At 47.1% G+C, this 72,089-nt stretch overlaps 3 protein-coding genes across 10 annotated transcripts; 2 read left to right on the forward strand and 1 right to left on the reverse strand.

Moving 5' to 3' along the window:
* Positions 1-6,055: 6,055 nt before the first annotated feature.
* On the reverse strand, positions 6,056-47,712 carry UBAP2L (ubiquitin associated protein 2 like). Of its 8 annotated transcripts, XM_075262019.1 has the most exons (30): positions 47,670-47,712; positions 40,807-40,936; positions 40,645-40,722; positions 40,251-40,361; positions 39,826-39,994; positions 39,648-39,743; positions 39,526-39,571; positions 39,326-39,432; positions 39,086-39,145; positions 36,081-36,133; positions 35,776-35,861; positions 35,528-35,699; positions 28,382-28,571; positions 28,037-28,299; positions 21,064-21,236; positions 20,630-20,831; positions 20,353-20,407; positions 19,865-20,039; positions 19,722-19,788; positions 19,323-19,503; positions 19,149-19,237; positions 18,584-18,637; positions 18,419-18,500; positions 18,118-18,335; positions 17,267-17,308; positions 16,692-16,797; positions 16,214-16,330; positions 15,302-15,369; positions 15,022-15,219; positions 6,056-6,577 (listed from the first exon to the last, which is right to left on the reverse strand). In XM_075262019.1, the coding sequence occupies exons 2-30, from the start codon at positions 40,894-40,896 to the stop codon at positions 6,482-6,484; spliced, it is 3,444 nt and encodes a 1,147-aa protein (XP_075118120.1). In that variant the 5' UTR covers positions 40,897-40,936; positions 47,670-47,712; the 3' UTR covers positions 6,056-6,481. The 8 variants fall into 8 exon arrangements, with proteins under 8 accessions (XP_075118120.1, XP_075118122.1, XP_075118121.1 ...); XM_075262021.1 differs by lacking the exon at positions 17,267-17,308; XM_075262020.1 differs by lacking the exon at positions 17,267-17,308 and having other exon boundaries at positions 39,071-39,145.
* A 134-nt stretch (positions 47,713-47,846) lies between these two features.
* On the forward strand, positions 47,847-52,479 carry LTAP1 (lipid transport auxiliary protein 1). The gene is made up of 7 exons (XM_075262033.1): positions 47,847-47,966; positions 49,094-49,195; positions 49,277-49,385; positions 49,476-49,529; positions 51,577-51,743; positions 51,832-51,890; positions 51,973-52,479. The coding sequence occupies exons 1-7, from the start codon at positions 47,889-47,891 to the stop codon at positions 52,169-52,171; spliced, it is 768 nt and encodes a 255-aa protein (XP_075118134.1). The 5' UTR covers positions 47,847-47,888; the 3' UTR covers positions 52,172-52,479.
* Positions 52,480-58,352: 5,873 nt separating this feature from the next.
* Positions 58,353-62,170, forward strand: CFAP141 (cilia and flagella associated protein 141). Its single transcript, XM_075262018.1, has 4 exons — positions 58,353-58,591; positions 58,678-58,718; positions 59,968-60,097; positions 62,026-62,170. The coding sequence occupies exons 1-4, from the start codon at positions 58,547-58,549 to the stop codon at positions 62,125-62,127; spliced, it is 318 nt and encodes a 105-aa protein (XP_075118119.1). The 5' UTR covers positions 58,353-58,546; the 3' UTR covers positions 62,128-62,170.
* Positions 62,171-72,089: the final 9,919 nt, after the last annotated feature.

Here is a 72,089-nt window from a genome sequence, read left to right on the forward strand (position 1 = left end):
CTAAGCACCAACTTCTGATAAAACAAAACCGGTTGCTGAAGTCCTCCCTGCAGGGTTGGGGTAGTGTGTTGAAATGTTGATATTGGGGAGTGGGTAAGTTAAATAGTAAACTGTGATATTGTTAACCCCAGTGTGACACCGCAGGTGATCTTCCTCTGCACACTTACATTGTTTTGTTAGCTTGGTATTAACAGGTAAATTGCAGCTGCTTTATATAGGTAGCCGCTAGTTAAAGGCATAGTTCTCTAGTTCTGACATATTACGTCACGGTGCAGTGTCACTCAGGGGTCTCAGCCCTCGGCTGAGTGTCTTGTAATTATTGATTTCATCAGGCCTGTTAGCCTGGAGTTCACCCCAAAAGGGTATAGAGTAAAATTTATATTTCTTACTTCGTGTCTGGTGTGTTTGTGCCTGTCCGTGGAACCGCTGTATCCTAAAAGTTCCTGCAAGAGCCCCGGTAGCCAGTCGGCTACCGTGTCTTTCCCTTCCTCCTCTCCCCTTACACAGACACCACTAGCAGCTACCTGAATAATGGATCAGACCAGTACTGAGCCTCAGACATCACTAGTGGCTGCCTGAATGATAAAGCAGATCTTTACTGAGAGGCAGACATCACTAGCAGCTGCCTGAATGATGGAGCAACCTTGTACTGAGCCTCAGACACCACTAGCAGCTGCCTGAATAATGGATCAGACCAGTACTGAGCCTCAGACATCACTAGCAGCAGCCAGAATGATGGAGCCTCAGACATCACTAGTGGCTGCCTGAATGATAAAGCAGACCTTTACTGAGAGGCAGACATCACTAGCGGCTGCCTGAATGATGAAGCAGATCTGTATTGAAAGGCAGACATCACTAGCGGCTGCCGGAATGATTGAGCAGATCTGTATTGAGCGCAGACACCACTAGCAGCTACCTGAATAATGGATCAGACCAGTACTGAGCCTCAGACATCACTAGTGGCTGCCTGAATGATGGATCAGACCTGTACTGAGCCTCAGACATCACTAGTAGCTGCCTGAATGATGGAGCGGACCTGTACTGAGCCTCAGACATCACTAGCGGCTGCCTGAATGATGAAGCAGATCTGTATTGAAAGGCAGACATCACTAGCGGCTGCCGGAATGATGGATCAGACCAGTACTGAGCCTCAGACATCACTAGTGGCTGCCTGAATGATAAAGCAGACCTTTACTGAGAGGCAGACATCACTAGCGGCTGCATGAAAGAGTGGATCTGTACTTGGCGCAGACATCACTAGCAGCTGCCTGAATTATGGAGCAGATCTGTATTGAGCGCAGACACCACTAGCAGCTGCCTGAATAATGGACCAGACCAGTACTGAGCCTCAGACATCACTAGGGGCTGCCTAAATGATGGATCAGACCAGTACTGAGCCTCAGACATCACTAGTGGCTGCCTGAATGATGGATCAGACCAGTACTGAGCCTCAGACATCACTAGTGGCTGCCTGAATAATGGATCAGACCAGTACTGAGCCTCAGACATCACTAGCAGCAGCCAGAATGATGGAGCCTCAGACATCACTAGTGGCTGCCTGAATGATAAAGCAGACCTTTACTGAGAGGCAGACATCACTAGCGGCTGCCGGAATGATGGAGCGGACCTGTACTGAGCCTCAGAAATCACTAGCGGCTGCCTGAAAGCGTAGATCTGTACGTAGCACAGACATCACTAGCGGCTGCTGGAATGATGGATCAGACCAGTACTGAGCCTCAGACATCACTATCGGCTGCATGAAAGAGTGGATCTGTACTTGGCGCAGACATCACTAGCAGCTGCCTGAATTATGGAGAAGATCTGTATTGAGCGCAGACACCACTAGCAGCTGCCTGAATAATGGATCAGACCAGTACTGAGCCTCAGACATCACTAGTGGCTGCCTGAATGATGGATCAGACCAGTACTGAGCCTCAGACATCACTAGCGGCTGCCTGAATAATAGCGTATATCTGTACTTAGCGCAGACATCACTAGCGGCTGCCGGAATGACGGAGCAGACCTGTACTGAGCCTCAGACATCACTAGCGGCTGCCTGAATAATAGCGTAGATCTGTACTTAGCGCAGACATCACTAGCGGCCGCTGGAATGATGGATCAGACCAGTACTGAGCCTCAGACATCACTAGCAGCAGCAAGAATGATGGATCAGACCTGTACTGAGCCTCAGACATCACTAGTAGCTGCCTGAATGATAGCGTATATCTGTACTTAGCGCAGACATCACTAGCAGCTGCCTGAATGATGGATCAGACCAGTACTGAGCCTCAGACATCACTAGTGGCTGCCTAAATGATGGATCAGACCAGTACTGAGCCTCAGACATCACTAGCAGCTGCCTGAATTATGGAGCAGATCTGTATTGAGCGCAGACACCACTAGCAGCTGCCTGAATAATGGACCAGACCAGTACTGAGCCTCAGACATCACTAGGGGCTGCCTGAATGATGGATCAGACCAGTACTGAGCCTCAGACATCACTAGCGGCTGCCTGAATGATGAAGCAGATCTGTATTGAAAGGCAGACATCACTAGTGGCTGCCGGAATGATGGAGCGGACCTGTACTGAGCCTCAGAAATCACTAGCGGCTGCCTGAAAGCGTAGATCTGTACTTAGCGCAGACATCACTAGCGGCTGCTGGAATGATGGATCAGACCAGTACTGAGCCTCAGACATCACTAGCAGCTGCCTGAATGATGGATCAGACCAGTACTGAGCCTCAGACATCACTAGTGGCTGCCTAAATGATGGATCAGACCAGTACTGAGCCTCAGACATCACTAGCAGCTGCCTGAATTATGGAGCAGATCTGTATTGAGCGCAGACACCACTAGCGGCTGCTGGAATGATGGATCAGACCAGTACTGAGCCTCAGACATCACTAGTGGCTGCCTGAATGATAAAGCAGACCTTTACTGAGAGGCAGACATCACTAGCGGCTGCATGAAAGAGTGGATCTGTACTTGGCGCAGACATCACTAGCAGCTGCCTGAATTATGGAGCAGATCTGTATTGAGCGCAGACACCACTAGCAGCTGCCTGAATAATGGACCAGACCAGTACTGAGCCTCAGACATCACTAGGGGCTGCCTAAATGATGGATCAGACCAGTACTGAGCCTCAGACATCACTAGTGGCTGCCTGAATGATAAAGCAGATCTTTACTGAGAGGCAGACATCACTAGCAGCTGCCTGAATGATGGAGCAACCTTGTACTGAACCTCAGAAATCACTAGCGGCTGCCTGAAAGCGTAGATCTGTACTTAGCGCAGACATCACTAGCGGCTGCTGGAATGATGGATCAGACCAGTACTGAGCCTCAGACATCACTAGCAGCTGCCTGAATGATGGATCAGACCAGTACTGAGCCTCAGACATCACTAGTGGCTGCCTAACTGATGGATCAGACCAGTACTGAGCCTCAGACATCACTAGCAGCTGCCTGAATTATGGAGCAGATCTGTATTGAGCGCAGACACCACTAGCAGCTGCCTGAATAATGGACCAGACCAGTACTGAGCCTCAGACATCACTAGGGGCTGCCTGAATGATGGATCAGACCAGTACTGAGCCTCAGACATCACTAGCGGCTGCCTGAATGATGAAGCAGATCTGTATTGAAAGGCAGACATCACTAGTGGCTGCCGGAATGATGGAGCGGACCTGTACTGAGCCTCAGAAATCACTAGCGGCTGCCTGAAAGCGTAGATCTGTACTTAGCGCAGACATCACTAGCGGCTGCTGGAATGATGGATCAGACCAGTACTGAGCCTCAGACATCACTAGCAGCAGCAAGAATGATGGATCAGACCTGTACTGAGCCTCAGAAATCACTAGCGGCTGCCTGAATAATAGCGTATATCTGTACTTAGCGCAGACATCACTAGCGGCTGCTGGAATGATGGATCAGACCAGTACTGAGCCTCAGACATCACTAGTGGCTGCCTGAATGATAAAGCAGACCTTTACTGAGAGGCAGACATCACTAGCGGCTGCATGAAAGAGTGGATCTGTACTTAGCGCAGACATCACTAGCGGCTGCCTGAATGATGAAGCAGATCTCTATTGAAAGGCAGACATCACTAGCGGCTGCCGGAATGACGGATCAGACCACTACTGAGCCTCAGACATCACTAGCGGCTGCCTGAATAATAGCGTATATCTGTACTTAGCGCAGACATCACTAGCGGCTGCCTGAATGATGAAGCAGATCTGTATTGAAAGGCAGACATCACTAGTGGCTGCCGGAATGATGGAGCGGACCTGTACTGAGCCTCAGACATCACTAGCAGCAGCAAGAATGATGGATCAGACCTGTACTGAGCCTCAGACATCACTAGTAGCTGCCTGAATGATAGCGTATATCTGTACTTAGCGCAGACATCACTAGCAGCTGCCTAAATGATGGAGCAGATCTGTATTGAGCGCAGACACCACTAGCAGCTACCTGAATAATGGATCAGACCAGTACTGAGCCTCAGACATCACTAGTGGCTGCCTGATTGATAAAGCAGACCTTTACTGAGAGGCAGACATCACTAGCGGCTGCATGAAAGAGTGGATCTGTACTTAGCGCAAACATCACTAGCAGCTGCCTGAATGATGGAGCAACCTTGTACTGAGCCTCAGAAGTCACTAGCAGCAGCCAGAATGATGGATCAGACCTATACTGAGCCTCAGACATCACTAGTGGCTGCCTGAATGATGGATCAGATCAGTACTGAAAGGAAGACATCACTAGCGGCTGCCTGAATGATGGAGCAGATCTGTATTGAGCGCAGACACCACTAGCAGCTACCTGAATAATGGATCAGACCAGTACTGAGCCTCAGACATCACTAGGGGCTGCCTGAATGATGGAGCAACCTTGTACTGAGCCTCAGAAATCACTATCGGCTGCATGAAAGAGTGGATCTGTACTTGGCGCAGAGATCACTAGCAGCTGCCTGAATTATGGAGCAGATCTGTATTGAGCGCAGACACCACTAGCAGCTACCTGAATGATAAAGCAGACCTTTACTGAGAGGCAGACATCACTAGCGGCTGCCTGAATGATAGAGCAGGCCTTTACTGAGAGGCAGACATCAATAGCAACTGCCTGAATAATGGAGCAAATCTATACTGAGTGCAGACATCGCTAGCAGCTGTCTGAATGATGGAACAGACCTGTACTGAGCCTCAGACATCACTAGTGGCTCCCTGAATCCTCCACCACACTACTCGCTGCCGCCTCTGCCGGATTTCTTTATTTGTGTGTTTAACAGGGTTATTGGTCATGTTCAGACACGGCCTCACTTCTGCTCCAGCGTCATGGTCTCCAGTCACATCTAGAGCCGCCATTATAGCCCGGCCAACCCTTTGCTGGCGTTCTCACCTCAGAGCCTGGTCGCCGCCCTGGCCCTCACACGGACAGACCCCGCTTTGCTTCTATAGCGCGCCCTACAACAAATTCAAAATAATCGCCGCCAGGGTAAGGTCACTTCCGGTAAACCCTCACCTCTTCCATAGCGCGTCACTTCCGCCAACTATACGCTCATAGACTGCCAATCAACAAGAGCCGGCAAAGGCCACACTTCTACCATTATCGCACTCACTGTCAGACGCTTTTATTGTGTGATCTGTTGTCTCCGCATCTTGGGGATAAAGCGCACAGTGTGTATTCATTACAATATGGAACCTGTAGCCCCAGGTAACTGTAGAACTACAACTCCCAGCAGGCCCTGCTGCTTTACTGCCCTACAGTCGGAGTGAAGCTTTATTATTTATTTTCTATGATCCTGTGATTTTGGCTGCTGTATCGGAGGATGATCATGTGACGGTTCAGACACCCGCAGACCACATTCAGCTGTGCAGCAGCTTCCTGACATTGAGGATTCCAAGAAAACCAAATCCATGAACAGGACAAAGATGGCGGGTCAGGGTCCAGGTGTAACATCCACTGTCACCTGGGGGCAGCGCTGAGTTATGGCGGTCACGGCAGTAGCCTTCACGTATAATAAAGGAGCGGAGGCGCGCACGTGCAGCTGTGTTTTCCTTTTATATATACAAGACACATTTATCCATTAAATTTAGAACACAGTACAAAAAAAACACATCAACTAATGATTCATACGATGCAGAATTCATAGCGATCCTTCCTAGGGCACACAGAGGCGGCGGCGCGCTGCTTCCCCTCACTCACCTCTGCATGAAGAGGTTAAAAAAAAAACAGGAAGGGGAGGAGAAACAAGAAAAATAATAAGACCGACCCCTCCCCGTAAAATAGCAAACGTTTTATAATCCGACTGCAGAAAATTGGAAGGAAAATACAAATTCTATGTTACATACAAGGAGGGGCGGGGAGGGGAGAGGCCGGGCGGAGGCTCAGCGTGGAGGGGCCGCTGAGGACACGGAGATGGTTCATGTGCTCATCCTGTGGTTCGGATGTGGGAGGAGAATGGGGATTATAATCTCTGCCACTCAGTTCGACCCCCAACTGTAACTGCTGTAAGCAGACTTGCTGGCCTGAGACTTCTGCGGCATGGAGGCGCCCTGATTTCTCTGTCCGGAGCCAGTCTGTGGAGAGAAGAGAAAAAAAGCTTAGTGTCCTCAACGTGATGGACTGTATACAGGAGCACCGAGGGGGCAAGAATCAGAAACATACTGTATTATACCACAGAGCTGCGCTCACTATTCTGCTGGTGCAGTCACTGTGTACATACATTACATTACTTATCCTGTATTATACCCCAGAGCTGCGCTCACTATTCTGCTGATGCAGTCACTGTGTACATACATTACTTATCCTGTATTATACTCCAGAGCTGCGCTCACTATTCTGCTGGTGCAGTCACTGTGTACATACATTACATTACTTATCCTGTATTATACTCCAGAGCTGCGCTCACTATTCTGCTGGTCACTGTGTACATACATTACATTACTTATCCTGTATTATACTCCAGAGCTGCGCTCACTATTCTGCTGGTCACTGTGTACATACATTACATTACTTATCCTGTATTATACTCCAGAGCTGCGCTCACTATTCTGCTGGTACAGTCACTGTGTACATACATTACATTACTTATCCTGTATTATACTCCAGAGCTGTGCTCACTATTCTGCTGGTGCAGTCACTGTGTACATACATTACATTACTTATCCTGTATTATACTCCAGAGCTGCGCTCACTATTCTGCTGGTACAGTCACTGTGTACATACATTACATTACTTATCCTGTATTATACTCCAGAGCTGCGCTCACTATTCTGCTGGTACAGTCACTGTGTACATACATTACATTACTTATCCTGTATTATACCCCAGAGCTGCGCTCACTATTCTGCTGGTGCAGTCACTGTGTACATACATTACATTACTTATCCTGTATTATACTCCAGAGCTGCGCTCACTATTCTGCTGGTACAGTCACTGTGTACATACATTATATTACTTATCCTGTATTATACTCCAGAGCTGCACTCACTATTCTGCTGGTGCAGTCACTGTGTACATACATTACATTACATTACTTATCCTGTATTATACTCCAGAGCTGCGCTCACTATTCTGCTGGTGCAGTCACTGTGTACATACATTACATTACTTATCCTGTATTATACTCCAGAGCTGCGCTCACTATTCTGCTGGTCACTGTGTACATACATTACATTACTTATCCTGTATTATACTCCAGAGCTGCGCTCACTATTCTGCTGGTACAGTCACTGTGTACATACATTACATTACTTATCCTGTATTATACTCCAGAGCTGCGCTCACTATTCTGCTGGTCACTGTGTACATACATTACATTACTTATCCTGTATTATACTCCAGAGCTGCGCTCACTATTCTGCTGGTACAGTCACTGTGTACATACATTACATTACTTATCCTGTATTATACTCCAGAGCTGCACTCACTATTCTGCTGGTGCAGTCACTGTGTACATACATTACTTATCCTGTATTATACTCCAGAGCTGCGCTCACTATTCTGCTGGTCACTGTGTACATACATTACATTACTTATCCTGTATTATACTCCAGAGCTGCGCTCACTATTCTGCTGGTACAGTCACTGTGTACATACATTACATTACTTATCCTGTATTATACTCCAGAGCTGCGCTCACTATTCTGCTGGTACAGTCACTGTGTACATACATTACATTACTTATCCTGTATTATACTCCAGAGCTGCGCTCACTATTCTGCTGGTGCAGTCACTGTGTACATACATTACATTACTTATCCTGTATTATACTCCAGAGCTGCGCTCACTATTCTGCTGGTCACTGTGTACATACATTGCATTACTTATCCTGTATTACACTCCAGAGCTGCGCTCACTATTCTGCTGGTAGAGTCACTGTGCACATACATTACATTACTTATCCTGTATTATACTGCAGAGCTGCGCTCACTATTCTGCTGGTACAGTCACTGTGTACATACATTACATTACTTATCCTGTATTATACTCCAGAGCTGCGCTCACTATTCTTCTGGTGCAGTCACTGTGTACATACATTACATTACTTATCCTGTATTATACTCCAGAGCTGCGCTCACTATTCTGCTGGTACAGTCACTGTGCACATACATTACATTACTTATCCTGTATTATACTCCAGAGCTGCGCTCACTATTCTGCTGGTACAGTCACTGTGTACATACATTACATTACTTATCCTGTATTATACTCCAGAGCTGCGCTCACTATTCTGCTGGTCACTGTGTACATACATTACATTACTTATCCTGTATTATACTCCAGAGCTGCGCTCACTATTCTGCTGGTCACTGTGTACATACATTACATTACTTATCCTGTATTATACTCCAGAGCTGCGCTCACTATTCTGCTGGTACAGTCACCGTGTACATACATTACATTACTTATCCTGTATTATACTCCAGAGCTGCGCTCACTATTCTGCTGGTACAGTCACCGTGTACATACATTACATTACTTATCCTGTATTATACTCCAGAGCTGCGCTCACTATTCTGCTGGTACAGTCACCGTGTACATACATTACATTACTTATCCTGTATTATACTCCAGAGCTGCGCTCACTATTCTGCTGGTACAGTCACTGTGTACATACATTACATTACTTATCCTGTATTATACTCTAGAGCTGCGCTCACTATTCTGCTGGTGCAGTCACTGTGTACATACATTACATTACTTATCCTGTATTATACTCCAGAGCTGCGCTCACTATTCTGCTGGTACAGTCACTGTGTACATACATTACATTACTTATCCTGTATTATACTCTAGAGCTGCGCTCACTATTCTGCTGGTGCAGTCACTGTGTACATACATTACATTACTTATCCTGTATTATACTCTAGAGCTGCGCTCACTATTCTGCTGGTGCAGTCACTGTGTACATACATTACATTACTTATCCTGTATTATACTCCAGAGCTGCGCTCACTATTCTGCTGGTCACTGTGTACATACATTACATTACTTATCCTGTATTATACTCCAGAGCTGCGCTCACTATTCTGCTGGTACAGTCACTGTGTACATACATTACATTACTTATCCTGTATTATACTCCAGAGCTGCGCTCACTATTCTGCTGGTACAGTCACTGTGTACGTACATTACATTACTTATCCTGTATTATACTCCAGAGCTGCGCTCACTATTCTGCTGGTCACTGTGTACATACATTACATTACTTATCCTGTATTATACTCCAGAGCTGCGCTCACTATTCTGCTGGTACAGTCACTGTGTACATACATTACATTACTTATCCTGTATTATACTCCAGAGCTGCGCTCACTATTCTGCTGGTGCAGTCACTGTGTACATACATTACATTACTTATCCTGTATTATACTCCAGAGCTGCGCTCACTATTCTGTTGGTACAGTCACTGTGTACATACATTACATTACTTATCCTGTATTATACTCCAGAGCTGCGCTCACTATTCTGCTGGTGCAGTCACTGTGTACATACATTACTTATCCTGTATTATACTCCAGAGCTGCGCTCACTATTCTGCTGGTCACTGTGTACATACATTACATTATTTATCCTGTATTATACTCCAGAGCTGCGCTCAGTATTCTGCTGGTACAGTCACTGTGTACATACATTACATTACTTATCCTGTATTATACTCCAGAGCTGCGCTCACTATTCTGCTGGTCACTATGTACATACATTACATTACTTATCCTGTATTATACTCCAGAGCTGCGCTCACTATTCTGCTGGTGCAGTCACTGTGTACATACATTACATTACTTATCCTGTATTATACTCCAGAGCTGCGCTCACTATTCTGCTGGTCACTGTGTACATACATTACATTATTTATCCTGTATTATACTCCAGAGCTGCGCTCACTATTCTGCTGGTACAGTCACTGTGTACATACATTACATTACTTATCCTGTATTATACTCCAGAGCTGCGCTCACTATTCTGCTGGTCACTATGTACATACATTACATTACTTATCCTGTATTATACTCCAGAGCTGCGCTCACTATTCTGCTGGTACAGTCACTGTGTACATACATTACATTACTTATCCTGTATTATACTCCAGAGCTGCACTCACTATTCTGCTGGTCACTATGTACATACATTACATTACTTATCCTGTATTATACTCCAGAGCTGCGCTCACTATTCTGCTGGTGCAGTCACTATGTACATACATTACATTACTTATCCTGTATTATACTCCAGAGCTGCGCTCACTATTCTGCTGGTGCAGTCACTGTGTACATACATAAGGTCACTGTTTCTTGCCCCCTCAGCACACAATGAGCAGGTATTACAGGATGACACTTAGTACACAGGTGAGGTCTATGGACAGAGATATCTGGAGTCCTCCTACACCTGATCGTCTTCACCAGCCTGTGGCTCACTAGAGGTGATGGAAGGTGCACAGTGGGGGGTGGGGTTTTCAGCTGTGCTCACTACATCCCCCATCCCCCATGTGCAGACACAGATCCGGGTTCCATCTCATTTACCTGATCACTGTGCAGTAGCTGGTAACACAGGACAGCGGGCGCAGCATGGCCGGATATACAAAATAATGGGACAGATGGGTTAGATGGAAACAACCCCAAGATGATGGAGGGGACCGTGCGACAAGCGTCCTGCTGACGGCATATACGAAATATATGTGTAAGATCACCCCTCACTAGTCATCTCACTGATCCCAGTGTGTAGTACTGATATATATTTATATACATATACACAGTATATACAGTGATATCACTGCTCTATAGCCTGGTGATCTGTGCGTAGTACTGATCACTATACTCTATGTGACCTCTCAACAGTAATACATGTACAGTGTTGACCAAAAGTATCGCCCCCCTGCAGTCCTGTCAGATAATCCTCGGTGTCCCCCAGATAATGATTACACAGCACAGACTCTTATATAGTATATAAGTGACACAGGGTATATACAGTATAAGTATCGCCCCCTGCAGTCCTGTCAGATAATCCTCGGTGTCCCCCAGATAATGATTACACAGCACAGACTCTTATATAGTATATAAGTGACACAGGGTATATACAGTATAAGTATCGCCCCCTGCAGTCCTGTCAGATAATTCTCGGTGTCCCCCAGATAATGATTACACAGCACAGACTCTTATATAGTATATAAGTGACACAGGGTATATACAGTATAAGTATCGCCCCCTGCAGTCCTGTCAGATAATCCTCGGTGTCCCCCAGATAATGATTACACAGCACAGACTCTTATATAGTATATAAGTGACACAGGGTATATACAGTATAAGTATCGCCCCCCCCTGCAGTCCTGTCAGATAATCCTCGGTGTCCCCCAGATAATGATTACACAGCACAGACTCTTATATAGTATATAAGTGACACAGGGTATATACAGTATAAGTATCGCCCCCTGCAGTCCTGTCAGATAATCCTCGGTGTCCCCCAGATAATGATTACACAGCACAGACTCTTATATAGTATATAAGTGACACAGGGTATATACAGTATAAGTATCGCCCCCTGCAGTCCTGTCAGATAATCCTCGCTGTCCCCAGATAATGATTACACAGCACAGACTCTTATATAGTATATAAGTGACACAGGGTATATACAGTATAAGTATCACCCCCTGCAGTCCTGTCAGATAATCCTCGCTGTCCCCCAGATAATGATTACACAGCACAGACTCTTATATAGTATATAAGTGACACAGGGTATATACAGTATAAGTATCGCCCCCTGCAGTCCTGTCAGATAATCCTCGCTGTCCCCAGATAATGATTACACAGCACAGACTCTTATATAGTATATAAGTGACACAGGGTATATACAGTATAAGTATCACCCCCTGCAGTCCTGTCAGATAATCCTCGCTGTCCCCCAGATAATGATTACACAGCACAGACTCTTATATAGTATATAAGTGACACAGGGTATATACAGTATAAGTATCACCCCCTGCAGTCCTGTCAGATAATCCTCGCTGTCCCCCAGATAATGATTACACAGCACAGACTCTTATATAGTATATAAGTGACACAGGGTATATACAGTATAAGTATCGCCCCCTGCAGTCCTGTCAGATAATCCTCGGTGTCCCCAGATAATGATTACACAGCACAGACTCTTATATAGTATATAAGTGACACAGGGTATATACAGTATAAGTATCGCCCCCTGCAGTCCTGTCAGATAATCCTCGGTGTCCCCAGATAATGATTACACAGCACAGACTCTTATATAGTATATAAGTGACACAGGGTATATACAGTATAAGTATCGCCCCCTGCAGTCCTGTCAGATAATCCTCGGTGTCCCCAGATAATGATTACACAGCACAGACTCTTATATAGTATATAAGTGACACAGGGTATATACAGTATAAGTATCGCCCCCTGCAGTCCTGTCAGATAATCCTCGGTGTCCCCAGATAATGATTACACAGCACAGACTCTTATATAGTATATAAGTGACACAGGGTATATACAGTATAAGTATCACCCCCTGCAGTCCTGTCAGATAATCCTCGCTGTCCCCCAGATAATGATTACACAGCACAGACTCTTATATAGTATATAAGTGACACAGGGTATATACAGTATAAGTATCGCCCCCTGCAGTCCTGTCAGATAATCCTCGGTGTCCCCAGATAATGATTACAAGCACAAACTCTTATATAGTATATAAGTGACACAGGGTATATACAGTATAAGTATCGCCCCCTGCAGTCCTGTCAGATAATCCTCGGTGTCCCCCAGATAATGATTACACAGCACAGACTCTTATATAGTATATAAGTGACACAGGGTATATACAGTATAAGTATCGCCCCCTGCAGTTCTGTCAGATAATCCTCGGTGTCCCCCAGATAATGATTACAAGCACAAACTCTTTGGTAATATCTTCATTTATTTTGTTTGCAATGAAAACACAAAAGAGAATGAAAAAAAGTCACATTATTGATCATTTTACACAAAACTCCAGAACTGGTGCGGACAGAAGTATTGGCGCCCTCAGCCTAATACTTGGTAGCACAACCTTTAGACACAATAACTGCGCACAACCGCTTCCGCTAACCAGCAATGAGTTTCTTACAAGGCTCTGCTGGAATCTTAGACCCTTCTTCTTCTTTGGCTCCTGCTCCAGGTCCCCCCTGAGATGTGAAGGGGGCCTTCTCCAAACTGCCACCAAGAGATCTCCCCTCCCCCACAGGTGTTCTATGGGATTCAGGACTGGACTCATTGCTGCCACTTTACAAGTCTCCAGGGCTTTCTCTCACCACCATTTTCTAGTGCTGACCTGAAGTGTGTTTTGGGTCCTTGTCCTGCTGGAAGAGCCCTGACCTCTGAGGGAGACCCCGCTTTCTCACACTGGGCCCTACATTATGCTGCACAATGTGTTGGTCGTCTTCAGACTCCATAATGCCATGCACACGGTCAAGCAGTCCAGTGCCAGAGGCAGCAAAGCAACCCCAAACCATCAGGGACCTCCGCCATGTCTGACTGTAGGGGGCGTCTTCTTCTCTTTTTTCCTGTAATCTCTATATTGAGGCCTTCTCCTACTTTTGTCTCCTCTGACCAGAGAACATTCTTCCAGAACGGTTTTGGCTTTCTCCGGTAAGTTTTGGCAAACCCCAGCCTGGCTTATGGGTAAGAAGTGGGGTCTTCCTGGGTCTCCTACCATACAGTCCCTTCTCATTCAGACGCTGACGCTGGATAGTACGGGGTGACACTGTTGTACCCTCGGACTGCAGGGCAGCTTGGACTTGTTTGGATGTTAGTCGCGGTTCTTTATCCGCCATCCGCACAATCTTGCGGTGAAATCTCTGGTCAATGTTTCTTTTGCGTCCACATCTAGGGAGGTTAGCCACAGGGCCATGGGCTTTACACTTCTTACTGACACTGCGCACGGTAGACACAGGAACATTCAGGGCTTTGGAGATGGACTTGTAGCCTTGAGATTGCTCAGGCTTCCTCACAATTTTGCTTCTCAAGTCCTCAGACAGTTCTTTGGTCTTCTTTCTTTTCTCCATGCTCAATGTGGTCACACAAGGACACAGGACAGAGGTGGAGTCAACTTTAATCCATTTCAACTGGCTGCAAGTGTGATTTAGTTATTGCCACCACCTGTTAGGTGCCTCAGGTAAGTAACAGGTGCTGTTAATTACACAAATTACAGAAGCAGCACATGATTTTTCCAACAGTGCCAATACTTTTGCCCTCCCCCTTTTTTATGTTTGCTGTGGAATTATATCCAATTTGGCTTTTTGACAATTCTTTTTGTGGTTTTCCATTGAAGACAAATTAAATGAAGAAAATACCAAAGAGTTTGTGATTGCAATCATTATCTGGAAGAACACGAGGATTATCTGACAGAATTGAGGGGTGCCAATACTTTTGTCTCACTACATCCTGGTGATCTGGGATGTCGTACTTCTCACCAGGTTGTATAGTGAATCATTTCTCAGATATAATGAAGGCTCGGTCCTTTGGCGTGTTACCTGAGCGTCCTGCTGGAGGTGATGGTGCAGGATCTGGGAGTGTGGCTGTTGATGTGGAGCCAGGATGTGCATGAATGGGGCCGGTGGGTACGCCGCTGCTGTGGCAGGGTTCATGGGGCCACCACTGCCCAGCGCTGAGGGCAAGTTGAAGGATGTGGCCGGGGTCCCGGTATGGAAACCCTGCTTCTCGAATGATTGCTGCAAGGAGAAGACACAAGCACTGAGCACCAAGATGGAAGGATGCCGAGAGCCAGGCACTTGTATGGCACACATCACCTACCTGCGTCTTAGAATAGACTGAGCCCGAAATATCTGGCACACCGGTGTTACTGGAGGTCACAGACACCCCTGTAGGAACATCAGAGGCAGGTGGTCACATAGCCAGCCCTCCAAGCAGACACTATATATCATGTGGACGGCTTTATGGTCATTATTAACCCTTTCTCAAAGCTCCTGCTAAAATCCAGAGACTTAGAAAATGGGGAAAGTTCTGGGTGAAAGGTAATGAGGGCCAAGTTATCTGGTTATATTAGACATGGCCTTCAGGGGGGCAGCTCCAGTCTAAGACACTGAAGGACCTTGTGGATTATATTAAGATAATGGAAAAAGGAAAGCTCAAGGCAAAGCACGAGAAAGACAACCATGATAAGAGGAAGATGTAGGGACGGGCGAGGCAGTAGGCAACCGTGATGAGAAGGTGGTACAGGGACAATAGAGGCAGGATACTACCAGGATGACAGGAAGGAAGATGCAAGGACAGTAGAGGTAGGAGGCAACCATGAGGAGAAGGTGCAGGGACAGTAGAGGCAGGATACAACCAGGGTGAGAGGAAGGTGCAGGGACAGGGGCGGCAGGATACTACCATGATGAGAAGGTGGTGCAGGGACAGTAGAGGCAGGATGAGAGGAAGGTGCAAAGACAGGAGTGGCAGAATGCAACAAAGGAGGTGCAGGTACAGTAGATGCAGGACACTACCAGGATGAGAGGAAGGTGCAGGGACAGTATCGGCAAGATAGAGCCAGGATGAGAAGGTGGTGTGGAAGATGGGGCAGGCAAGGATGAAAGAAAGGTGCAAGGACGGGCAAGGCAGGATGCAACCAGGATGAGAAAGCGTAAGCACAAGGATGGGTGAGGTAGGGACAGAAAGGACCATGACCAGGAAGATAAAGCCAGAAGCGGAGAGAGCACTTACCAGCGCCTGGTCCATTGGTGCAAGCAGCAGCAGGTTTGCTTTGAGCAGCAGAAGCCCCACTAAATGCACCCTTACAGAAATCCCCCACGCTGGAAACCTGGCCCAAGTCCTCAAAGCCTGTGAACAGACACAGCCCTCAGCATCGGAAGGGACCCCCGGGGTATCCACCCGCATCACACCCCAAGCAAAACCACCACAAGACAGTGCGCTCACATGGGAGGGAAGGGACCCTGACCGGCACAGAGAACCCCATCCCCCCCCAGACATCATACATTATCAGGTATCCATACTCTCCTGTCTTCTATCAGCTGCCCTCAATGAGACCATCACACACAGCTCGGCACCTGCTGCTGCTCGGACCACCAGCGGGGGCAGACGCTCTGCTGCAGGGAAAGGTTAGGACAGAGGCACAAAAGAGCAGGAAGGGGGGTGGGAAGAGGGTACTAGGGGCATTCACAGCCGTCACTCATCTCCTTACCGGTGCTGTAGGCGTGGGAGCCATAACTGGGCGCTTGCTGGAAGGCGCCAGCCGACGTGTTAACCCCGACATTGACTCCGTGCTGTTTTGATGTTGTCGGCGCCACCTGGAGGGGGAGACAAGAAGGGGACAAAGCCTGTAAAGCACGCATGCTGGTAGTGATGCCTAGCTGCAAGACACTGGCGACACCTAGTGACAGATCAGACACACTGCAGGCACAACATCTGATTATGCATTAAGCAAGCAGGCAGAAATCACGTCGCCTTGTTCTGTCCACTTGCCCTATAGAAAGCCAACAGCTCGGGCCGTCTCCTCGCCCTACAGCTCCACATTCACACTATGCATTGTACAAAGAGTGAAGCGCTATTTGTTGCCCTTGTGTTGTCATGCCCGCTGTCACTGCAGAAGTGTACCCGAAATAACCAGGGTGGGGTCTGGTCTAGTGAGGTGGGGGCTGCAAGGAAGAAAAAAAAAAAAAAAAAAGCAGAGACACAACCTACACCAGGGGGTGGCCAGACAACCAGTGCGAGCCCCGGACACACAGAAGGCAGGCGGCGCAGTATGCTGGGACCTACCTGGAGCTCCATCCTATAGGATCCTGCACTCGGGGACGTCACCTAGAATCACATGGGTCAGCCATGTCCGTGCTGTGCCCCCACCCCACCCCAAATCCCGCTGCATGCACACCAGCAATAAGGGACGGCTCAGAAAGAGCAGATTTGGCAGAGTTTATTGAAAATACTTTTTATTAAGTATTGAGATATTTACAAGTCAGGAAAAAGAAAAAAAAATTTCAGAACATTACAAAAAAAAAAAAGCGAGGCGAGGAGAGCGACGCTCTGGGGGAAACAGGCCGAAGCCGCAACGTATTACTGGGGAGGAACTACAACTCCCAGCATGATGAAGGAGCCTTACAACACAGCCTGGAAGAACAGAGGATGATCCTGGAGGCGGCCACTACTGCTCCCATCATCCAATTGTTGATCTGGGGGGGGAAAGGATTTCTGTTCTGGAGTCTGGGAAAGCTGAGTGACGACCCCATACTAGAAGGCTGTGCTGTAAGATCCCCAATTCTAATGTTTCCAGTCCCCAGGAAAGAAAAAAGTCAAAACCCAAAAATAAAGAGACAAGTCCTCAGGAAAGTGACTAAGTGTAGCGGTGCGGCCCCCCACCAGTATCGCCAGGGCCCGATGGGTCAGTACTTTCGTCCATTCCAAATCCAAGGCGGCGCCGCTTCTGACGGTCCACACTGCCCCTAGAGGGGCTTCTTGTCCACAAGATCAGGGATGAGGTGGGGGGGTGGACAGATGGTAGCTATAGGGCTGGTTGTTGGGGGCATCATGTGTTTAAGGTGCTATTTCCCATCTCCCCCTCCCCAAAACCGTTTGCAGGCGTCACTGTTTTACTAACGGAAATGCGAACTCACTGGGAATACGGCGGGTCCGTACTGGAAGGTGCTTGGCAGACCCGGTACCCCGGTGTAGTAGGGAAGACTTGTGTAGCTGTACCCGGGCGGCAGGGCAGGGTTGAGGAATGTTTGCTGTGTCGTATGATGACCCTGCGTCTGACTCTGCTGGGGCTGCGCCAAGGTGGTGGCGGGGGCTGGGGAGGAGGCGTCTCCACGACCAAACTTGGAGAGGTCACCTAAAGGGATGGAGATGGTTAGTATCACAGACATCAGAACTGCTCCCCCTGCAGACAGACTGGAGAAGTGCGCCGCTACGTACCAGAATAAGGGTTACTTGTCAGACTGGCGTCTCGTCCGGTGAGTGGAGTGCTGGGCGTAGGGAAGGGGATGCTGTAGTAATCCTACAGGGCACAGAGGACAACATGGTTAGTCACTGACCAAAGACAAAACCTGAGAGGTGTGAGGCCAGCGGCCGCTCACTCACCAGGGGGAACCGTGTCTGTAACATCTGCAGATCATCGTATCCGTAGACCTGGGGCTGAAAAACATGGAGGGGGGAAAATTACTGGAAATATCGGAGGACGGACACGGGTACAAGCAGACAGATCTAACAGCTGTGAGGTCATGGGGATATAGGCGGCTCCCGGATATAGGAGGCCCCCCTACACATGGGGGATACAGGAGGCCCCACTGCACATGGGGGATAAAGGCGGCCCCCCTACACATGGGGGATATAGGAAGCCCCCCTACACATGGGGGATATAGAGGGCCCCCTACACATGGGGGATATAGGCGGCCCCTCTACACATGAGGGATCTAGGCAGCCCCCCTACACATGGGGATATATAGTCTGCCCCGTAAACACAGCCTGAACCCTAAGTCCCTCTCAATCTACCTCCTTTAGACCCTTCCAATCCCTAAAGAGACCCTTCAGTTGTCCCCCCTGTAGACCCTCACACTTTTTCACAACACAACAATCACCCCCTCTCAGAAGACCCCCCCGGATTTATGCTCTAGTGCCCTCCACCCTGTGACCAAAGATCACTTACAGGATAGGCATGTAACAGACCGGGAGCCATGATGTACGGGTTTGGTAAGAGCGGTGCGACACCAGGGGGGAGGTTTGGAGGTGCTTTACCTGCGAGTAGTACAGAAGAGAGACGGTTAACATGACAAGGCATGGAATAAAACCAAACTCCCCGCCATAGGGGGCAGTACAGTACCTGACGTGGTGGCAATGGAGTTTCGCGTAGAGGGGGCAATGGTGGAGCTTGTACTGAGGCCTAGGCCGAGACTGCTGACGCTGAGGGAGGAGGATACAGGCACGGCGCTGGCCACCGTACTGGACACCGTAGAGAAGGTGGTGACTGAATGTAAGCTGGCCTCGCTCTCCACACTGGTGTGCTGCGCAAGAAGAGAACCACAAGCCTCAGCATACACAGAAGAGTCATATACAGGTGTATACCAGTGTACGGACACTGCAGGCTGCCCACCACACAGCAATGGTCAGGCGGCTGCACGTCCGGTCGCTCTAGCATGTGCTGTCCCCCTTCATGGTTGTGGAGAGCAGCCAGAAGGGTCAACTGACATGCAGGGGTTAATAACGGGAGATCACAACTCACCAGAGGGGTGGACGATGAGGTTCTGACTGCAGAGGATACAGGCGTCTGGTGCTGAGAGGGTAAAGTACTGCGGAGAGAGAAGACGAGGTCAGGGTGATGTCGTCCTCGGGGGCCGCACGGTGCCCACCATAGCGCACACCTACCTGCTGAGCTGAGCCGAGGCCACCGGGTTCTGTAGCTCCTCCGTGTGGCTCAGACTGCTCAGCTGTGAGGAGTGGGCCCCGGCGGTGGTCAGTAAGGAGGACGCAGACACAGAGTCACTGAGGGGGACGATGCTGGGGGCCGCCGAATCGGCTTTAATTGCAGGTGCTGAGGGAACTGCAAAGTGAACATGAAAAAAGAAGGAAGTGAGAGGCAGAACATGGTGGAGCCGTGACCCCCACCCCAGACCCCCTCCCCAGTTCTGAACCACCTGCTGCAGCCTCTCTTTGCATGCAGTAGGGTGCGCACCACCTGCACATACCTCTTTGTACAGACCGGTCACAGACATCACATAACACACACACCTGACGTCTTTACTGAGCGGTCTGGTTATTGTAGGACACGCTGTCCCCCCTTTAAGGCTATGAGCAGCCGAAAAGGGTCTACTGGTGTCCTGGCGCCCCCTACAGACTTAGCGCGGGAGACTAACCTTCTCCTGATACAGGAGTTTGCATGGTGGAAGTCTGCGTGGAGTTATAGCCATTCTGTGGGAAGAAAGAAGAGCCGTGAGTCCAGATCAGCAAACATGGCTGCACAGTGAATGTGATGCAATGTAGTGCCCGCACAGCGAGCCACCAGCAGGGGCGCTGGACTGACAGGGCTGGCGGGCACTGATACTTTGGCATGCGCTGTCCCCCCTTCATGGCCACAAGTAAGGCTTAGAAGGGTCTACTGGCATGCAGCAGAGGACGGCGGAGTCTACACACCTTGGACTGGCTGATGTCCTTCTGTGGGGAGGAGGAGGAGGAGGAGATGGGGTAGCGCCGGGTCTGCGTGGACCTCTGTTCGTATAAGGGCCCCTGAGTGGTGCTCTGTGAGGTAAACGTTGCGGTCTGGATGCTGCTTCCTTGATAGGCCGACTCTGGGCTCTGACTGACCACACTGCTGACCACGCTGCTGGACGATTCACTGTAAGAGAGAAGCAGGCAGAACATGGATGAACATGGCCGCCCGGCAGGAAGATGAGACATGTGCGCTCATATGGAAGAGTCACAGACATGGCGTATAGTCGGTGATGTCGTCTACAGGCGCGGTGTACTGCTGTGGCACAAACTGTCCCCCCTTTATTGCTATGGAGGAAGCAGGAAAGGGTCTACGGTTGTGCCCCCCACATGTCCCCCTAATCCCCCCGCGCGCTCACCTGGCCGGGCTGGTATACAGGCTGTTCTGGGACTGGCTCACAGCTGTGTTACTTGTTGGAGAGGACTCGTACTCCGGGAGAACCGGCTCAGAACCGAACTGCAAGGCCCCGAACTGAAGATTCAGACCAGCAATGTCCGCCGTGCCCGGCATCTCCACCGCCAGGGCCGGGATCTGGGGAGAGACAGAGAGGCGAGTAAGGAGACCAGATGGAGAAAGGAAGCAAAATATATATATACCATAAGTGTGTGTGTATAATATATACATGAGAAGAGCCGGAATCTGGAGAAAAACTAAGAGGTAAATAAAGAGAAGTCGACCAGATGTACAGGGGAAGGACTGTATATAATATATAGGTCTATAATATGGGAGGGGGGACTGTATAGAATATATACACAGAGCTGGGATTTGGGGCGATAGTTAAATACGATACTAGATCTGTAGAGAGGTAATCTACAGGAGAACGGTATGTATGGGGGAAAGGACTGTATAGGTATACACGTATATACTGTATGTACAGAGAGGACTATGTAGGTATACATGTATATATGTACAGAGAGGACTATGTAGGTATACACGTATATATGTACAGAGAGGACTATGTAGGTATACAGGTATATATATTAGAGAGGACTATGTAGGTATACACGTATATATGTACAGAGAGGACTATGTAGGTATACATGTATATATGTACAGAGAGGACTATGTAGGTATACACGTATATATGTACAGAGAGGACTATGTAGGTATACACGTATATATGTACAGAGAGGACTATGTAGGTATACAGGTATATATATTAGAGAGGACTATGTAGGTATACACGTATATATGTACAGAGAGGACTATGTAGGTATACATGTATATATGTACAGAGAGGACTATGTAGGTATACATGTATATATGTACAGAGAGGACTATGTAGGTATACACGTATATATGTACAGAGAGGACTATGTAGGTATACACGTATATATGTACAGAGAGGACTATGTAGGTATACAGGTATATATATTAGAGAGGACTATGTAGGTATACACGTATATATGTACAGAGAGGACTATGTAGGTATACATGTATATATGTACAGAGAGGACTATGTAGGTATACATGTATATATGTACAGAGAGGACTATGTAGGTATACACGTATATATGTACAGAGGACTATGTAGGTACACAGGTATATATATTAGAGAGGACTATGTAGGTATACACGTATATATGTACAGAGAGGACTATGTAGGTATACATGTATATATGTACAGAGAGGACTATGTAGGTATACACGTATATATGTACAGAGAGGACTATGTAGGTATACAGGTATATACAGTTAGGGCCAGAAATATTTGGACAGTGACACAATTTTCGCGAGTTGGGCTCTGCATGCCACCACATTGGTTTTGAAATGAAACCTCTACAACAGAATTCAAGTGCAGATTGTAACGTTTAATTTGAAGGGTTGAACAAAAATATCTGATAGAAAATGTAGGAATTGTAGACATTTCTTTACAAACACTCCACATTTTAGGAGCTCAAAAGTAATTGGACAAATAAACATAACCCAAACAAAATATTTTTATTTTCAATATTTTGTTGTGAATCCTTTGGAGGCAATCACTGCCTTAAGTCTGGAACCCATGGACATCACCAAACACTGGGTTTCCTCCTTCTTAATGCTTTGCCAGGCCTTTACAGCCGCAGCCTTCAGGTCTTGCTTGTTTGTGGGTCTTTCCGCCTTACGTCTGGATTTGAGCAAGTGAAATGCATGCTCAATTGGGGTAAGATCTGGTGATTGACTTGGCCATTGCAGAATGTTCCACTTTTTTGCACTCATGAACTCCTGGCTAGCTTTGGCTGTATGCTTGGGGTCATTGTCCATCTGTACTATGAAGCGCCGTCCCATCAACTTGGCAGCATTTGGCTGAATCTGGGCTGAAAGTATATCCCGGTACACTTCAGAATTCATCCGGCTACTCTTGTCTGCTGTTATGTCATCAATAAACACAAGTGACCCAGTGCCGCCATTGAAAGCCATGCATGCCCATGCCATCACGTTGCCTCCACCATGTTTTACAGAGGATGTGGTGTGCCTTGGATCATGTGCCGTTCCCTTTCTTCTCCAAACTTTTTTCTTCCCATCATTCTGGTACAGGTTGATCTTTGTCTCATCTGTCCATAGAATACTTTCCCAGAACTGAGCTGGCTTCTTGAGGTGTTTTTCAGCAAATGTAACTCTGGCCTGTCTATTTTTGGAATTGATGAATGGTTTGCATCTAGATGTGAACCCTTTGTATTTACTTTCATGGAGTCTTCTCTTTACTGTTGACTTAGAGACAGATACACCTACTTCACTGAGAGTGTTCTGGACTTCAGTTGATGTTGTGAACGGGTTCTTCTTGACCAAAGAAAGTATGTGGCGATCATCCACCACTGTTGTCATCCGTGGACGCCCAGGCCTTTTTGAGTTCCCAAGCTCACCAGTCAATTCCTTTTTTCTTAGAATGTACCCGACTGTTGATTTTGCTACTCCAAGCATGTCTGCTATCTCTCTGATGGATTTTTTCTTTTTTTTCAGCCTCAGGATGTTCTGCTTCACCTCAATTGAGAGTTCCTTTGATCGCATGTTGTCTGGTCACAGCAACAGCTTCCAAATGCAAAACCACACACCTGGAATCAACCCCAGACCTTTTAACTACTTCATTGATTACAGGTTTATGAGGGAGACGCCTTCAGAGTTAATTGCAGCCCTTAGAGTCCATTGTCCAATTACTTTTGGTCCCTTGAAAAAGAGGAGACTATGCATTACAGAGCTATGATTCCTAAACCCTTTCTCCGATTTGGATGTGGAAACTCTCATATTGCAGCTGGGAGTGTGCACTTTCAGCCCATATTATATATATAATTGTATTTCTGAACATGTTTTAGTAAACAGCTAAAATAACAAAACTTGTGTCACTGTCCAAATATTTATGGCCCTAACTGTATATTAGAGAGGACTATGTAGGTATACACGTATATATGTACAGAGAGGACTATGTAGGTATACATGTACAGAGAGGACTATGTAGGTATACACATATATATGTACAGAGAGGACTATGTAGGTATACACATATATATGTACAGAGAGGACTATGTAGGTATACACGTATATATGTACAGAGAGGACTATGTAGGTATACATGTATATATGTACAGAGAGGACTATGTAGGTATACATATATATATGTACAGAGAGGACTATGTAGGTATACATGTATATATGTACAGAGAGGACTATGTAGGTATACACGTATATATGTACAGAGAGGACTATGTAGGTATACATGTATATATGTACAGAGAGGACTATGTAGGTATACACATATATATGTATAGAGAGGACTATGTAGGTATACACATATATATGTACAGAGAGGACTATGTAGGTATACACGTATATATGTACAGAGAGGACTATGTAGGTATACATATATATATGTACAGAGAGGACTATGTAGGTATACACGTATATATGTACAGAGAGGACTATGTAGGTATACACATATATATGTACAGAGAGGACTATGTAGGTATACATGTATATATGTACAGAGAGGACTATGTAGGTATACATATATATATGTACAGAGAGGACTATGTAGGTATACACGTATATATGTACAGAGAGGACTATGTAGGTATACACGTATATATGTACAGAGAGGACTATGTAGGTATACACGTATATATGTACAGAGAGGACTATGTAGGTATACATGTATATATGCACAGAGGACTATGTAGGTATACAGGTATATATGTACAGAGAGGACTATGTAGGTATACAGGTATATATATTAGAGAGGACTATGTAGGTATACACGTATATATGTACAGAGAGGACTATGTAGGTATACATGTATATATGCACAGAGGACTATGTAGGTATACAGGTATATATGTACAGAGAGGACTATGTAGGTATACAGGTATATATATTAGAGAGGACTATGTAGGTATACACGTATATATGTACAGAGAGGACTATGTAGGTATACAGGTATATATGTACAGAGAGGACTATGTAGGTATACAGGTATATATGTACAGAGGACTATGTAGGTATACAGGTATATATATTAGAGAGAACTATGTAGGTATACATGTATATATGTACAGAGAGGACTATGTAGGTATACATGTATATATGTACAGAGAGGACTATGTAGGTATACATGTATATATGTACAGAGGACTATGTAGGTATACAGGTATATATATTAGAGAGGACTATGTAGGTATACATGTATATATGTACAGAGAGGACTATGTAGGTATACACGTATATATGTACAGAGAGGACTATGTAGGTATACATGTATATATGTACAGAGAGGACTATGTAGGTATACATGTATATATGTACAGAGAGGACTATGTAGGTATACACGTATATATGTACAGAGAGGACTATGTAGGTATACACGTATATATGTACAGAGGACTATGTAGGTATACAGGTATATATATTAGAGAGGACTATGTAGGTATACAGGTATATATGTACAGAGAGGACTATGTAGGTATACATGTATATATGTACAGAGGACTATGTAGGTATACAGGTATATATATTAGAGAGGACTATGTAGGTATACAGGTATATATGTACAGAGAGGACTATGTAGGTATACACGTATATATGTACAGAGAGGACTATGTAGGTATACATGTATATATGTACAGAGAGGACTATGTAGGTATACAGGTATATATATTAGAGAGGACTATGTAGGTATACAGGTATATATGTACAGAGAGGACTATGTAGGTATACATGTATATATGTACAGGGAGGACTATGTAGGTATACAGGTATATATGTACAGAGAGGACTATGTAGGTATACAGGTATATATGTACAGAGAGGACTATGTAGGTATACAGGTATATATGTACAGAGAGGACTATGTAGGTATACAGGTATATATGTACAGAGAGGACTATGTAGGTATACACGTATATATGTACAGAGAGGACTATGTAGGTATACATGTATATATGTACAGAGAGGACTATGTAGGTATACAGGTATATATATTAGAGAGGACTATGTAGGTATACAGGTATATATGTACAGAGAGGACTATGTAGGTATACATGTATATATGTACAGGGAGGACTATGTAGGTATACACGTATATATGTACAGAGAGGACTATGTAGGTATACATGTATATATGTACAGAGAGGACTATGTAGGTATACATGTATATATGTACAGGGAGGACTATGTAGGTATACAGGTATATATGTACAGAGAGGACTATGTAAGTATACAGGTATATATGTACAGAGAGGACTATGTAGGTATACAGGTATATATGTACAGAGAGGACTATGTAGGTATACAGGTATATATGTACAGAGAGGACTATGTAGGTATACATGTATATATGTACAGAGAGGACTATGTAGGTATACACGTATATATGTACAGAGAGGACTATGTAGGTATACACGTATATATGTACAGAGAGGACTATGTAGGTATACAGGTATATATATTAGAGAGGACTATGTAGGTATACATGTATATATGTACAGAGAGGACTATGTAGGTATACATGTATATATGTACAGAGAGGACTATGTAGGTATACATGTATATATGTACAGAGAGGACTATGTAGGTATACACGTATATATGTACAGAGAGGACTATGTAGGTATACACGTATATATGTACAGAGGACTATGTAGGTATACAGGTATATATATTAGAGAGGACTATGTAGGTATACAGGTATATATGTACAGAGAGGACTATGTAGGTATACATGTATATATGTACAGAGGACTATGTAGGTATACAGGTATATATATTAGAGAGGACTATGTAGGTATACAGGTATATATGTACAGAGAGGACTATGTAGGTATACACGTATATATGTACAGAGAGGACTATGTAGGTATACATGTATATATGTACAGAGAGGACTATGTAGGTATACAGGTATATATATTAGAGAGGACTATGTAGGTATACAGGTATATATGTACAGAGAGGACTATGTAGGTATACATGTATATATGTACAGGGAGGACTATGTAGGTATACAGGTATATATGTACAGAGAGGACTATGTAGGTATACAGGTATATATGTACAGAGAGGACTATGTAGGTATACAGGTATATATGTACAGAGAGGACTATGTAGGTATACACGTATATATGTACAGAGAGGACTATGTAGGTATACATGTATATATGTACAGAGAGGACTATGTAGGTATACAGGTATATATATTAGAGAGGACTATGTAGGTATACAGGTATATATGTACAGAGAGGACTATGTAGGTATACATGTATATATGTACAGGGAGGACTATGTAGGTATACACGTATATATGTACAGAGAGGACTATGTAGGTATACATGTATATATGTACAGAGAGGACTATGTAGGTATACATGTATATATGTACAGGGAGGACTATGTAGGTATACAGGTATATATGTACAGAGAGGACTATGTAGGTATACAGGTATATATGTACAGAGAGGACTATGTAGGTATACAGGTATATATGTACAGAGAGGACTATGTAGGTATACACGTATATATGTACAGAGAGGACTATGTAGGTATACAGGTATATATGTACAGAGAGGACTATGTAAGTATACAGGTATATATGTACAGAGAGGACTATGTAGGTATACAGGTATATATGTACAGAGAGGACTATGTAGGTATACAGGTATATATGTACAGAGAGGACTATGTAGGTATACATGTATATATGTACAGAGAGGACTATGTAGGTATACACGTATATATGTACAGAGAGGACTATGTAGGTATACATGTATATATGTACAGGGAGGACTATGTAGGTATACATGTATATATGTATCTACTTATTAGGGGCAGTATACCACAACAGCCGTACACTCTGTAGGGATCGCTACCTTTGATGTCAGGGACGTCTTCTTCTTCTGCACCTTCATCTTATGGTGGGCCGGCTGCGGACTTCCTGACTGGTTTTCGGGTGACACGGGAGACATCTGGGGGGGATGGTTGGTTTTGCCTGTCAGAGGGGAGGACGGGCACACGGGCACAGTAGAAGGGGCGCTGGTGACGGGCGCCTTCTCCTGCAGGTACACGTCCATCATGGTAGAGGCCGGAGAGAAGCTCTGGCGCTTGTTGAAGGGGTCGGTGGAGCTCTTCAGGTCTGTGGAGACAAACACCCCATTATCCCGGCTCACCCTAAAAGAACGACGTGTCCGAAAGATAGAAGAGAGGCGATTTCTTACCAAACTGGCCCAAGGAGGAGGTCTGTGCAGTGGAGGCCAAGTCCCAGGAGGTGTTACTGGAGGAATCTGTATGCTGAGCCGCCAGGTGGGCCAAGGCCTGCGCCGTCTTAAACTGCTCCAGGAACTGAGAGCCGCTGGTCGTACCGCCCTTGGGTTCCCCATCACCAAAGCCCTTACTCAGCATGCTGACCTGCAAGACACGAGGGGGGAGGGTCTGACTACTAGGACTAGTCACATCACAGGGGGAGGGTCTGACTAATAGGACTAGTCACATCACAGGGAGAGTCTGACTACTAGGACTAGTCACATCACAGGGGGAGGGTCTGACTAATAGGACTAGTCACATCACAGGGAGAGTCTGACTACTAGGACTAGTCACACATCACAGGGGGAGGGTCTGACTACTAGGACTAGTCACACATCACAGGGAGAGTCTGACTACTAGGACTAGTCACATCACAGGGGGAGGGTCTGACTACTAGGACTAGTCACATCACAGGGGGAGGGTCTGACTACTAGGACTAGTCACACATCACAGGAGAGGGTCTGACTACTAGGACTAGTCACATCACAGGGGGAGGGTCTGACTACTAGGACTAGTCACACATCACAGGAGAGTGTCTGACTACTAGGACTAGTCACATCACAGGGAGAGTCTGACTACTAGGACTAGTCACACATCACAGGGGGAGGGTCTGACTACTAGGACTAGTCACACATCACAGGGGGAGGGTCTGACTACTAGGACTAGTCACACATCACAGGAGAGGGTCTGACTACTAGGACTAGTCACATCACAGGGGGAGGGTCTGACTACTAGGACTAGTCACACATCACAGGGGGAGGGTCTGACTACTAGGACTAGTCACACATCACAGGGGGAGGGTCTGACTACTAGGACTAGTCACATCACAGGGGGAGGGTCTGACTACTAGGACTAGTCACATCACAGGAGAGGGTCTGACTACTAGGACTAGTCACACATCACAGGGGGAGGGTCTGACTACTAGGACTAGTCACATCACAGGGGGAGGGTCTGACTACTAGGACTAGTCACACATCACAGGGGGAGGGTCTGACTACTAGGACTAGTCACATCACAGGGGGAGGGTCTGACTACTAGGACTAGTCACATCACAGGGGAGGGTCTGACTACTAGGACTAGTCACATCACAGGGGAGGGTCTGACTACTAGGACTAGTCACATCACAGGGGGAGGGTCTGACTACTAGGACTAGTCACATCACAGGGGAGGGTCTGACTACTAGGACTAGTCACACATCACAGGGGGAGGGTCTGACTACTAGGACTAGTCACATCACAGGGGGAGGGTCTGACTACTAGGACTAGTCACACATCACAGGAGGAGGGTCTGACTACTAGGACTAGTCACATCACAGGGGGAGGGTCTGACTACTAGGACTAGTCACACATCACAGGGGAGGGTCTGACTACTAGGACTAGTCACATCACAGGGGAGGGTCTGACTACTAGGACTAGTCACACATCACAGGGGAGGGTCTGACTACTAGGACTAGTCACATCACAGGGGGAGTCTGACTACTAGGACTAGTCACATCACAGGGGAGGGTCTGACTACTAGGACTAGTCACACATCACAGGGGGGAGGGTCTGACTACTAGGACTAGTCACATCACAGGGGGGAGGGTCTGACTACTAGGACTAGTCACACATCACAGGGGGGAGGGTCTGACTACTAGGACTAGTCACATCACAGGGAGGGTCTGACTACTAGGACTAGTCACATCACAGGGGGGGGTCTGACTACTAGGACTAGTCACATCACAGGGGGAGGGTCTGACTACTAGGACTAGTCACACATCACAGGGGAGGGTCTGACTACTAGGACTAGTCACATCACAGGGGGAGGGTCTGACTACTAGGACTAGTCACATCACAGGGGAGGGTCTGACTACTAGGACTAGTCACACATCACAGGGGGAGGGTCTGACTACTAGGACTAGTCACATCACAGGGAGGGTCTGACTACTAGGACTAGTCACATCACAGGAGAGGGTCTGACTACTAGGACTAGTCACATCACAGGGGGAGGGTCTGACTACTAGGACTAGTCACATCACAGGGGAGGGTCTGACTACTAGGACTAGTCACATCACAGGGAGGGTCTGACTACTAGGACTAGTCACATCACAGGGGGGGGTCTGACTACTAGGACTAGTCACATCACAGGGGGAGGGTCTGACTACTAGGACTAGTCACATCACAGGGGGAGGGTCTGACTACTAGGACTAGTCACACATCACAGGGGGAGGGTCTGACTACTAGGACTAGTCACACATCACAGGGGGAGGGTCTGACTACTAGGACTAGTCACACATCACAGGGGGAGGGTCTGACTACTAGGACTAGTCACATCACAGGGGGGGGTCTGACTACTAGGACTAGTCACATCACAGGGGGAGGGTCTGACTACTAGGACTAGTCACATCACAGGGGAGGGTCTGACTACTAGGACTAGTCACATCACAGGGGAGGGTCTGACTACTAGGACTAGTCACATCACAGGGGAGGGTCTGACTACTAGGACTAGTCACACATCACAGGGGAGGGTCTGACTACTAGGACTAGTCACACATCACAGGGGAGGGTCTGACTACTAGGACTAGTCACATCACAGGGGGAGGGTCTGACTACTAGGACTAGTCACATCACAGGAGAGGGTCTGACTACTAGGACTAGTCACACATCACAGGGGGAGGGTCTGACTACTAGGACTAGTCACACATCACAGGGGGAGGGTCTGACTACTAGGACTAGTCACATCACAGGGGAGGGTCTGACTACTAGGACTAGTCACATCACAGGGGGAGGGTCTGACTACTAGGACTAGTCACATCACAGGGGAGGGTCTGACTACTAGGACTAGTCACATCACAGGGGGAGGGTCTGACTACTAGGACTAGTCACATCACAGGGGAGGGTCTGACTACTAGGACTAGTCACATCACAGGGGAGGGTCTGACTACTAGGACTAGTCACATCACAGGGGGAGGGTCTGACTACTAGGACTAGTCACATCACAGGGGAGGGTCTGACTACTAGGACTAGTCACATCACAGGGGGGAGGGTCTGACTACTAGGACTAGTCACATCACAGGGGGAGGGTCTGACTACTAGGACTAGTCACATCACAGGGGAGGGTCTGACTACTAGGACTAGTCACACATCACAGGGGGAGGGTCTGACTACTAGGACTAGTCACATCACAGGGAGGGTCTGACTACTAGGACTAGTCACACATCACAGGGGGAGGGTCTGACTACTAGGACTAGTCACATCACAGGGGGAGGGTCTGACTACTAGGACTAGTCACACATCACAGGGGGAGGGTCTGACTACTAGGACTAGTCACATCACAGGGGGAGGGTCTGACTACTAGGACTAGTCACATCACAGGGGAGGGTCTGACTACTAGGACTAGTCACATCACAGGGAGGGTCTGACTACTAGGACTAGTCACATCACAGGGGGGGGTCTGACTACTAGGACTAGTCACACATCACAGGGGAGGGTCTGACTACTAGGACTAGTCACATCACAGGGGAGGGTCTGACTACTAGGACTAGTCACATCACAGGGGGAGGGTCTGACTACTAGGACTAGTCACATCACAGGGGAGGGTCTGACTACTAGGACTAGTCACATCACAGGGGAGGGTCTGACTACTAGGACTAGTCACATCACAGGGGGAGGGTCTGACTACTAGGACTAGTCACATCACAGGGGAGGGTCTGACTACTAGGACTAGTCACACATCACAGGGGGGAGGGTCTGACTACTAGGACTAGTCACACATCACAGGGGGGAGGGTCTGACTACTAGGACTAGTCACATCACAGGGGGGAGGGTCTGACTACTAGGACTAGTCACATCACAGGGGGGGGGTCTGACTACTAGGACTAGTCACATCACAGGGGGGAGGGTCTGACTACTAGGACTAGTCACACATCACAGGGGGAAGGTCTGACTACTAGGACTAGTCACACATCACAGGGGGAGGGTCTGACTACTAGGACTAGTCACACATCACAGGGGGGAGGGTCTGACTACTAGGACTAGTCACATCACAGGGGGAGGGTCTGACTACTAGGACTAGTCACATCACAGGGGAGGGTCTGACTACTAGGACTAGTCACATCACAGGGGAGGGTCTGACTACTAGGACTAGTCACATCACAGGGGGAGTCTGACTACTAGGACTAGTCACACATCACAGGGGGGAGGGTCTGACTACTAGGACTAGTCACATCACAGGGGGGGGGTCTGACTACTAGGACTAGTCACATCACAGGGGAGGGTCTGACTACTAGGACTAGTCACACATCACAGGGGGGAGGGTCTGACTACTAGGACTAGTCACATCACAGGGGGGGGGTCTGACTACTAGGACTAGTCACATCACAGGGGGGAGGGTCTGACTACTAGGACTAGTCACATCACAGGGAGGGTCTGACTACTAGGACTAGTCACACATCACAGGGGGGAGAGTCTGACTACTAGGACTAGTCACATCACAGGGAGGGTCTGACTACTAGGACTAGTCACATCACAGGGGAGGGTCTGACTACTAGGACTAGTCACACATCACAGGGGGGAGGGTCTGACTACTAGGACTAGTCACATCACAGGGGGGGGGTCTGACTACTAGGACTAGTCACATCACAGGGGGGAGGGTCTGACTACTAGGACTAGTCACATCACAGGGAGGGTCTGACTACTAGGACTAGTCACACATCACAGGGGGAGGGTCTGACTACTAGGACTAGTCACACATCACAGGGGGGGGGTCTGACTACTAGGACTAGTCACACATCACAGGGGGGAGAGTCTGACTACTAGGACTAGTCACATCACAGGGAGGGTCTGACTACTAGGACTAGTCACATCACAGGGGGAGGGTCTGACTACTAGGACTAGTCACACATCACAGGGGGGAGGGTCTGACTACTAGGACTAGTCACACATCACAGGGGAGGGTCTGACTACTAGGACTAGTCACATCACAGGGGAGGGTCTGACTACTAGGACTAGTCACACATGTAGGAACCATCATGGCTGACACTGTAGTGACCGCACCTTCCATCACCCAGGCGGGCGGCTGACAGGTGGTGCGGGCACACTTACTATTGCATGCACTGTCCCCCCTTTATGGCCACGAGGACAGCCAAAAAGAGTCTACTGGCACGCTGCAAAACGCTGCACTGCCGGGAGCGCGGCCTTACATTACCGGCAGCCGGAGCCATGGAAACAATGAGCAGCGCTCCGTCTCCTTGGCCGCAGGTCTTGTTAACGACAAGTATTCAGCGAAACCTGCAGCAACTACTTACTATATTTATACACCGAGACCTGTAGTCACATCCAGAGCTGCACCCACAGGATCCTCTGCTCTAGTCACATCCAGAGCTGCACCCACAGGATCCTCTGCTCTAGTCACATCCAGAGCTGCACCCACAGGATCCTCTGCTCTAGTCACATCCAGAGCTGCACCCACAGGATCCTCTGCTCTAGTCACATCCAAAGCTGCACCCACAGGATCCTCTGCTCTAGTCACATCCAAAGCTGCACCCACAGGAACCTCTGCTCTAGTCACATCCAAAGCTGCACCCACAGGATCCTCTGTTCTAGTCACATCCAGAGCTGCACCCACAGGATCCTCTGTTCTAGTCACATCCAGAGCTGCACCCACAGGATCCTCTGCTCTAGTCACATCCAGAGCTGCACCCACAGGATCCTCTGCTCTAGTCACATCCAAAGCTGCACCCACAGGATCCTCTGTTCTAGTCACATCCAGAGCTGCACCCACAGGATCCTCTGTTCTAGTCACATCCAGAGCTGCACCCACAGGATCTTCTGCTCTAGTCACATCCAGAGCTGCACCCACAGGATCCTCTACTCTAGTCACATCCAGAGCTGCACCCACAGGATCCTCTGCTCTAGTCACATCCAGAGCTGCACCCACAGGATCCTCTGCTCTAGTCACATCCAGAGCTGCACCCACAGGATCCTCTGCTCTAGTCACATCCAAAGCTGCACCCACAGGAACCTCTGCTCTAGTCACATCCAGAGCTGCACCCACAGGATCCTCTGCTCTAGTCACATCCAGAGCTGCACCCACAGGATCTTCTGCTCTAGTCACATCCAAAGCTGCACCCACAGGAACCTCTGCTCTAGTCACATCCAGAGCTGCACCCACAGGATCCTCTGCTCTAGTCACATCCAGAGCTGCACCCACAGGATCCTCTGCTCTAGTCACATCCAGAGCTGCACCCACAGGATCCTCTGCTCTAGTCACATCCAGAGCTGCACCCACAGGATCTTCTGCTCTAGTCACATCCAGAGCTGCACCCACAGGATCCTCTGTTCTAGTCACATCCAGAGCTGCACCCACAGGATCTTCTGCTCTAGTCACATCCAGAGCTGCACCCACAGGATCCTCTACTCTAGTCACATCCAGAGCGGCACCCACGGGATCTTCTGCTCTAGTCACATCCACAACTGCCAGAGAAGCTCTTAAAGGGGTTCCCCAGGGAGTCTACAAACCCAGGGGATTGGGGCTGGTTCTGACCCAGAGTCACATGATCAGAACCGGCTCTACCACTAACCCTTAGGACAGATCATCACTCTCTATACCCAAGATACCAAATCCTTTAAACTCCAGACACATCCAAAGCTGCACTTACAGGCTCGTAAGCTGCAGTCACATCCAGAGCTGCACCAATAGGATCTTAAAGGGTTTTAGGGCTGTAGATATTGGTGACTAGCTCCTGGTACCAGATGTCGGACCACACCGATCTGATACTCACCACTTCTCCTAAGTTCTGGTCATCAATATCTAATTTCAGGAAAATCCCCTTAAGCTTCAGACACATCCAGAGCTGCATCAAGAGGATCTCAAAGGGATTTCTGGGCTTTAGATATTGATGAGCCCCTTTAATCGCAGGTCACATCCAGAGCTGCATTCTTCTGGGAGATTGATGGACGCTCAGTGCTGACTGAGACTTGTAACCGCAGCTCTGGATGTGACTAGAGCACTACACACTATTACATGCCATGCTGGCTGCTGATCTTGTCGCTGACAATCCGGAGGTCTCATGGTGGACTTACCATGCTGTGGTGAGCGAAGGAGCTGCCGGGGGCGGCCGGTGACAGCGAGCTCTGCTTGGAGTTACTGAAGACGAGGGGCTGAGACAGGGGGGGGTTCTGTGCGGACTCCAGGTTGGAGGACTCGTTCTCGAGGGAGGAAGGACTCTTCCCCAGCAAGACTGCCAGGTCAATCCTGCGGAGAGCAAAGAGTTAAGGCTTTGTCTTACAAGAAGGACCCTCTGCGCCTCCTCCTGGCACCGGGCACTCACCTCTGTCCCGCAGTGATTGTCACATTCTCAGAGGCGAGGGGCACAGAAGACACGCTGGACGCCGTGAAGATCTTGGTTTCAGAAAGCTGGAAACACAAAAGCCATTGCATTACTGACCTTGGTAGTGGAAAGAGTCAGCAAGCTGGTTGTCACCCCCACACTGACACATCAGATGACTGTAAAGAGAACACATCCCAAACACTGTGCAGGCACTGAATGTGCAGGGAATGCTGGGAGATCTCAGCTCTGGAGCTGCAGAATTATGAGCGCAGCTCTGAAGTGAATGGCTGCAGCTGTATACGTACATCCTCGTTCCAGTCCTCTGTCCCCCACTCTTCTGTGGCCGTCCTCCAGGCACCTGGTAACCAAACATAGAGAACAGAGAGGATTACACGGAGCCCCCGACCCCTCGTCTGTAGCAGGTGCAGTATGTGACCGCCACACTGCGCCCCACAACATAGCGCCTGCACCTCAAAAACATTAATAGACCAATCCCGGGTGACACCGCACCAGGCCAAGACGACGGCAACACCGGCCTCTGCTGCAGGGAAGGAAGCTCCGAACTGTAAGCAGCGATTGTCGCACCGCGTCATGCTCCAGTCACACACAAAGCTGCACTGAAAAGTCTGCTGGCTCCAGGTGTACAGACCCTCCACTACTGTCACTCCCTGCTGGACTCGAGTCTGAACAAATTACCTTTTCTGTACACAACTTCCCTTCTGTCACTCCCTGCTGGTTCAATGGCCGTACACAACCCCTCTTCTCCCTTCTGTCACTCCCTGCTAGTTCAGTGGCCGTACCCAACGCCTCTTCTCCCTTCTGTCACTCCCTGCTAGTTCAGTGGCCGTACCCAACGCCTCTTCTCCCTTCTGTCACTCCCTGCTGGTTCAATGGCCATACACAATCCCTCTTCTCCCTTCTGTCACTCCCTGCTGGTTCAGTGTCTGTACACAACCCCTCTTCTCCCTTCTGTCACTCCCTGCTAGTTCAGTGGCCGTACCCAACGCCTCTTCTCCCTTCTGTCACTCCCTGCTGGTTCAATGGCCATACACAATCCCTCTTCTCCCTTCTGTCACTCCCTGCTGGTTCAGTGTCTCTACACAATCCCTCTTCTCCCTTCGGTCACTCCCTGCTGGTTCAGTGGCCGTACACAACCCCTCTTCTCCCTTCTGTCACTCCCTGCTTGTTCAGTGGCCGTACACAACCCCTCATCTCCCTTCAGTTACTCCCTGCTGGTTCAGTGGCCGTACACAACCCCTCTTCTCCCTTCGGTCACTCCCTGCTGGTTCAGTGTCTCTACACAATCCCTCTTCTCCCTACTGTCACTCCCTGCTGGTTCAGTGTCTGTACACAACCCCTCTTCTCCCTTCGGTCACTCCCTGCTGGTTCAGTGTCTGTACACAATCCCTCTTCTCCCTTCTGTCACTCCCTGCTGGTTCAGTGTCTGTACACAACCCCTCATCTCCCTTCAGTTACTCCCTGCTGGTTCAGTGGCCGTACACAACCCCTCTTCTCCCTTCTGTCACTCCCTGCTGGTTCAGTGTCTCTACACAATCCCTCTTCTCCCTTCGGTCACTCCCTGCTGGTTCAGTGGCCGTACACAACCCCTCTTCTCCCTTCTGTCACTCCCTGCTAGTTCAGTGGCCGTACACAACCCCTCTTCTCCCTTCTGTCACTCCCTGCTAGTTCAGTGGCCGTACACAACCCCTCTGCTCCCTTCTGTCACTCCCTGCTGGTTCAGTGGCCGTACACAATCCCTCTTCTCCCTTCTGTCACTCCCTGCTGGTTCACTGGCCATACACAACCCCTCTTCTCCCTTCTGTCACTCCCTGCTGGTTCAGTAGCCGTACCCAACGCCTCTTCTCCCTTCTGTCACTCCCTGCTGGTTCAGTAGCCGTACCCAACGCCTCTTCTCCCTTCTGTCACTCCCTACTGGTTCACTGGCCATACACAACCCCTCTTCTCCCTTCTGTCACTCCCTACTGGTTCAGTGTCTCTACACAACCCCTCTTCTCCCTTCGGTCACTCCCTGCTGGTTCACTGGCCATACACAACCCCTCTTCTCCCTTCTGTCACTCCCTGCTGGTTCACTGGCCATACACAACCCCTCTTCTCCCTTCTGTCACTCCCTACTGGTTCACTGGCCATACACAACCCCTCTTCTCCCTTCTGTCACTCCCTGCTGGTTCAGTGTCTCTACACAACCCCTCTTCTCCCTTCGGTCACTCCCTGCTGGTTCACTGGCCATACACAACCCCTCTTCTCCCTTCTGTCACTCCCTGCTGGTTCAGTGTCTCTACACAATCCCTCTTCTCCCTTCTGTTAATCCCTGCTAGTTCAGTAGCCGTACCCAACCCCTCTTCTCCATTCTGTCACTCCCTGCTGGTTCAGTAGCCGTACCCAACGCCTCTTCTCCCTTCTGTCACTCCCTGCTGGTTCAGTAGCCGTACCCAACCCCTCTTCTCCCTTCTGTCACTCCCTGCTGGTTCAGTGTCTATACACAACCAGTCGTCTTGCTTCTTTCACCCCCTGCTGGTTTAGATTCTGTATCTAGAGAATCTTAGCCTCTCTACCATGCCCCCACCAGTTCAGAGCCGGTACATAATGTCACCTATACTGTATCCCTGCTGGACCGCTATCTGTACAAGCTACATGACACAGGATATCCTGCAGAACTGTGAATGCAGCTTTGATAATGGTTGGAGCATAGGCATAATGGTGTCCTGCAGAAAACTACCAAAATCATCACATGAACAAGAAAAACTGCAGACTTCATCCTTGATGTCACAGAGTGAGTGAGGAAATCCCATCTACGGATGTACACAGAGCGCGGTCACTGTGCACTACGAGATCTGACCGTCACTGGACAGAGGACATGCCACGGCGTTTAGATACGGGTAGGTGGACAGTTATATTTACCCTCATGGCCATATAGTGAAGGAGTATATAGCTGTCCATACCTACAGGGGCCCTACATAATAGGAGCCCCATTACCAACAGATCAGACATTTGTCCATTGCATCCCATCCTTCTGGCAAATCCTATACAACCCCCCCCCCCCCCCCCCCCGATCTTGCTAGCGAACTACAAGTCCCAGAATCAGCAGCACAGTGCACACACAGAGTCAGGGCAGACCCCAGCGACTGTTACCCGCAGTGCCGGGGGCCTCCCGTATCATTATAGGACATGCTCTCCGCCCCCGGCCCGGCCCCGTGCAGGGAGGGACAGGTTAGGAGAGAGGTAAGAACACACGACAATCAGAAATGAAGAGGTTAACAGGGGCAGTAAAGTGCACCTGGATGTGTCATACCAGGAGCAGTGGAAAATTTTCGGGGATAATCTGAGCCCTCACCCCCAATGTAATCAAGTCCTGAAACAAAAAGGGAACAAAAACAAAAGAGACAAATCAGATTGAGCGCAAGTGCAGGCCGTCCCCCGAAACTGCTCACTCACCCTCCCCCGCACCCCAGAACCCGGTACTGTAGTGTGTGCTGCAGGCACGGCGGGCGAGAGGTGACCCCACGGGGAGCGGAAGGGGCAAAGCACCTACTTGTTCCATCGTCCGGCTCAAAGTTTGCGCTGTTATTCCAAGTGCTGCTGTTTCCATAGTTCTCTTCGGTGTTGGAAGGTTCGGCGTAGTCCGCGGGGTTAAAGGTTCTGGAAGAGAGAGGTCAGGTCACTAAACAGACTCCACCCCCCACGTCATATACTGCATATCCCCCAGCAGGGGGCAGTACAGAGCACACATACCCCATGCCCTGCGCTGAGAAGCGGCCGCCTCTTCTTCCAGATCCGCCTAGTGATAGATAATCATTATTAGAGTCTGGCCAGGTCGCTATCGAACCGCGGTCACAAGGTACACGCCCACTCACCTCTGCCCCGCCCACGTCCTCGGCGCCCCCTCTCTGTGCCTCTACCAGAAGACCCACCGGATTTTCCACCTTCCAAACCGTTTTCTTGTGCCCGGACTGCAAGAACGAAACAAACCACATGTAGCGGCGACAGATATCACGTATGGCGGACAGCATAGGGCAGACACGCGCCACTTACACTCCCTGCCGCGGCTCCCGCCTCGTCCTCTGCGGGGCGCTCCACCACGCCTGCGGCTGAAGTCCCTTTCTCTGTCTCTGTTCTCTCGTGTCTCCTCAGTCTGTTCTGCCTGTCCTGTCTCCTTCTGTCCGGACACTCCTTTCTTCTTGCCCACCATCTCCCAGGAATGCTGCAGGGAGAATAAAATACCAAACATGAAGTGGACACTGACACACAGGACTCACTTATAACTTCTATACTGTGCTGTCCCTCTGCTATTCCCTCCTGGAGCGATGGATGTTTTCAGAGGAATACTGTAAGCTCCATTTGGACACTGTCAAGATATTCACAAATTTCCAGTAGGAATAACAGAGGAACAGCCCAGATTATGTGCCTATTAGGCCACTGTATAGGTGCGTTTCCAGGTCACAGTAGGGGGCGCTCACCGTGTCCGGGTTCCCTTCCAGCAGGACGTTGATGGCTCTGTTCAGGTCACCATTGCAGTCGTGCAGTGCAATCACACACTCATCCTGGTTCTTCCCTGTGATGTCAATCAGCTGATGGGAAAGAAAGAGACAGATGGGTGAAGGGCGCCGCTCTGCAGGAGGAGGAGAGCACTACACCAGCTCTGCACCCCCTTCCTCAATACTTCACACCCCTGAAGCTTTGCTACAACACATCAAACTCTCTGCTAAACCATCCAGAGACACTGGACCTGCACTGACACACTGTAACAAGTCACCAGCATACAGATTTCTGCTGCTCAGAGACTGATACATTGTAACGAGCCCTCCAGCACGGTCCGGATTCTCGTAGTGACATCCCCACTAAGGTTCTCACCTGTTTCACTTCTTCTTCAAAGTCTGCGTCATTCTGGTCTGAGATCATCTGTGCCAGCCGGATCTGCTCAGCGGTGGCCTAGTGAGGAAGAAAAGACAAGTGTCAGCAGAAGACGTCACCGGGGAGCGGCCGCTGCAGGACACCCCGGGACACTGACAGTACCTGAGGCCTCTGCTTGTGCTGCGTCTGATTCTGTGTCTGTGTCTGTTCCCAGTTACCCCGGGTGCGGTTTGTGGCCACCGAGGTCATCATATACAGTATATACAAATAACAGTATTTACAAGTTACAGCTCTGCAAGAGAGGACAGGAGAGGGTTAATGAGATCACTGACACACTGTAACAGACATCATATTCACTCTGTTGCATCCTGTATTATACTCCAGAGCTGCGCTCACTATTCTGCTGGTACAGTCACTGTGTACATACATTACATTACTTATCCTGTATTATACTCCAGAGCTGCGCTCACTATTCTGCTGGTACAGTCACTGTGTACATACATTACATTACTTATCCTGTATTATACTCCAGAGCTGTGCTCACTATTCTGCTGGTACAGTCACTGTGTACATACATTACATTACTTATCCTGTATTATACTCCAGAGCTGCACTCACTATTCTGCTGATACAGTCACTGTGTACATACATTACATTACTTATCCTGTATTATACTCCAGAGCTGCGCTCACTATTCTGCTGGTGCAGTTACTGTGTACATACATTACATTACTTATCCTGTATTATACTATAGAGCTGCACTCACTATTCTGCTGGTGCAGTCACTGTGTACATACATTACATTACTTATCCTGTATTATACTCCAGAGCTGCGCTCACTATTCTGCTGGTGCAGTCACTGTGTACATACATTACATTACTTATCCTGTATTATACTCCAGAGCTGCGCTCACTATTCTGCTGGTACAGTCACTGTGTACGTACATTACATTACTTATCCTGTATTATACTCCAGAGCTACGCTCACTATTCTGCTGGTACAGTCACTGTGTACATACATTACATTACTTATCCTGTATTATACTCCAGAGCTGCGCTCACTATTCTGCTGGTACAGTCACTGTGTACATACATTACATTACTTATCCTGTATTATACTCCAGAGCTGTGCTCACTATTCTGCTGGTACAGTCACTGTGTACATACATTACATTACTTATCCTGTATTATACTCCAGAGCTGCACTCACTATTCTGCTGATACAGTCACTGTGTACATACATTACATTACTTATCCTGTATTATACTCCAGAGCTGCGCTCACTATTCTGCTGGTGCAGTTACTGTGTACATACATTACATTACTTATCCTGTATTATACTATAGAGCTGCACTCACTATTCTGCTGGTGCAGTCACTGTGTACATACATTACATTACTTATCCTGTATTATACTCCAGAGCTGCGCTCACTATTCTGCTGGTACAGTCACTGTGTACATACATTACATTACTTATCCTGTATTATACTCCAGAGCTGCGCTCACTATTCTGCTGGTACAGTCACTGTGTACATACATTACATTACTTATCCTGTATTATACTCCAGAGCTGCGCTCACTATTCTGCTGGTACAGTCACTGTGTACATACATTACATTACTTATCCTGTATTATACTCCAGAGCTGCGCTCGCTATTCTGCTGGTGCAGTCACTGTGTACATACATTACTTATCCTGTATTATACTCCAGAGCTGCGCTCACTATTCTGCTGATACAGTCACTGTGTACATACATTACATTACTTATCCTGTACCAGCAGAATAGTGAGCGCAGCTCTGGAGTATAATACAGGATAAGTAATGTAATGTATGTACACAGTGACTGTACCAGCAGAATAGTGAGCGCAGCTCTGGAGTATAATACAGGATAAGTAATGTAATGTATGTACACAGTGACTGCACCAGCAGAATAGTGAGCGCAGCTCTGGAGTATAATACAGGATAAGTAATGTAATGTATGTACACAGTGACTGCACCAGCAGAATAGTGAGCACAGCTCTGGAGTATAATACAGGATAAGTAATGTAATGTATGTACACAGTGACTGCACCAGCAGAATAGTGAGCGCAGCTCTGGAGTATAATACAGGATAAGTAATGTAATGTATGTACACAGTGACTGCACCAGCAGAATAGTGAGCACAGCTCTGGAGTATAATACAGGATAAGTAATGTAATGTATGTACACAGTGACTGCACCAGCAGAATAGTGAGCGCAGCTCTGGAGTATAATACAGGATATGTAATGTATGTACACAGTGACTGCACCAGCAGAATAGTGAGCGCAGCTCTGGTGTATAATACAGGATAAGTAATGTAATGTATGTACACAGTGACTGCACCAGCAGAATAGTGAGCGCAGCTCTGGGGTATAATACAGGATAAGTAATGTAATGTATGTACACAGTGACTGCACCAGCAGAATAGTGAGCGCAGCTCTGGAGTATAATACAGGATAAGTAATGTAATCTATGTACACAGTGACTGCACCAGCAGAATAGTGAGCGCAGCTCTGGGGTATAATACAGGATAAGTAATGTAATGTATGTACTCAGAGACTGTACCAGCAGAATAGTGAGCGCAGCTCTGGAGTATAATACAGGATAAGTAATATAATGTATGTACACAGTGACTGTACCAGCAGAATAGTGAGCACAGCTCTGGAGTATAATACAGGATAAGTAATGTAATGTATGTACACAGTGACTGTACCAGCAGAATAGTGAGCGCAGCTCTGGAGTATAATACAGGATAAGTAATGTAATGTATGTACACAGTGACTGTACCAGCAGAATAGTGAGCGCAGCTCTGGAGTATAATACAGGATAAGTAATGTAATGTATGTACTCAGAGACTGTACCAGCAGAATAGTGAGCGCAGCTCTGGAGTATAATACAGGATAAGTAATGTAATGTATGTACACAGTGACTGTACCAGCAGAATAGTGAGCGCAGCTCTGGAGTATAATACAGGATAAGTAATGTAATGTATGTACACAGTGACTGCACCAGCAGAATAGTGAGCGCAGCTCTGGAGTATAATACAGGATAAGTAATATAATGTATGTACACAGTGACTGTACCAGCAGAATAGTGAGCGCAGCTCTGGAGTATAATACAGGATAAGTAATGTAATGTATGTACACAGTGACTGCACCAGCAGAATAGTGAGCGCAGCTCTGGAGTATAATACAGGATAAGTAATATAATGTATGTACACAGTGACTGTACCAGCAGAATAGTGAGCGCAGCTCTGGAGTATAATACAGGATAAGTAATGTAATGTATGTACACAGTGACTGCACCAGCAGAATAGTGAGCGCAGCTCTGGAGTATAATACAGGATAAGTAATATAATGTATGTACACAGTGACAGTTATTAAAGGTTATAGCCCCACCCCTGACGACACCATACAAAATAAAAATTACCGTAACAGCAAGGGAAAACTATTTTATAAAGTTTTTCAGTGACACTTTGTGTTATTAAATAAAAAAATAAATTGAAAACCAGACACAATTTCCCTCCTATTATGTTTATATTTTCCCGGATGTAAAAAAAAAAATTAAAACACATTCGAAAATATAAACAACATAAAAATAAAGCCCTAGGTGTCCCCGAAAAAAGACGCAAAAATTAGTTGACTTGAGACATACGGGAAAAATGTTACAGCCCTCAAAACCGCACCTACAAAATAAACCTAAAATGTGTGAAGAATATACACCGCACCGTATATATTTTTTATTTTTTTTTTTTACCAAGGAGTAGTAATATTAAAGGGATTCTAATATTAAAAACTTTATTTGTTTTTGACACGTAGGAATAGCCTTAAGAAAGCCTATTCTTCTCCACGCCGCTGTTGGGTTAAAATTCAGTTTTCCTTCAGTATGCAAATGCGTTCTCTCGCAGAACTACGGGCATCTCCAATGCTGCGAGAGAACTCTCCAGCGCTGCCTCCATCTTCTTCAAAAACGGCCTCTTCACGCGTCTTCTTCCGGCGCAGGTGGTGAAACTTCTAGGCCTCGGGCTGTGTAAGTAGCCATTTTCTTGTGGCCGCGGGCATGCACAGTCGGCTCTGCCCGAGGCCTACAAGTTTCACCACCTGCGCCGGAAGACACGTGAAGAGGCCGTTCCTGAAGAAGATGGAGGCTGTGCTGGAGGGTTCTCTCGCAGCATTGCAGATGCCCCCAGTGCTGTGAGAGAACTCATTTGCATACTAAAGGAAAACGGGATTTTAACCGAACGGCGGCGCGGAGAAGACATCTAAATATTAGAGATGAGCAAACTTTGCCAGCGGCCGGCCGGCGTCACAGGTGCTTCCATTCATTTCTATGGGTGCGTGCTGTTCGGCTGATCCGAACAGTGTTTGCTCATCTCTACTAAAGATGAATAGACTTTCTTAAGGCTATTCCAACGTGTCAATGACAATTAAGTTTTTAATAGTAGAATCCCTTTAAGAGGCCGCTATTTATCTGCTATTTTGGGCCTGAAATTTATCCACAGGATAGGTGCGCAGTATGTGCTCTGACAGGTTGGCTGTTCTATAACCCTCCGGGTGCTCCTAAAGGTCGGCGGGGCAGCCCCCTCTATACAATTAAAGGGGTTGTCAAGGAGAAAATATTTTTTTTTTTTAATTAGGTTCGGGGAGGTGAAAAAAGAACCCCATGCTCCCCTGTCCTGGGTGCTGCAGCGCCCCCCCGCACGCTCCAGTACTGCTGCTTGCAGTGGATTTGGGATGTCCGGGTCTCTTCCTTGACCTCAGCAGATTTCCACTGGAAGACGATAGTGGAGCTGCAGGAGCTGACCGCGCTGGGAGGCGCCGGAGCACAGGGGTGTAGGGTGTAGTTTTTGTCACCTCCCCCCGCCTCACTAAAAAATAAAGCTCAGACAACCCCATTAATAAGAGGGGAGCTGCAGCTCTATGTAGTGTATACATGCTCCATATACTTGTGTGGTGCACTCACCGCCCCTCCACTAGGACAGCTGATCTGTGTGGGGTCCAGGGGTCACCTATCCTGTGTTTAGGGGTGTATTAAACTGGATTTGGAGGCCACAAACCATTACTATGTACAAGCAGCACATGGAGGGTCACAGTGATCCCTGTGCAGTAAATATGACACTTTCTTTATATTCTCGGCACCACCACAGCGATAAGTCTATCGAGTTCTTGTTATATTTTATCCCAAATGTTGAAAAACGGCCAAACTTACTTGTGACACCCAGAAGGTTACTTTTTTGTTTCTGTGTTGGGTAGGGGGGGAGGTTTTAAAAAAAATAAACAAATAAATGCCTATTATTTTGACATTTTCAGACACGGGGATACATAATGTGTTTTATCTTTTGCGGCTGTCACATGATGCGACACAGATCACGTGACCACTCCACCAGACTCTGATGATTCCCTAGGACATGTACACATGGCCCCCTGCAGCCCCCCATGACGTCTGACAACAGCTGCAGGACAAGTGCCGTGTGCGCAGTCTTATGTGTCAGCTATTTAAGGAGATCCTCTGTACAAGGAGGCTGCACTGGCGGGGGGTGCCCTGCTGTACTGGGGGGCTGCTCTACAATAGTGGAGGTCCTAATACAGACTATATATGTAATAGAGGGACGCCCTTTATTATCTACATGGGGGGGCCCTCTCTATTAATCAGGAAGGGGACCCCCGATACAGCACACACCCTCAGCTCTGCTGCCCCAATACAGGCTCACAATCTCCATATGGACTATGATAGACACACAGGTGCCGGGGATGATGGGACATAACATAGCAGAATATTTTGATACAGGGGATGGAGGCCGGGGAAGGTAAAACCTTAAAATAAACTCACTCGCCCACCCTCTGGGCTCCAGTGTCCCCCACTAGTGTCTGGCGGTGGTCCTCACTGCACACAATTGCTGAGGCCCCAATATACAGCACAGGACCCGGGACCTCACCAGTATGTCATATGCGTGATGGCCGGGTCTCTTCTGTGACCACTCAGGACACACAGCCCCGAAGAGCCGCTGGAACAGACACAGGGGATGGGGTTGTAAGGTCTCACCTCCCCTAGCACTAAAATATCCTGTACACCCCCTGCACTGTACTGTACACCCCCCTCATTACATTTGGTAACATCCTATGAGACTTTGGGCTTCCTGCACTTCTCACAGCTGAGGGTTTGTTACAACTGCATCAAGTCTTCCCAGAATCAGAGCTAAACAAAGCGACACATTGTAACAAACCCTCATGAGCGGAGGGATGTGCACACAAGTGATAACACCGAGACCGTAGCTTACCATGACAACAATGTAAATATGGTGGACGGGCAGAGATCCTCACTACAAGGGGTGCATTAATATTGGGGTCTGCATGTGACTACCTGAAGATATAGACGGACACCTAACACACAGATTGGGGCCCCTGGAGGGGTCTGACAGCCTTTAGGTGACATGGACAGACCCCCATAGCAGATTTAGGAGGAGATCACATTACATTGTGGGCACTTTGAGGGGTCTCTCTAGGCTGGGGAGCCCCTGTAAGTGCCCATGTCTGGGTGTATAGAAGCCTCACACTCCTCCGGCACAGACCTCCACTACAGAGGCTGCAGGACTACAACTCCCAGCAGTCCGGCCAGAGCTCAGCCTCACATGGCCCCTCAGAGACATGAGGAAGCAGCCAGGAAGTGGCCGCGGTGCCGGGAGTGAAGCTGCCCGCCTCCCCCTCCTCTATCCCGTCTCATCTGATAACAGCCAACCACCGGAGACTAAACTAAAGAGACCGAAAACCGGTCCCAACCGAGCCCGACCACAGATCGACCTAAGCGGCAACCGTGTCTACTCCAGGCCGAGGCTTCAACCGGCCTAATAGGCCGCAGAGCCGGAGTGTCCCCGAGGGCTCAGCCCGCTCCCGCACCGCCGCCCACAGCGCCCATCTGTCCCCTAGAGCCCAGTTCCCGCCGCCTTGCCCCGCTCACTCCCGTTATGTTCCCCCCTCCCACCGTGCGACGAGAAGAGCTCCGTCCTTACCTGCGGCTCCTCCGCTCTGACACCACGTGACCTCCCTTCCGCTCCGCCCCCTCTCACGTACGCCTGCCGTCTTCCTGACGTCACGACGCGCTTTGCGTTCCACGAGGCTGTGCGTCCCACGTCTCTCTCCGGAGCTGATTGGGTGGCCGGTGTAGGGGGCGTGGTTTGGGTGCTTGGAACAATCACGTGACGGAGGGAAAACACGGAAAACGGAGAAAGATGGGGAAGGCGAATCCCAACAAGAGCAACTGGCTGTCCGGGGTCAATGTGGTGCTGGTCATGGCCTATGGCAGCCTGGTGAGCGCAGGCCGGGGGAGGGACAACCTATAGGGCTGACAGGAGGAGCGACAGAGGCACCTAACTGCAGAGGGCCAGAAGATGATGTGGGAGATAGGTTGTACCCATAGCATAAAAGGGGAGAAGGGCTATACCCATATTATACAAGGGGGAGGGGCAGCATACGAGCGGTAGACAAGAGGGAGAGGGCACGTGTGGACGATCGACAAGGGGGAGTGGTCATGTGTGGACGGTAGACAAGAGGGAGAGGTCACGTGTGGACGGTAGATAAGGGGGAGTGGTCACGTGTGGATAGTAGACAAGGGGGAGTGGCCATGTATGAACGGTAGACAAGGGGGAGTGGTCATGTGTGGATGGTAGACAAGAGAGAGAGGTCACGTGTGGACGGTAGATAAGGGGGAGTGGTCATGTGTGGACGGTAGACAAGGGGGAGTCGTCATGTGTGGACGGTAGACAAGAGGGAGAGGTCACGTGTGGACGGTAGACAAGGGGGAGTGGTCACGTGTGGATAGTAGACAAGGGGGAGTGGCCATGTGTGAACGGTAGACAAGGGGGAGTGGTCATGTGTGGACGGTAGACAAGAGAGAGAGGTCACGTGTGGATAGTAGACAAGGGGGAGTGGCCATGTATGGATGGTAGACAAGAGGGAGAGGTCACGTGTGGATAGTAGACAAGGGGGAGTGGCCATGTATGGATGGTAGACAAGAGGGAGAGGTCACGTGTGGATAGTAGACAAGGGGGAGTGGTCATGTGTGGATGGTAGAAAAGGGGAGAGGCGGCGTATGGACATTAGACAAGAAGGAGATGTCGCGTATGGGTGGTAGACAAGAGGGAGAGGCCAAATGTAGACGTTAGATAAGAGGGAGACGATGCATACGTATAGTAGACAAGGGGGAGAGGTCACGTATGGATGGTAGACAAGGGGGGAGGTCACATGTGGACGTTGACAAGAGGGAGAGGCATTGTATGGGGGGTAGACAAGGAGGGAGAGGAGGTGTACAGACGGTACACAATGGGAGAGGCGGAGTACGTGCAGTACACAAGGAGGAGACGTTGCGTATCGATAGTAAACAAGCATAAACAAGATGTTGACGTCTATTTATTTTTTAACCCTTTTTTTCCTGCAGGTGTTCGTCCTCCTGTTCATCTTCGTGAAAAGACAGATCATGCGATTCGCCATGAAGTCTCGCAGGGGCCCGCACGTCCCCGTAGGTCACAACGCACCTAAGGTACACCCTCTGCACATAGTGGTCAGGAGGGGGCGCTCTCTTCTCAGCTCTCCACCACTGATCTATTTCTCTTCTTTGCAGGATTTGAGGGAGGAGATTGACAACCGCCTCTCCAAGGTGCAGGACATCAGGTTTGAGCCGCGGCTTCTGGCGGAGGAAGACGAGCGGCTGCTGCAGCTGGACAGTCAAGGTCAGGGATGGGGGGGGGTCACATCCGCCATGTTGGACGTTCTGTACTCCACCAGTAACCGCTATAACCTCCCGTGTCTGTGTCTTCCAGGCTGTTATAACTATCTGTACCGGATGAAGACGCTGGACGCCGTGAAAGATTCTGGTGAGTGCCCTGAGTGCGCCGCACAGCTGAGGAGATGTTACAGTGTATTTGTGCTGCTGTGATTCGCTTGCTCAGCACTGACAAGTATTGGGCTTGTAAATGTAAAGAAGGAGATTCCTGGAAGCACAAAAATGCTGTGGAATTCTAGAAAAAAAAACTGCATTTGTGCCTTTTTACAGGTTTTATTTTCATGACAGACACAGCGACATGTGACCGAATTTATACAGTTTTTCTTACATTTAAAGGGGTATTCCCAACTCGCCTGTTCACCACCTTGCAGGCTGTCTGCTCTGTTCGCTTCCTGGTTTTCTCGGTGAATTGGTGGGTGGGGTTTCACTCGCTCTGCTATCTCTCTTCAGAGCAGTACATGTTTGCAGTTAGTAATGAGGGATGGTTGTAAATACATTAGCACAGTATCACTGGAAGATGCACCATATAAAGCTGATGTAGAAGAGCTGGATTTGTTAGGTGTGAGAATCCCAAACTTACATGCTACAGGACCAGGAGACAGCTTGCAATATACTCACTTTTAGGTCTGTGTTTAATGGACTCTCTGTCTCAGCCCTCACCAGCAAAATTCAATTAGCCGACTGATAACTGGAAGAGCTGGAGATAAACAGCTCAGAAATACAAGTTGCTCCGAGCACTCAGCTCCCCTCCCCTCCTGAGAGCAGGGAGCCTTAGGGGCAGCCTTGGAGACAGCGCTGCTTCACCACTCACCTATCGGCAGCAGCGTTGCTCCAGTGGCCGCCCTCAGTCAGTAGCGGTCCTCCACTTGCTTGCTTTCCAGACCCCACCTCTCCCCCACTGCTCTATCACAAGCCGGGTGACGTGGCCACGTAAGCTCAGGCCCGTACACAGCGTTTCTTTTTATCCCTAAACTAACGCAAGAGAGCAGCTGCTCTTAAAGCAACCCGAGCAGCCTTCTCCTGTGCTGGTTTAGACGTCTGCGTCTCAGCGCAGGTGGCGTCATTACACCTCCTATGCTGAGACGCAGACGTCTTACTGCCACCAGGTGTAGGGGAGGCAGCAGCGGCAAGGTCGGTAAGTTATACCTTTTTTGTTTGTTTGTTTTATAATAGGCCGCTACCTGCAGGAGTATCCCTAGCACGTAGTGGCTTATTTACCAACCTGCTCACTGCCGCCCCCACTTCACCTTGTACCATAGGACGAGGAGGGCGGTAGTGAATAGATCCGGGCAAGGCCGCAATCCCACTACCGCTATTATTATACTGGGGGGTCTTTTCAGTCCCCCGAGTATAATAATCGGAGCCCCAGGGAAGGTGAGGGAACATAATAAACACTGTTACTCACCTCTCTGGGATCCAATGTTACTCCTAGCAGGCTTTGTGCCTGTAGGATAATGTACCAGATGTCACGTGGTCTGGGATATTACCATATAGGCCCAAAGCCTGTGCTAGTAGTAATAGCCTGTTACTGATAGCACAGGCTTTGGGCCTGTATGGTACTGTTAGCACAGGCTTCAGGCCTATATGGTAATATACCAGACCACGTGACGTCTGGGACATTACCATATAGGCCCGAAGCCTGCTAGGAGTAACATCAGATCCCGGAGAGGTGAGTAACAGTGTTTATTATGTTCCCTCACCTCTCCTGGGACTCTTGATTATTATACTAGGGGGTCTGAAAAGACCCCCGAGTGTAATAATAGTTCATGGGGAAGGGGAGGGGGCGTTTTGGTTGTCTGTCTGCCCCTTCCCTGAGCTTGAAGACTGGGTTATTTTTCCCCCCCACTTGGAATTCAGCCTGACTACAGCCAGGCTGAATATGAGGTATCTACAGTGCTCCTATTCCATCAGGAAGGGGTTAATAGGAGCACTACAGATACCCTATAGCAGCCAGGCTGAATTCCAAGTGGATCACATGACGTGTGGGACATGACGTGGCCACATCCCATGAGTCCATCTTTACCAATCCCCGGACCTGGTAAATCACTTACCTCTCCCCAGACAACCCCTTTAAGCTTGGTGACCTGGCCACTTGGTGGCGCCCTTCTTCCACCATTGACTGTATTTTCCGCTTGCAGACATCCCCTTCCAGGAGAACGGCAAATTCCCCAAATCTTCGGTCGGTAAGAACTTCCAAGCCTACCTGCTGGAGATGACGAATGTCAGCTCGCCTTTCAAGGGGGTGCGAAAGTCATTACTGGACACCCTGACGGAGGGCTACGACTCTGCGCGATACGGCACTGGGGTAAGAGTCTACCGCTTATTAAGATGGAACTCTGCTTATATTCAGGCCTCTATTTAGATGTCAAGGTTTTTTCCATTCTGTTTTCCAGCTTTACGGGAGAACGGAACATGAGAAGTTCATGGAGGCGCTGACGGAGTTATCGGCATTGTAAGACATCTGACCATAAGTGTTATCGCGGTGTTGTGCTCCTCGATCGATCCCTGATTTCTCCCTTCTGCTTTTTCAACAGCGTTCAGTCCAGGGAAGCAGGAAGTCACAGGCACCGCCAGTCTGCCGCCAAGGACCTGACCGCCTCTCCGGAGACCTCCGGGACCCCCACCATCCAGGTGACCTACCTACCATCCAGCCAGAAGAGCAAGAGACCCAAACATTTCCTGGAGCTCAAGAACTTCAAAGACAATTACAACACCCTGGAGAGCACCTTGTGATGGCGCCACCTACAGGAGGGTCCAATACCTAAGTCACTCTGCCGCACACCGGAAGACCACTGCGCTCTCTTGTGCATGTAGACAGCAGAGGCAACATGGCGGACGTCATCATTATAGACGTGGACTCGGGGACAATTCACATTAGATTTCCGAGTTGGTCTCCAGCATATCTATAGAGTATTATGGACTCCAGAGTTTTCCTCTACTTTGTATATACAATCTTTATGTCTTGTTTTGCTTTACACCATTTTTGGGGGAAGAGACGAGGGAGGGAGGAGGGGCCGGGCGTGAGGTTTTGTATTTTTCATGTAAATTATTAAAAAGGAAATGATCTCAAAACTGAACTCTGAATGTTCTAGAAAGGCAGTCGGTCGCCCCCAATAGTGATAGGAGGACACAATGGCAGCTCGGTGATATGTACAGGACAGTATGACACGTGTTGTCCCTCATGGCCAGGCCCCGAGAGAGCCCATCACTGATCCTATAGATGAGCTACAAAACCCCCATTATGGCCGCACCTTCATTTCTGTCAGTACTATCACAGATTTCTATGAGCACGTTCAGGACGAGCTTGGGTCTCATGTTAGGGCACTGGTTCCGGAGCCCTTTGGTACTTCAGCCATTGCCAGCAGAGGTCCTCACCACCTGGAACCACAACTCAAGGGGATTGGTGAAGCCATCTCATGGATGGGACGTCCATAGCTCAAGCCCTGTTGACTACAGTTGTATCCCGCTCGGGGTGGGGAGCCCATCTGGACTGTATGTCTGTACGAGGCACATGGAGTGGAAGATGTTGTCCAATTTGAGAAAACGTAGAGATATTCTGGCTCTCGTACACTTCTTTCATTACATCAGAGGAAAGGCAGGCCAGAGAATAAAACTACGGCCATGTATATCAGCAATGATTGCAGGATTTACTCAAAACCTGCAAAAGACCTTTCCTATATTTCAGCAGCCCACTTTCGAGGTTCTGTCAATGTGGTGGCAGACCAACCGAGTCAAGGGCCTTCTGGAAGAAAGCTCGAGTCAAGGAGCCTTTTACCAGGTTACACTGATATGGGGGAGGACAGAGATAGATCTTATGGTGACAAGGTAAAATACCAAAGCCCTCCCTTTATCAGGAAAACCATCCCCTGACAGTCGATGCTATGTCTGCACAATGGAGGTTCCACTTTCCTGTGGTTCAGGCCGCCCTACATCTTCATTCTCATTTACATGGTACCGAGGATATTGATGAAATTCAGGAAGGACCAGGCCGTCATACTGTCTTGGCCAAAAAAGTTATGGGTTTCCTACATCTTCCAAGTGAATCGAGGATGCTATTGGAAACTTCCCCTAGTGCAGGACTATCTGCTTTACCCAGATTCAGCCTGACAGCCTGAAAGTTGACTCTGCCACAATTTAGAGGGCCCTCCAATGCTGTCCTGTAGACACACACTCTCATTCTAGAGCAGAATTCAGCAACTGAAGTAAGTGACGACTCTAATCCTTGACTCAACAGTATCTTGGATTTTTCAGCATCGCTTGGACAACATTGTTTGATTCAGAAGACTCTAAACGTTCTAAAGTAACCTATCTATCTGCAGGGCTGGGGTGATATGCTGGTTCTGGTGACAGTAACCTATCTATCTGCAGGGCTGGGGTGATATGCTGGTTCTGGTGACAGCAACCTATCTATCTGCAGGGCTGGGTTGATATGCTGGTTCTGGTGACAGTAACCTATCTATCTGCAGGGCTGGGGTGATATGCTGGTTCTGGTGACAGTAACCTATCTATCTGCAGGGCTGGGGTGATATGCTGGTTCTGGTGACAGTAACCTATCTATCTGCAGGGCTGGGGTGATATGCTGGTTCTGGTGACACTAACCTATCTAGCTGCAGGACTGGGGTGATATGCTGGTTCTGGTGACAGTAACCTATCTATCTGCAGGGCTGGGGTGCTATGCTGGTTCTGGTGACACTAACCTATCTAGCTGCAGGGCTGGGGTGATATGCTGGTTCTGGTGACAGTAACCTATCTATCTGCAGGGCTGGGGTGATATGCTGGTTCTGGTGACAGTAACCTATCTATCTGCAGGGTTGGGGTGATATGCTGGTTCTGGTGACACTAACCTATCTATCTGCAGGGCTGGGGTGATATGCTGGTTCTGGTGACAGTAACCTATCTATCTGCAGGGCTGGGGTGATATGCTGGGTCTGGTGACAGTAACCTATCTACCTGCAGGGCTGGGGTGATATGCTGGTTCTGGTGACAGTAACCTATCTATCTGCAGGGTTGGGGTGATATGCTGGTTTTGGTGACAGTAACCTATCTATCTGCAGAGCTGGGGTGATATGCTGGGTCTGGTGACAGTAACCTATCTACCTGCAGGGCTGGGGTGATATGCTGGTTCTGGTGACAGTAACCTATCTATCTGCAGGGCTGGGGTGATATGCTGGGTCTGGTGACAGTAACCTATCTATCTGCAGGGCTGAGGTGATATGCTGGCTTTGGTGACAGTAACCTATCTATCTGCAGGGCTGGGGTGATATGCTGGTTCTGGTGACAGTAACCTATCTATCTGCAGGGCTGGGGTGATATGCTGGTTCTGGTGACAGTAACCTATGTATCTGCAGGGCTGGGGTGCTATGCTGGTTCTGGTGACACTAACCTATCTAGCTGCAGGGCTGGGGTGATATGCTGGTTCTGGTGACAGTAACCTATCTATCTGCAGGGCTGGGGTGATATGCTGGTTCTGGTGACAGTAACCTATCTATCTGCAGGGTTGGGGTGATATGCTGGTTCTGGTGACAGTAACCTATCTATCTGCAGGGCTGGGGTGATATGCTGGGTCTGGTGACAGTAACCTATCTAGCTGCAGGGCTGGGGTGATATGCTGGTTCTGGTGACAGTAACCTATCTATCTGCAGGGTTGGGGTGATATGCTGGTTTTGGTGACAGTAACCTATCTATCTGCAGAGCTGGGGTGATATGCTGGGTCTGGTGACAGTAACCTATCTACCTGCAGGGCTGGGGTGATATGCTGGTTCTGGTGACAGTAACCTATCTATCTGCAGGGCTGGGGTGATATGCTGGGTCTGGTGACAGTAACCTATCTATCTGCAGGGCTGAGGTGATATGCTGGCTTTGGTGACAGTAACCTATCTATCTGCAGGGCTGGGGTGATATGCTGGTTCTGGTGACAGTAACCTATCTATCTGCAGGGCTGGGGTGATATGCTGGTTCTGGTGACAGTAACCTATGTATCTGCAGGGCTGGGGTGCTATGCTGGTTCTGGTGACACTAACCTATCTAGCTGCAGGGCTGGGGTGATATGCTGGTTCTGGTGACAGTAACCTATCTATCTGCAGGGCTGGGGTGATATGCTGGTTCTGGTGACAGTAACCTATCTATCTGCAGGGCTGGGGTGATATGCTGGTTCTGGTGACAGTAACCTATCTATCTGCAGGGTTGGGGTGATATGCTGGTTTTGGTGACAGTAACCTATCTATCTGCAGAGCTGGGGTGATATGCTGGGTCTGGTGACAGTAACCTATCTATCTGCAGGGCTGGGGTGATATACTGGTTCTGGTGACACTAACCTATCTATCTGCAGGGCTGGGGTGATATGCTGGTTCTGGTGACAGTAACCTATCTATCTGCAGGGCTGGGGTGATATGCTGGGTCCGGTGGCAGCAACCTATCTATCTGCAGGGCTGGGGTGATATGCTGGGTCTGGTGACAGTAACCTATCTATCTGCAGGGCTGGGGTGATATGCTGGGTCTGGTGACAGTAACCTATCTATCTGCAGGGCTGGGGTGATATGCTGGTTCTGGTGACACTAACCTATCTATCTGCAGAGCTGGGGTGATATGCTGGTACTGGTGACAGTAACCTATCTATCTGCAGGACTGGGGTGATATGCTGGTACTGGTGACAGTAACCTATCTATCTGCAGGGCTGGGGTGATATGCTGGTTCTGGTGACACTAACCTATCTATCTGCAGGGCTGGGGTGATATACTGGTTCTGGTGACACTAACCTATCTATCTGCAGAGCTGGGGTGATATGCTGGTACTGGTGACAGTAACCTATCTATCTGCAGGACTGGGGTGATATGCTGGTACTGGTGACAGTAACCTATCTATCTGCAGGGCTGGGGTGATATGCTGGTTCTGGTGACAGTAACCTATCTATCTGCAGGGCTGGGGTGATATACTGGTTCTGGTGACAGTAACCTATCTATCTGCAGGGCTGGGGTGATATACTGGTTCTGGTGACAGTAACCTATCTATCTGCAGGGCTGGGGTGATATGCTGGGTCTGGTGACAGTAACCTATCTATCTGCAGGGCTGGGGTGATATGCTGGTTCTGGTGACACTAACCTATCTATCTGCAGGGCTGGGGTGATATGCTGGTTCTGGTGACAGTAACCTATCTATCTGCAGGGCTGGGGTGATATGCTGGTACTGGTGACAGTAACCTATCTATCTGCAGGGCTGGGGTGATATGCTGGTACTGGTGACAGTAACCTATCTATCTGCAGGGCTGGGGTGATATGCTGGGTCTGGTGACACTAACCTATCTATCTGCAGGGCTGGGGTGATATGCTGGTACTGGTGACACTAACCTATCTATCTGCAGGGCTGGGGTGATATACTGGTACTGGTGACAGTAACCTATCTATCTGCAGGGCTGGGGTGATATGCTGGTTCTGGTGACAGTAACCTATCTATCTGCAGGGCTGGGGTGATATACTGGTTCTGGTGACAGTAACCTATCTATCTGCAGGGCTGGGGTGATATGCTGGTTCTGGTGACACTAACCTATCTATCTGCAGGGCTGGGGTGATATGCTGGTTCTGGTGACACTAACCTATCTATCTGCAGGGCTGGGGTGATATACTGGTTCTGGTGACACTAACCTATCTATCTGCAGAGCTGGGGTGATATGCTGGTACTGGTGACAGTAACCTATCTATCTGCAGGACTGGGGTGATATGCTGGTACTGGTGACAGTAACCTATCTATCTGCAGGGCTGGGGTGATATGCTGGTTCTGGTGACAGTAACCTATCTATCTGCAGGGCTGGGGTGATATACTGGTTCTGGTGACAGTAACCTATCTATCTGCAGGGCTGGGGTGATATACTGGTTCTGGTGACAGTAACCTATCTATCTGCAGGGCTGGGGTGATATGCTGGGTCTGGTGACAGTAACCTATCTATCTGCAGGGCTGGAGTGATATGCTGGTTCTGGTGACAGTAACCTATCTACCTGCAGGGCTGGGGTGATATGCTGGTTCTGGTGACAGTAACCTATCTATCTGCAGGGCTGGGGTGATATGCTGGGTCTGGTGACAGTAACCTATCTATCTGCAGGGCTGGGGTGATATGCTGGGTCTGGTGACAGTAACCTATCTATCTGCAGGGCTGGGGTGATATGCTGGTTCTGGTGACAGTAACCTATCTATCTGCAGGGCTGGGGTGATATGCTGGTTCTGGTGACACTAACCTATCTATCTGCAGGGCTGGGGTGATATGCTGGTTCTGGTGACAGTAACCTATCTATCTGCATGGCTGGGGTGATATGCTGGGTCTGGTGACAGTAACCTATCTATCTGCAGGGCTGGGGTTATATGCTGGTTCTGGTGACAGTAACCTATCTATCTGCAGGGCTGGGGTTATATGCTAGGTTTTGGTGGAAACTTTTTAGAATTATTTTTAAGAAGGGGAAGGTCTTCAAAGCTTCTAAACTAAGTTTCTGTAGTTGGATATTAGAGATATCAGACTCTCCTTTGTGTCCCACGTTTAGGACCCTCCTGTGTTAGTAAAGGCCCTCTCCGCACATTCTGTCTGCAGTTTTTGAGCAGAAAGATGTCGGACCCCTCGGGATCAGACTTGTGGTCAGTCTCTTGCAGCTCACGCTCTACTATCCTCAAGCATTATAGGTTATGTTCTGGGATTTAGGAAACCTCGGCCTTCAGGCGGTCAGTTCTGAATTGGGTCGTACATCGGGCCCTCTCCATGGGGTAAATTCTTGCTCATTCCCCATGACTAGCTTGAATGCCAGCAACTCCTCCTTGGTGCGGTAGTTTTTTGTCAGTCGGTGTGTGTATTAGAGGAATCTGTCTCTAGTCTTCTTCCTATGCCCATAAAATAAAGCAGAGTTTCAGGAAGTGATGTCGTGTTTAGAACCTTGTTGACTGTTTCCGTGGTGGCCGAGTCCTGGCAGGAGGAACAATAGACTGATCCTGAGGGCAGGGTGAGGAGCGGAGGAGCTGCCATCACTACCTGTAGAAATCTGACGTCAGCGTGTGGACAGGGCACCAACTTCTCTGCTGGATCAGCAAACTCCACTCCTGAAATACTCTGCGCTGCTTTGTTCTTTCCTCAAGATGCTGGCGTCCAGGAGTTTCCGTAATAACAGAAGCATTACCCAGGTGAAGGGAAGATACCAATACGTAACGCTAGTGAATGGCCGCTCGGTGTTTTATTCTCAGTTATCTCCCTCTTCCTTATGTTCCAGAGAGAAGATCTCCTGAGGATGGCGGAGACGGAAATAAATCGGTAAGGCTATGGAGGACAGTGATGTCACTGCTGTAATATATCACTATATATAGAGAGCGGTGATGTCACTGATGTAATATATCACTATATATAGAGAGCGGTGATGTCACTGCTGTAATATATCACTATATATAGAGAGCGGTGATGTCACTGATGTAATATATCACTATATATAGAGAGCGGTGATGTCACTGCTGTAATATATCACTATATATAGAGAGCGGTGATGTCACTGCTGTAATATATCACTATATATAGAGAGTAGTGATGTCACTGATGTAATATATCACTATATATAGAGAGTGGTGATGTCACTGCTGTAATATATCACTATATATAGAGAGCGGTGATGTCACTGATGTAATATATCACTATATATAGAGAGTAGTGATGTCACTGATGTAATATATCACTATATATAGAGAGTGGTGATGTCACTGCTGTAATATATCACTATATATAGAGAGTAGTGATGTCACTGATGTAATATATCACTATATATAGAGAGTGGTGATGTCACTGCTGTAATATATCACTATATATAGAGAGCGGTGATGTCACTGATGTAATATATCACTATATATAGAGAGTAGTGATGTCACTGATGTAATATATCACTATATATAGAGAGCGGTGATGTCACTGATGTAATATATCACTATATATAGAGAGTAGTGATGTCACTGATGTAATATATCACTATATATAGAGAGCGGTGATGTCACTGATGTAATATATCACTATATATAGAGAGCGGTGATGTCACTGATGTAATATATCACTATATAGAGAGAGCGGTGATGTCACTGCTGTAATATATCACTATATATAGAGAGTGGTGATGTCACTGCTGTAATATATCACTATATAGAGAGAGTGGTGATGTCACTGCTGGAATATATCACTATATATAGAGAGTGGTGATGTCACTGATGTAATATATCACTATATAGAGAGAGCGGTGATGTCACTGCTGTAATATATCACTATATATAGAGAGTGGTGATGTCACTGCTGTAATATATCACTATATATAGAGAGTGGTGATGTTACTGCTGTAATATATCACTATATATAGAGAGCGGTGATGTCACTGATGTAATATATCACTATATAGAGAGAGCGGTGATGTCACTGATGTAATATATCACTATATATAGAGAGCGGTGATGTCACTGATGTAATATATCACTATATACAGAGAGCGGTGATGTCACTGATGTAATATATCACTATATGTGGTCTGCAGTGAGCGTAGCCTTCAGCTCTTGAATGAATGGAAAGAAGACTGCCAAGGGATCACTGCCGCCCGAACAGAAAAAGTACACAACATCCAGAAGAAAGAGGAAATCCGGATGGCGAATAAGGAACTCATAATAGTGAGTACAGAGAAGAAATCTATACTGTAATCTACTATAATACTACCTCCTATGTACAAGAATATAACTACTATAATACTACTCCTATGTACAAGAATATAACTACTATAATACTACTCCTATGTACAAGAATATAACTACTATAATACTACTCCTATGTACAGGAATATAACTACTATAATACTACTCCTATGTACAAGAATATAACTACTATAATACTACTCCTATGTACAAGAATATAACTACTATAATACTACTCCTATGTACAAGAATATAACTACTATAATACTACTCCTATGTACAAGAATATAACTACTATAATACTACCTCCTATGTACAAGAATATAACTACTATAATACTGCTCCTATGTACAAGAATATAACTACTATAATACTACCTCCTATGTACAAGAATATAACCACTATAATACTACTCCTATGTACAAGAATATAACTACTATAATACTGCTCCTATGTACAAGAATATAACTACTATAATACTACTCCTATGTACAAGAATATAACTACTATAATACTACTCCTATGTACAGGAATATAACTACTATAATACTACTCCTATGTACAAGAATATAATTACTATAATACTACCTCCTATGTACAAGAATATAACTACTATAATACTACTCCTATGTACAAGAATATAACTACTATAATACTACACCTATGTACAAGAATATAACTACTATAATACTACCTCCTATGTACAAGAATATAACTACTATAATACTGCTCCTATGTACAAGAATATAACTACTATAATACTACCTCCTATGTACAAGAATATAGCTACTATAATACTACCTCCTATGTACAAGAATATAACTACTATAATACTACTCCTATGTACAAGAATATAACTACTATAATACTACTCCTATGTACAAGAATATAACTACTATAATACTACCTCCTATGTACAAGAATATAACTACTATAATACTACTCCTATGTACAAGAATATAACTACTATAATACTACCTCCTATGTACAAGAATATAGCTACTATAATACTACCTCCTATGTACAAGAATATAACTACTATAATACTACCTCCTATGTACAAGAATATAACTACTATAATACTGCCCCCTATGTACAAGAATATAACTACTATAATACTGCTCCTATGTACAAGAATATAACTACTATAATACTACTCCTATGTACAAGAATATAACTACTATAATACTACCTCCTATGTACAAGAATATAACTACTATAATACTGCTCCTATGTACAAGAATATAACTACTATAATACTACACCTATGTACAAGAATATAACTACTATAATACTACCTCCTATGTACAAGAATATAACTACTATAATACTGCTCCTATGTACAAGAATATAACTACTATAATACTACCTCCTATGTACAAGAATATAGCTACTATAATACTACCTCCTATGTACAAGAATATAACTACTATAATACTACTCCTATGTACAAGAATATAACTACTATAATACTACCTCCTATGTACAAGAATATAGCTACTATAATACTACCTCCTATGTACAAGAATATAACTACTATAATACTACCTCCTATGTACAAGAATATAACTACTATAATACTGCCCCCTATGTACAAGAATATAACTACTATAATACTGCTCCTATGTACAAGAATATAACTACTATAATACTACTCCTATGTACAAGAATATAACTACTATAATACTACCTCCTATGTACAAGAATATAACTACTATAATACTACCTCCTATGTACAAGAATATAACTACTATAATACTGCTCCTATGTACAAGAATATAACTACTATAATACTACCTCCTATGTACAAGAATATAACTACTATAATACTACTCCTATGTACAAGAATATAACTACTATAATACTGCCCCCTATGGTTATTATTATGACATGTCTCTGTTCCTCAGGTCCGCAGAGCCGCGTTGCGATGTCTATTGGAGCATGAATACTTGCAGTACCAGCAGGAGCTGAGTCGTATGGGCCGGGCCTTCTTTGTACAGCGACTATGAAGCCTTCGCTCCTCCTCTTCCTCCAGGCGGTTTCCTATTTTGCCCTTTTGCCAATAAAACCTTAGTGGATGTTGAGCTGAGAGGATTCGGGTATTTTCGGCACTCCTTATCCCCGTGTATATTCTCCGTCCTGGTGAATCTTCCTCAGCGTGACGTATTGATGATCTATGGAAGTGATTACGATATTACAGCCAAAGCAGAAAGTTATCGGGGAAACCCGGACAATTGGGCTCTAGAACCCTGGTAGCACCTCAAGCCTGGATAGAAGATGAGATACGGTTGCACATGGAGGTATACAGGTCCTGTATATATCACTGAGCTGTTAGTGCCCTCGTATCACTACTAGGGGTGACTGTGTCCTGTGTGATGGCCTCCATATCATCACACCAGCAGGGGGCAGTGTAATACTCCACAGTACAAGTAGTGCTGAACTCTGACCTGACCGTCAGTGGATTCCAAATAGATCCTGATCCATCACTATAGACGATACAGATCCTGGATCCATCACTATAGACGATACAGATCCTGGATCCATCACTATAAACAATACAGATCCTGATCCATCACTATAAACAATACAGATCCTGATCCATCACTATAGACGATACAGATCCTGATCCATCACTATAGACGATACAGATCCTGATCCATCACTATAGACAATACAGATCCTGATCCATCACTATAAACAATACAGATCCTGATCCATCACTATAGACGATACAGATCCTGATCCATCACTATAGACAATACAGATCCTGATCCATCACTATAAACAATACAGATCCTGATCCATCACTATAGACGATACAGATCCTGGATCCATCACTATAAACAATACAGATCCTGATCCATCACTATAGACGATACAGATCCTGATCCATCACTATAAACAATACAGATCCTGATCCATCACTATAGACGATACAGATCCCGGATCCATCACTATAGACGATACAGATCCTGATCCATCACTATAGACGATACAGATCCTGATCCATCATTATAGACGATACAGATCCTGATCCATCACTATAGACGATACAGATCCTGATCCATCACTATAGACGATACAGATCCTGATCCATCACTATAGACGATACAGATCCTGATCCATCACTATAGACGATACAGATCCTGATCCATCACTATAGACGATACAGATCCTGATCCATCACTATAGACGATACAGATCCCTGATCCATCACTATAGACGATACAGATCCTGATCCATCACTATAGACGATACAGATCCTGATCCATCACTATAGACGATACAGATCCTGATCCATCACTATAGACGATACAGATCCTGGATCCATCACTATAGAGGATACAGATCCCGGATCCATCACTATAGACGATACAGATCCTGATCCATCACTATAGACGATACAGATCCTGGATCCATCACTATAGACGATACAGATCCTGATCCATCACTATAGACGATACAGATCCTGATCCATCACTATAGACGATACAGATCCTGGATCCATCACTATAGATGATACAGATCCTGATCCATGACTATAGACGATATAGATCCTGATCCATCACTATAGGCGATACAGATCCTGATCCATCACTATAGGCGATACAGATCCTGATCCATCACTATAGACGATACAGATCCTGATCCATCACTATAGACGATACAGATCCTGATCCATCACTATAGACGATACAGATCCTGATCCATCACTATAGACGATACAGATCCTGATCCATCACTATAGACGATACAGATCCTGATCCATCACTATAGAGGATACAGATCCCGGATCCATCACTATAAACAATACAGATCCTGATCCATCACTATAGACGATACAGATCCTGATCCATCACTATAGACGATACAGACCCTGATCCATCACTATAGACGATACAGATCCTGATCCATCACTATAGACGATACAGATCCTGATCCATCACTATAGACGATACAGATCCTGATCCATCACTATAGACGATACAGATCCTGATCCATCACTATAGACGATACAGATCCTGGATCCATCACTATAGACGATACAGATCCTGATCCATCACTATAGACGATACAGATCCTGATCCATCACTATAGACGATACAGATCCTGATCCATCACTATAGACGATACAGATCCTGATCCATCACTATAGACGATACAGATCCTGATCCATCACTATAGACGATACAGATCCTGATCCATCACTATAGACGATACAGACCCTGATCCATCACTATAGACGATACAGATCCTGATCCATCACTATAAACAATACAGATCCTGATCCATCACTATAGACGATACAGATCCTGGATCCATCACTATAAACAATACAGATCCTGATCCATCACTATAGACGATACAGATCCTGATCCATCACTATAGACAATACAGATCCTGATCCATCACTATAGACGATACAGATCCCGGATCCATCACTATAGACGATACAGATCCTGATCCATCACTATAGACGATACAGATCCTGATCCATCATTATAGACGATACAGATCCTGATCCATCACTATAGACGATACAGATCCTGATCCATCACTATAGACGATACAGATCCTGATCCATCACTATAGACGATACAGATCCTGATCCATCACTATAGACGATACAGATCCTGATCCATCACTATAGACGATACAGATCCTGATCCATCACTATAGACGATACAGATCCCTGATCCATCACTATAGACGATACAGATCCTGATCCATCACTATAGACGATACAGATCCTGATCCATCACTATAGACGATACAGATCCTGATCCATCACTATAGACGATACAGATCCTGATCCATCACTATAGACGATACAGATCCTGATCCATCACTATAGACGATACAGATCCTGGATCCATCACTATAGATGATACAGATCCTGATCCATGACTATAGACGATATAGATCCTGATCCATCACTATAGACGATACAGATCCTGGATCCATCACTATAGGCGATACAGATCCTGATCCATCACTATAGACGATACAGATCCTGATCCATCACTATAGACGATACAGATCCTGATCCATCACTATAGACGATACAGATCCTGATCCATCACTATAGACGATACAGATCCTGATCCATCACTATAGAGGATACAGATCCCGGATCCATCACTATAAACAATACAGATCCTGATCCATCACTATAGACGATACAGATCCTGATCCATCACTATAGACGATACAGACCCTGATCCATCACTATAGACGATACAGATCCTGATCCATCACTATAGACGATACAGATCCTGATCCATCACTATAGACGATACAGATCCTGATCCATCACTATAGACGATACAGATCCTGATCCATCACTATAGACGATACAGATCCTGATCCATCACTATAGACGATACAGATCCTGATCCATCACTATAGACGATACAGATCCTGATCCATCACTATAGACGATACAGATCCTGATCCATCACTATAGACGATACAGATCCTGATCCATCACTATAGAGGATACAGATCCTGATCCATCACTATAGACGATATAGATCCTGATCCATCACTATAGACGATACAGATCCTGATCCATCACTATAGACGATACAGATCCTGATCCATCACTATAGACGATACAGATCCTGATCCATCACTATAGACGATACAGATCCTGATCCATCACTATAGAGGATACAGATCCTGATCCATCACTATAGACGATATAGATCCTGATCCATCACTATAGACGATACAGATCCTGATCCATCACTATAGACGATACAGATCCTGATCCATCACTATAGACGATACAGACCCTGATCCATCACTATACACGATACAGATCCTGATCCATCACTATAGACGATACAGATCCTGATCCATCACTATAGACGATACAGATCCTGATCCATCACTATAGACGATACAGATCCTGATCCATCACTATAGAGGATACAGATCCTGATCCATCACTATAGACGATATAGATCCTGATCCATCACTATAGACGATACAGATCCTGATCCATCACTATAGACGATACAGATCCTGATCCATCACTATAGACGATACAGACCCTGATCCATCACTATACACGATACAGATCCTGATCCATCACTATAGACGATACAGATCCATCACTATAGACGATACAGATCCTGATCCATCACTATAGACGATACAGATCCTGATCCATCACTATAGAGGATACAGATCCTGATCCATCACTATAGACAATACAGATCCTGATCCATCACTATAAACAATACAGATCCTGATCCATCACTATAGACGATACAGATCCTGGATCCATCACTATAAACAATACAGATCCTGATCCATCACTATAGACGATACAGATCCTGGATCCATCACTATAGACGATATAGATCCTGATCCATCACTATAGACGATATAGATCTGTATCTGGCTCTATTTTGAGAGCCAGAATTTTTGTCTACCATCACACGGCTGAGACGCCTCTCTGGGCAGCGTTGCGGATACCAAGTGAGGGACCGCTACTACTTATAAGGAAACTACAAGAGTCCTTGGTATTGTTTATTAGTAGGTCTGTGCTCCATGTGCTGGCTCTGTATCACACGGGGAGGGGGGGGGACGCCTCACGTTCATGCTCTGCTCTCACTAGTGTTATAGCGGTCATTTTGTCGCAATGTGTTGGATTCGTGCATGCACATTCCAGACCTCTTACCGCCATCTTGGCGCGATGCGTCGCTGCCGTCCTCCAGTAAGATCTTTCTATCACATTTACTACATCTAATCCCCGGTTTCCTATTATACTTATCTCCTGACGAAGCTCTGTTGTAACGAAACGCACTGAGGTGGTGAACTGCACTGGTGAGACTCATGGCGGCTTCTCGTCTATCGGACAGCTTCAGACTGAGCGATGTTACTCAATGATGCTTTGTAACGCAGAATAAAGGACAATTTTGTCTGTTTATGGCGTCTGTCACCACTGATAGAATTATATACTGGGTGTATATATAGTGTACTCCTAGTGGGTAGGTGTACAGCAGTCTGGGGGTGGGATTATTTAGGCAATCAGGGTATATGGGACTGCAGAGGTGATAACCCAGTGGGGAACGAGTTAATCCCGAGAATGAAGAGATCCCGACTTTGATGAGATAAATGTCTCCTTTATTCCATGTGAACAAAGCTCTAGTGTCTGGAGAGGAATCTGGATGGCTGTAATACCAGCAGTGACCAGGAGGGGGCAGCCTCATTCATTATGTTATGTCTATTATTTTATAAAGTGGAGGGGGGGCAATTCTCATAGAGACTTCTTATCTGATGCACTGACTGCCCCTTTGTCACTGTCCTACATGACCCTAATTAACCCCCAACACATGGGCAGCACTACTGACAGCAACACTACCACTGACAGCACCGCCAACACTGACAACATCACTGATACTGACAGCATCACCAACACTGACAGCATCACTGATACTGACAACAACAACGCCACTGACAGCATCAACAACACTGACAGCATCACCAACACTGACAGCACCACCAACACTGACAGAACCACCAACACTGACAGCATCACCAACACTGACAGCATCACCAACACTGACAGCATCACCGCCACTGACAGCATCACCAACACGGACAGCACCACCAACACTGACAGCATCACCAACACTGACAGCACCACCAACACTGACAGAACCACCAACACTGACAGCATCACCAACACTGACAGCATCACTGATACTGACAACAACAACGCCACTGACAGCATCAACAACACTGACAGCATCACCAACACTAACAGCACCACCAACACTGACAGAATCACCAACACTGACAGCATCACCAACACTGACAGCATCACTGATACTGACAACAACGCCACTGACAGCATCAACAACACTGACAGCATCACCAACACTGACAGCACCACCAACACTGACAGAACCACCAACACTGACAGCATCACCAACACTGACAGCATCACCAACACTGACAGCATCACTGATACTGACAGCATCACCAACACGGACAGCACCACCAACACTGACAGCAACACTACCACTGACAGCATGAGCAACACCAACACTTACAGCACCACCAACACTGACAGCATCACCAACACTGACAGCATCACCAACACTGACAGCACCACCAACACTGACAGCAACACTACCACTGACAGCATGACCAACACTGACAGCACCACCAACACTGACAGCACCACCAACACTGACAGCATCACCGCCACTGACAGCATCACCAACACGGACAGCACCACCAACACTGACAGCAACACTGATACTGACAGCAGCACCAACACTGACAGCATCACTGATACTGACAGCAACAACGCCACTGACAGCATCAATAACACTGACAGCACCGCCAACACTGACAGCAACACCGCTACTGACAGCATCACTGATACTGACAGCAACACCAACACTGACAGCAGCACTGATACTGACAACAACAACGCCACTGACAGCATCACCAACACTGACAGCATCACCAACACTAACAGCACCACCAACACTGACAGCACCACATAGGACAATGATAAACGGCACAGTGTTCAGAATAGGAATAAAGAAGTATATACAGCCTATTGTTCTCTGTTATCAGCCATGTCAGGAGAGGAGAGGCCGACTGTAGGACAGGGGAATACAATCTATTACTATCTATTATCAGCCATGTCAGGAGAGGAGAGGCCGACTGTAGGACAGGGGAATACAATCTATTACTGTTATCAGCCATGTCAGGAGGGGAGAGGCCGACTGTAGGACAGGAGAATACAATCTATTACTATCTGTTATCAGCCATGTCAGGAGAGGAGAGACCGACTGTAGGACAGGAGAATACAATCTATTACTAGCTGTTATCAGCCATGTCAGGAGAGGCACGCTGTAGGACAGGGGAATACAATCTATTACTATCTGTTATCAGCCATGTCAGGAGTGGAGAAGCCGACTGTAGGACAGGAGAATACAATCTATTACTATCTGTTATCAGCCATGTCAGGAGAGGAGAGGCTGACTGTAGGACAGGAGAATACAATCTATTACTTTCTGTTATCAGCCATGTCAGGAGGGGAGAGGCCGACTGTAGGACAGGAGAATACAATCTATTACTATCTGTTACCAGCCATGTCAGAAGAGGAGAGGCTGACTGTAGGACAGGGGAATACAATCTATTACTATCTGTTATCAGCCATGTCAGGAGAGGAGAGGCCGACTGTAGGAAAGGGGAATACAATCTATTACTATCTGTTATCAGCCGTGTCAGGAGAGGAGAGGCCGACTGTAGGACAGGAGAATACAATCTATTACTATCTGTTATCAGTCATGTCAGGAGAGGCAGACTGTAGGACAGGGGAATACAATCTATTACTATCTGTTATCAGCCGTGTCAGGAGAGGAGAGGCCGACTGTAGGACAGGAGGATACAATCTATTACTATCTGTTATCAGCCCTGTCAGGAGAGGAGAGACCGACTGTAGGACAGGAGAATACAATCTATTACTATCTGGTATCAGCCATGTCAGGAGAGGAGAGGCCGACTGTAGGACAGGAGAATACAATCTATTACTATCTGTTATCAGCCATGTCAGGAGAGGCCGACTGTAGGACAGGAGAATACAATCTATTACTAGCTGTTATCAGTCATGTCAGGAGAGGCAGACTGTAGGACAGGGGAATACAATCTATTACTATCTGTTATCAGCCATGTCAGGAGAGGCCGACTGTAGGACAGGGGAATACAATCTATTACTATCTGTTATCAGCCATGTCAGGAGGGGCCGACTGTAGGACAGGGGAGTACAATCTATTACTATCTGTTATCAGCCATGTCAGGAGAGGAGAGGCCGACTGTAGGAAAGGGGAATACAATCTATTACTATCTGTTATCAGCCGTGTCAGGAAAGGAGAGGCCGACTGTAGGACAGGAGAATACAATCTATTACTTTCTGTTATCAGCCATGTCAGGAGGGTAGAGGCCGACTGTAGGACAGGAGAATACAATCTATTACTATCTGTTATCAGCCATGTCAGGAGGGGCCGACTGTAGGACAGGGGAATACAATCTATTACTATCTGTTATCAGCCATGTCAGGAGAGGAGAGGCCGACTGTAGGACAGGAGAATATAATCTATTACTTTCTGTTATCAGCCGTGTCAGGAGGGTACAGACCGACTATAGGACAGGAGAATACAATCTATTACTATCTGTTATCAGCCATGTCAGGAGGGGCGAACTGTAGGACAGGGGAATACAATCTATTACTATCTGTTATCAGCCATGTCAGGAGAGGAGAGGCCGACTGTAGGACAGGAGAATACAATCTATTACTTTCTGTTATCAGCCACGTCAGGAGAGGAGAGGCCGACTGTAGGACAGGGGAATACAATCTATTACTATCTGTTATCAGCCGTGTCAGGAGAGGAGAGGCCGACTGTAGGACAGGAGAATACAATCTATTACTATCTGTTATCAGCCATGTCAGGAGAGGAGAGACCGACTGTAGGACAGGAGAATACAATCTATTAGTAGCTGTTATCAGTCATGTCAGGAGAGGCCGACTGTAGGACAGGGGAATACAATCTATTACTATCTGTTATCAGCCATGTCAGGAGAGGCCGACTGTAGGACAGGGGAATACAATCTATTACTATCTGTTATCAGCCATGTCAGGAGAGGAGAGGCCGACTGTAGGACAGGAGAATACAATCTATTACTTTCTGTTATCAGCCATGTCAGGAGGGTAAAGGCCGACTGTAGGACAGGAGAATACAATCTATTACTATCTGTTATCAGCCATGTCAGGAGGGGCCGACTGTAGGACAGGGGAATACAATCTATTACTATCTGTTATCAGCCATGTCAGGAGAGGAGAGGCCGACTATAGGACAGGAGAATACAATCTATTACTTTCTGTTATCAGCCATGTCAGGAGGGTAGAGGCCGACTGTAGGACAGGAGAATACAATCTTATACTATCTGTTATCAGCCATGTCAGGAGGGGCCGACTGTAGGACAGGAGAATACAATCTATTACTTTCTGTTATCAACCATGTCAGGAGGGTAGAGGCCGACTGTAGGACAGGGGCATACAATCTATTACTATCTGCTATCAGCCATGTCAGGAGGGGAGAGGCCGACTGTAGGACAGGGGAATACAATCTATTACTATCTGTTATCAGCCATGTCAGGAGGGGCCGACTGTAGGACAGGAGAATACAATCTATTACTTTCTGTTATCAGCCATGTCAGGAGGGTAAAGGCCGACTGTAGGACAGGAGAATACAATCTATTACTATCTGTTATCAGCCATGTCAGGAGGGGCCGACTGTAGGACAGGGGAATACAATCTATTACTATCTGTTATCGGCCATGTCAGGAGAGGAGAGGCCGACTGTAGGACAGGAGAATACAATCTATTACTTTCTGTTATCAGCCATGTCAGGAGGGTAGAGGCCGACTGTAGGACAGGAGAATACAATCTATTACTATCTGTTATCAGCCATGTCAGGAGGGGCCGACTGTAGGACAGGGGAATACAATCTATTACTATCTGTTATCAGCCATGTCAGGAGGGGCCGACTGTAGGACAGGAGAATACAATCTATTACTAGCTGTTATCAGCCATGTCAGGAGTGGAGAAGCCGACTGTAGGACAGGAGAATACAATCTATTACTATCTGTTATCAGCCATGTCAGGAGAGGAGAGGCCGACTGTAGGACAGGAGAATACAATCTATTGCTTTCTGTTATCAGCCATGTCAGGAGGGGAGAGGCCGACTGTAGGACAGGGGGATACAATCTATTACTTTCTGTTATCAGCCATGTCAGGAGGGGAGAGGCTGACTGTAGGACAGGGGAATACAATCTATTACTATCTGTTATCAGCCATGTCAGGAGAGGAGAGGCCGACTGTAGGACAGGGGAATACAATCTATTACTATCTGTTATCAGCCATGTCAGGAGAGGAGAG

This window comes from Leptodactylus fuscus, unplaced genomic scaffold (genome assembly GCF_031893055.1).
Source record: "Leptodactylus fuscus isolate aLepFus1 unplaced genomic scaffold, aLepFus1.hap2 HAP2_SCAFFOLD_80, whole genome shotgun sequence".
Classification (NCBI taxonomy): Eukaryota; Metazoa; Chordata; class Amphibia; order Anura; family Leptodactylidae; genus Leptodactylus; species Leptodactylus fuscus.

Coding starts and splice junctions, on each gene's coding strand:
- UBAP2L (XM_075262019.1), bottom strand. CDS start 40,896: ATGATGACCTCGGTGGCCACAAACCGCACCCGGGGTAACTGGGAACAG. Junction 39,572..39,647: donor AGGACGTGGGCGGGGCAGAG/GTGAGTGGGCGT, acceptor ATCTATCACTAG/GCGGATCTGGAAGAAGAGGC. Junction 18,501..18,583: donor TACAGACACGGTTCCCCCTG/GTGAGTGAGCGG, acceptor TGTGCCCTGTAG/GATTACTACAGCATCCCCTT.
- LTAP1 (XM_075262033.1), top strand. CDS start 47,889: ATGGGGAAGGCGAATCCCAACAAGAGCAACTGGCTGTCCGGGGTCAAT. Junction 49,386..49,475: donor GCTGCAGCTGGACAGTCAAG/GTCAGGGATGGG, acceptor TGTGTCTTCCAG/GCTGTTATAACTATCTGTAC. Junction 49,530..51,576: donor GGACGCCGTGAAAGATTCTG/GTGAGTGCCCTG, acceptor TTCCGCTTGCAG/ACATCCCCTTCCAGGAGAAC.
- CFAP141 (XM_075262018.1), top strand. CDS start 58,547: ATGCTGGCGTCCAGGAGTTTCCGTAATAACAGAAGCATTACCCAG. Junction 58,592..58,677: donor ATAACAGAAGCATTACCCAG/GTGAAGGGAAGA, acceptor CTTATGTTCCAG/AGAGAAGATCTCCTGAGGAT. Junction 58,719..59,967: donor GCGGAGACGGAAATAAATCG/GTAAGGCTATGG, acceptor TGTGGTCTGCAG/TGAGCGTAGCCTTCAGCTCT.